Raw genomic sequence first — 72089 nt, forward strand, 5'->3', positions numbered from 1 at the left:
AGCCCGCGAGTGACAATGGAATGCGATGATGGACAACTTTGCCTAAATCCTTCAGCGGCTACCCAGAAGCAACGCATCGGCTTCCAACAGCTACTCTGGAAATGCCACGCCCTTTAAGGTACAAGTTAATTTTTAAATGCCCATAGTCGAGGGTCAAATATACGTAGATGTCGTAGATAAATGGTTAAATCTGCTAGAGGGTTATTTTTCTGTTCATGAATTTTCGAGTCGAGAAAAGATTGTTTTTGCTCTTCTCAAAGCAGCCCCCCACGTCAAGGACTGGTGGGAAACCTATTGCGAGCAAAAGGATGAAATTACTGGCTCACTATTTTCAGCCGCACCCACCTGGAATTCATTCCGGGATGCCATCAAGGCGCAGTACTACCCTGTCGGAAGCTATGAGGATGAATACATAAAGTGGACCACGCTGCGGTAGGGAAGGGACCAAGACGTGCCGGAGTTCAACAATATTTTCCATACCCTTCGCACAAAGTTGGGTATCAAGGATTCAGAACAGCATTTGATACTCAAATACCATGGTTTCATGCAAAAGTACATCTAGGAAGAAATAGAATTCCTGAACATCTCCTCGCTCGGCACATCATACCGATATGCCATCAAGGTCGAGCAAAAGTTTAAACAAAAGAAGCGAGACTTTGGATCTGTGAATCCGAAGCAAGGGAAAGGTGCCCCTAAACTACAGAACAAAGGAAAAAGCCAAGGTGGGGTAGCCCAAGGCAACCTGCCAAAGCTGTAAGCAAAGAATAGTGCCGCGAAGCTGAAAAAGGACATGGGAAAATGGTGTGAGTTCCATAAGAGCTCCACTCACAACACAAGTGAGTGTAGGGCCAAGCAGTCACTGGTGGCTGAAATAATGGTTTCAGAATCAAATGCATGTTCTGACTCTGAGTCAGAAACCGACAAGGGGAATGCCAAAGGGAAGCAGATCATTGATGCAGATCCCAAAGACACTGTTGCTACTGCCAAGATCTAGAAAAATGAACCTGAAGTTCCAGAGGAGGAGGAGCATCTCTTCCACTCCCAGATTTGGGTAAATGGCTCCCCACTACAATTCATTGTCGATAGAAAGAGCCAAAAGAACCTCATTTCGGCAGAGGTCGTGAAGTGGTTTGGATTACCAACCATAGCACATCCACAACCATACACCATCAGGTGGCTTCACCAAGGACAGGATCTTTGCGTGAGCCAGTAGTGTCACCTTTCATACAACATCAAGCCCTTCACAGATGAGGTATTGTGTGACATTGCTCCCGTTGAAGTTTGTGATGTATTATTAGGACAACCATACTTGTGGAAGTGACATGCTACGTATGAATCAAGGCCCCGTGCTGTTATTATTACATTGGTAAATAAATTGTACAGGATACCAGAGGTAGCACTGCCTACTGCCATCTCTTTGATTACTACAAAACAATGCAGTAAGCTCATTTCCAAAACCGAGAAATTTGTTTTCCTGATGATACGCCCTTAAGGAAAGAAGAAGACAGTGGCCATGGCCTCTAGACAAGGTTCCTCCACATGACAACTACAGATGGAAAAGGTCATGGAGGAGTACGAGGACATCTTCACCTCCCCCACAGGGGTTCCTCTGCACTGTCAGGTCAAGCACTCCATTGATCTAACCCCAAGTGCACAGCTACCAAATGGACCAATTTATCGATGCTTCATTCTAGAGAATGATGAAATCGAGAGGCAGATTCATGAGTTGCTACAGAAAGGTCACATCCATCCAAGTTCATCACCTTGTGGGAGCCTGATCGTGTTGGTATAGAAGAAGGATGGGACTTGGAGACTCTGTATTGACTATCGGGCATTGAACAAGATCAATATCCATAATAGGTACCCGATTCTGTGGATTGATGACCTCTTGGACCAGCTAAAGGGGGAAAAATATTTCAGCAAGATCAATCTGAAGTCAGGATATCACTAGGTACCAATCAAACCCTCTGATGCGTGGAAGATTTCCTTCAAAGCCAAGGAGGGCCTTTTCGAATGGTTGGTTATGCCTTTCGGATTGACGAATGCTCCTGCAACCTTCATGAGGCTAATGGATGACAACTTGCGGCCATTGACCAACTCATTTGTAGTGGTATACTTGGATGACATTCTGATCTTCCCAGAGTTGGGAAGAGAACCTCCACCACATCTGACAGGTTCTCCAAACACTGCGGCAACACAAGCTATGTGCCAATTTGGAGAAATGCACTTTTGGCATGACCTAAGTTCAGTATCTGGGATACATTATTGATGAACATGGGGTGCATGTGGATCTAACCAAGATCCAAGTCATTCAAGATTGGCCATCTCCAACCACTCTAATAGAGCTCCACAGCTTTCTATGTCTTGCCAACTTCTACCACAGGTTCGTGTTGGGGTTTTCTCATATCACTTGGCCCTTGAGTCAAGTCACCAAGGGAGGAGCGAAAGAAAAATTCTTTTGGTCTGAATCTCAATAGAAGGAATTCATAGAGCTGAAAGATCACCTCTGCATGGCACTAGTGCTCGCATTACCAGATTTACAACAACCATTTGAGGTCGAGGCAAATGCCTCTGACTATGCTATTGGGGTAGTCCTTACTCAACACGGGTATCCAGTGGCATATCATAATGAAACACTTTTAGACACAGTCCGAAAGTATCCCACTTATGATAAAGAGATGTATCCCATTGTGCAGGCCTGCCAAAAATGGAAGCATTACATTTTGGGGAATGAAATGGTCATCCACAGAGACCACCAACCCCTGCAGTTCATACAGACCCAAGGGAAATTGCAGAATGATAGCCATCAGAAGTGGTCTACATACCTACAACAGTTCCATTTGAATATCAAGTATAAGAAGGGCAGCAGCATTAATGTTGCAGATTCCCTTAGTCAACCACCGATCATGGCATTAACCACTGTGCTCAACTCTTATGGGCACGAGACTTCTGATTGGCCGCTTCTCTACAAAAGCAACCCTGAATTCGGCCACACATACCAGACACTCTTGGAGGATCGGCATGTTCCAGATTTTCACCTCCAGGATGCCCTGTTATGCCACCTTGGTCACCTTTGTGTTCCATCAAGCGAGCATGCCAAGATGATTTGGGAAGCACACTACAATCGGGTTGCTGGGCATTTTGGGGACGAGAAAATGGTGGCAGTACCGCAAAAGTATTTCTATTGGCTAAATCTTCAAAAGGATGTTGGGAAGTACATCAGATCATGTACTACCTATGCCATTTCCAAACCGACCATCAAGAAGCAAGGCCTCTATACCCCGCTGCCTACCCCTAGTCGACATTCGGAATCCATCTCCATGGATTACATGTCAGGCCTTCCTTCCACTAAGCATGGAAATGACTGTGTTTTTGTGGTCATCGATAGGTTCTCGAAGATGGCCATTATGGCATCCTACAAGAAGAATGTCACAGTAGAGGCCACTGCTAAACTCTTCTTTGAATGAGTGTGGGTGCACTTTGGGATCCCGCAATCTATCATCTCAGATCAGGATAGTTGGTTCCTCAGTACATTTTGGTTCAGTCTTTGGTCAATGCTAGACACCAAACTCACTAAGTCCACAACCTTCCATCCTCAAACTGATGGCCAGATAGAGGTTTTCAATAAGATGATTGTACACATTCTACACATGTACAACTCAAAGCATCCACACACATGGGATGAGAGCCTCCCCTATGTTCACCATAGCTACAACTGAGCTCTTCATAGCTCGACTGGCCATAGCCCTTTTCAGGTGGGCTTGGGATTCTAGCCACTAAGCCCCATTTATGTGGCCATGCCACTTGCAGCTACTCACACAGATTTAGCTCATGTCCAGTCTGAAACAGACAAGGCAACTAGCTTCATTGAGCACATCCAACATATTCACCAGCAGGTCCATGACATTTTGGAGAAATCAAATGCCAAGCACAAGTAGCGACATGATCAACATCAAGTGCCACACAAGTTTCAGTTGGGCGACAAAGTTTGGTTGCATTTGCAAAAGGAACGCCTTACTGGACCCTAACGGAAACTGAGACCAATTCACTATGGTCCTTACACCATTAATAAGGCTATGGGAGACAATGCATTTGAGCTCAGCATTCCTCCATTCCTTGGCCTGCACCCAGTGTACAATGTGGAGTACCTTCGGCCATACTTTCCACCATTCCTAGACACATCTGACATTGCAGAACAGCTCACACCCATAGAATTAAATCCAGATTGCATGGAACAAGCTGCAACTGATTGGATCATGGACACACAGATAAAGAACACTCGTCAAAAAAATATCCAACTATATAGAGTTTTCAAAGCAGGCCAACTCCTTCACCAGGGCAAGTGGCTCACCAGGGACCAAGTTCAGCAAAAGTTTCCTCATCTCATGGATGAACTCAACACAATGGGGACCATTGCTTCCTAAGGGAGGAGGAGTGATCCAGGTGGATGTTGGTGGTCACCTGCCAAGTCCACCTAGACCCCCACCATTGTTTCTCTCAGCATTTTCAATTTCCTTAATTGTATCACAACTTACTATTTTTAGCAGTTTTTCAGGTCCTGAACTTCTAGAGCTATTTTGAGGCCCTAAACGAGGTTTTTCTGGGAAATATGGGGGAAACATGGGTCCATGGACCGATGTTTCCCCTCCCAAAGTGGTAGTTCTTGGATAGATCTTTCTAACGAGCTATTGTATGCATCAAACGAAGATCATATGCCAAAGTTACAACCCCGGGAAGTTGATGTACCAATTTACCCAAACGGGGCCCACATTTTGGTGTTTCATCTTCTAGGGTTAGGTTTTGGAATGTTAAGGGTTTTCCATTATTTCAAAACAATAAATAGGCCTTCGAGCCTCATTGTACCATAGTTCAAAGGCATGTAGCCACCACACATCTCTTCTAAAAGATAAGCTACCATCACCCTAGCTGGTTTATTTCCATTACTTTTTGTAAGCATATTTCAGTATTTTACATTAATGAAATGAAGTATTATTTCTGCTGCATATATGTGTTTATGGTTATCTCTGTAATTTGTTTCATTCCTGTTTAAGTTCGGATCAAGCAAAAATTTAGCTATTGTAGAATACCAATCTCAAGAAGCTAGATTTTCGATCAAAGTTTGGTTTTGTCCTTGTTCGACTGTTTCTTCCCTTACCTGTCTGTCATCTAAGCTTGTGCCTATCCAATTCATGTCCAACATCCTGCAATTTTCTTCAACCATCATCTTGGCAAGGCTCTAACCTCTGACAAGCTTGGTGGGCTTCAATTCTATGTTGAATTCAATAAGCTTTGCAATCCTTTTAGCCCTTCTTCCATCAACATCTGGCTGTGTCAGGACATCCTTTACTGAAACAGAAGGCACATATGCTACTACCTTGGAGTGCAAAATTTATAATTGAAAAGCTTTTAAGGATTTGATAAGAGCATAAGCTTGTTTCTCGATAATATCATACCTTAGTTCAGCGTCCCTTAATGTTTTGCTGAAGAATGCCACTGGATGCTCTGAACCCTCATCATCTTTTTGCAATAATACTGTTGCAAGGGTGTCACCAGAAGCAAAGGAGAAGATATGGAATTCCTTGCTATAGTCTAGGCTGATTAAAGTGGGAGCTTCCATAATAGCTCTTTTGATGGCTTCAAAATATCTTCTAGCTACATCAGTCCATTTAATTTCTAACCCCTTTTTCAGCATAGACGTTATTCACTTTACAAGTTCTGTAAAATTAGGAATGAAACTCCTTACAAAATTTATTTTTCCTAGAAAGGATTGGATGTCCTTTTTTGTTGGGACAGACAAGTTCTGTATCGCTTTCACTCTTTCTGGGTCAATCTTGACACTTGCAGCAGAAACAATGTGTCCTAAAAGCTTGCCCTCTTCCAAAGCAAATTGTGACTTCTTAGGATTCACTGATATCCCAAACCTTCTACACTTCAGAAACACTTTCTTCAAATGCTGCAAATGATCTTGGTGGCTGCTGGAGTATACTATTATATCATCTAGGTAGACAAGGAAAAACATATCCTTCTCTCCTACAAATGCTATATCCATGGCTCTCTGAAAGGTGGCTTCAGCATTCATCAGTCCAAATGGCATCTTAGAGTACATAAAAGTGCCCCAAGGAGTGGTGAAAGTAGTCTTTTCTTGGTCATCTAGATGTACAACAACTTGGTTATACCCTGAAAATCCATCCAAGAAAGACATGACCTTGGCTCCTGAGACTTTCTGTAGAAAATGTTCCATCTTTGGTAGGGGATAGTTGTCTTTTTTGGAACATTTGTTTAGGTTCCTAAAATCAACGCACAGCTTGATTTCTCCACTTTTCTTCCTCACCACTACAAAGCTGGCTACCCAATTTGAATATCTCAGAGGGACTATGATTTTGGCAGCCAACAACTTCTTGATTTCTTTTTAAATCAGAGGGAGGAGAAAAGGGTTTATGGAACTCATCTTCTGCTTGAAAGGAATAGTGTCTTTCTCCAATGGGATGTTATGCTGGATGATCTTTTTGTCATAAGTTTTAAGACCATTGTATTCCCACGCAAAGACATCAGCAAATTGCTTCATTAAGGTGCAGTACTCAAAACTTTGGGCAATAGACAAATGGGTGGATAGATTTATATATTTTGGATGATCTGGACTCCCTATGTTATGCTTATTTACTATAGACTGACTTTCTTTTTGGGCAATATTATGAGGCACATAATTATGGTCAAACAACTTCTCTAGTGGCACTAACCCTTTAGGTATATGATTGCTAGGCAGCTGAAAAATACTGTCTTGGCCAATTCTATTCCTTAGCTAGGGCTGGGGACATTCCTCCAAGGTTTCATTCTCTTGATCAATTTGCATTTTAGAGAATTCATCAATGACTTGAAGAAACCCGTTTACTTCACCATCATCCTCAAAGACTTTCCAGTGCTGAACATTATCAGGCAAGGATCGTCTATATTTTATCTGGACTTCACGAATGAATTTAGGGGGCATGGGAGGGATGAACATGCTAGAAGACACAGCAAGGGAATCAACAAGCTGATTATTTACTCTAGGAATATATGAGATACAAAATCTATTAAAAGCATTTTTGAGTCTCCATACCTCATCTCTGTATGCTTTCAGCCTTGGGTGCCTTTCCTGGAACATTTTGTTCACTTGTTGAATGATGAGATCAGCATCTCCAAACACTTTTATGTCTTTGATTCCCATGTCTTTGGCAGCGTTTAAGCCCAATATGAAAGCCTCATACTCTACTATATTTTTGGTGACTTGAAAAGTCAATTTAAAAGAAAGATATGTGCTTTCTTGTTTTGGAGACACCAGCACCACTCCTGCTCCTACAGTTTCCTTTGAATAGGCCCCATCAAAGAACATATCCCAAGCTTGTGTCCCTTCCTCCATGGCCTGACATACTGGTTTCTTGAGCTGCACTGAGGCCTTATGGGATTCTTCAATTTGGAGAATACATGCTCCAAAATCAGTGTCTACAACGTAAATGGGATGATTAGTGGGATTCTTCTCATCACTGATGATATAGGCCAGTTGGGCTTCCCTGTATAGCCTTCTACTTTCTCCTCCAAAAATTGGTACAGTGGCACAAGACAAATCATTTTGTAATGTCCCACCCAATCTCTTAATCCACCCTCTGTAAAGTAGCATACCAAACTTAGGGGGGACATTGCTACCACAATATCCATCATCATGTTTTTCATGGGCAGTTGAGTTAGGGTGATAGCTAAGTCTTTAATTAGCAATAGACATTTCACCTTCCTTGAATCAAAGGAGAACAAGTCATGATAAGGTCGGGCAATATCAAGACCTAACTCTTCCATGACAGCTTTGGGCATCGATTTATGGCTAGCACCTGTGTCCAGCAGGAAGTTATGGAGGGTTTTGTCATGAATGCTCAAGGAGACAAAATTATGGGGAATTGTTATCAGCAGGTTCAGTCATTTTGCTAAGCACAACTATGGGTTTATCATCTTGTAAATTCACATAGTCATTTGATGCTTGTGTGGCTTTCAGCTCAAGGGCATCAAGGATGGGCTTTCTAAAGACCTCACTCTTTGCAATTTCTATCAAAGGTACATATATTTTTAACTTCTGGACTTTTGATTCAAAACTAAAAGCGGAAGGGGACTTGTCAGGACCTCTTACCTCTTGAGCTGGTACTTTCAGGATGATGGGATCAGTTGTCGATCACTTCTGTTTGTTGATATGCTGCTCTTTGGGGACAACAGTGCTCTGGGCATGATTCTCCCTGACATTACTTGTTCTTGACCTCAGGTTATATCTCTGCTAGTCTTCAGTCTATAGAATAACTTCTCTATCCCACTCTTGAATGGTCTGGTCCCTGAGTAATGACTCCTCATAGGCAACTAATGTCAAAAAGGCAGCACTGCCCTTGTCTTCCATACAGTTAATCTCATCCTCTTCATCAAACTTCTCCTCCTCCATGACCACGTTCTGGAAAAGATTCTTAACCCTTTGTTCTTCACTGCCTTCTTTTCCCCTCTGAATGATCTGCAATTGTTCATTTTCTCTTCTCGATGGGTTTGAATTTCTAGGAGAAAATGTATTAGGAATCCTTGCTTTCCTAGAACTTTGTTCAACCTTCAGCTTGGATATTTCAGTAGCTAATGACTCTATCATTTTAGTCATTTTGTCTATTTTTGGTTCTGATGAAGAAGAGGAGGAAGCCTCACCTCTCTGCCTCCTTCTGTCAGCATGTCCTTTGAGTTTCATTGTAGCTGTGATACTGGATTCCACCTCCAACGCTGCATCTTACATTTCAGCTAGAGTAACTCATCTCCTCTCTCTTAATAGCAGGAAAAAATCAGAATCAAAGGCATTGGCATAGGTGAGTTTGGTCGAGGTGGGTGTGAGATTTACTTTAGCTGGTATCTTGCTATACATATCATTGAACCTTTTATTAAAACCAAACAATGACTTCCCATTTTCCCTTTTCAAGTTTCCAAACTCAGTATGGTAATATAACAGGTCTTTCTTATCTCCCCAATTCTTTAAAAAAACATCATCTAATGCTTCAATGTCTACTATAGACCTAGGGGTTAGCTCTCTAAACTACTTTCTAGCCTTTCCATCAAGGCTTTGGACAAATACTCTCATCCACACATCATCTTCACTGATATCTAGGTTATCAACATAGCTATAAAAAGACTTGAGGTGTTCTTCAGTCGTTACTCCCTCTGTACCAGTGAACTTATGTATGTATTTCTGATATTCTCCTATAGGCATCGCATTCAAAGGAATAGGTAGGACCAAGGGTCCATACCTAGCAGCTATGATTCTTTCCATTTTTGTGGGTGCTTGTGGGCCAGCCATGACTGGGGTAGATGTAAGGGTACTGATAGTTTAGATGATAGGAAGCTGAGAGATGAATGACAAGGCTAAAGGAATGTGATGGATTGGAAGGGAGGTTTCCTTTGGATTGAGATCCAAAGGGGAACTTATTGAACAAGGAGCTTTATGAATATCTGAGAGTATTTCTTCACTGATAATGATAGAGGCTATATTTTCAACATGTAGATGCTCTGTTACAAGCCTTTCTTGCAGAGATACATAAGGTTGTTTAGGCTTACCTGATCCTGATGCTCCTTTTTGTGATGTCTTTCTCTGCTTGACAATCTTCTCAGGGTCAGGTACTGGGTTAGCTGGTGATTTTTGAGCATTTCTTCGAGTATGCCTCACAAAATGAGCCATAACTGTGATGTGCAGTCGCCAATAGGTTCGGCCTCCAGTAGAGTCACCAGATAGATGATTACAACAAAAAACGTGTCCAAAATTTGTCTATCATCAAAGCTGGATATGTGTCGTTCTCCTAGGGAAGTTGAGCTTCAATCTCTTTTCCCTGGCAGCGGTGCCACCTATGTTAAGATTCCAAGAAACTCTCCTAGGTTGTAGCTCGAAGATGCCTGGTAACATATAACTTCAACTATTGTTGGAGGCTTAATGGAAGGAATGATGGTTTTGTTCAAGCCAGATAACCACTTCTACTTTGTTTCACTCCAGACATGCATGAACACCCTCAGACTACAAGGATTTAGACCACCAATGCTCACAGTTTTAGATATTAGGTGAATATGGAGAATACTAACCACACCAACAAATACACAAGACCATGTGATGGTTGGTGTTGTTGGGAAAAGTATCCAATACGGAATGACCCTATCCCACTCTAAGGGTGATAGTACCTCAGCAACAACCGAATGCAAAGCTATTCAAGATTACTTCTTTATGAGATGTAAGAGAGAGGAGAAAGAGATCCACTAACCGTTATCTTCCGCTAATGATTGATCCAATCTTCCCTCTTTGCTGCTTGTTCCCAGCTCCTTGCTCTTTCACTGGCCCAGCTACACCAAAATCCTGCAAAGTGACAAGAGAGGGAAACTACAAGCAACATACATTCATAATTGATTCAAGGATTAGAATAAATCAAATATACAAGCATCAATACGCCATTGAGACACATGCATATAGAAGAACCTCAAATGCTTTATTAATGGAAGAAGTAAAGTTCTGAGAGTGTTACAACCATAAGAGGCCCAATCCAGCAACACCTCCCAGCAGAAAGAAATCTCCTCTTCACCTCCTTCAAGCAAATCACCCAATAGTTCTATACTCAAACCAACAGCACTTCCTTACATTCACAAGATTCCAGCCTCTATAGACCTCATGAGAGAGCTCTATATATAGGAGTTTTGGAGAAAGGATGAGTCAGCTTGAGCTTGGCATGGAGCTGACTAGTGTCCTCTCCCACTTCAGTTATTCTTCAGTTCTTGAGTCCACTTGGAGGTTCTTGCTTCCACTTGGAGATCTAGACCCTCTTACTCATCACAAGGCGAATTCCTTGATCCAAGTGTCATTTTGGAAGCTTCCTGGGCATTTGACACATTGAGGAATGACTGTGCCACTTGGCCAATCTCGCCCAGCGCAGGTAGCCTTCATTAGAGTTAACATTCAGCGCAGGTACAGAGTGGAGCAGTTGACATTCAGCGTAGATGCTCAGTGGAGCAGTTGACATGATCCAAAATTTGCTTGTTTTTGAGTGTTTTCAGGTGGAGAACTGATATTTAGTGCTGTGGTTTGCTGACCTTGTTCCTCTAGGGGTAGGAACAACATGTTTAGGGACTTTGGATCCCTCAGATTATTGACATTTCATGCTTCATGCTGTAAGGCACAAAAATGTCTATAACAGTTGCCCCCTAAAGTATGAGTTCGTTTATCGGGTGAAATGCTTTATCAGGAGGATCTGAAGTTCATTCAATCGCTGAGAGGCGCCCTGTAATAAAATACAATACAATACATTATTTTTCATTCTGCTTTCATGATCTAGCTGAGGCGGGCATTCCCATGCTCAGCTTTATAAATTCATTTTGGTACATATAACAGACGATCGTCTGATGGAAGACGGATAATTCTCTGCTGAAATTATCATCCTTTGAGTAGGATGATCATCTGCTGCAATAATGTACATATCAAATGTCTTTATATTTCCTGAATATATATCGCAGCCCGGATGGATGAAACTAGATCCGGGGTCTTCAAACTCGTTCGATCTTCACTCTAAGTACAAGTCGATCCATGTGAGAATTGCGCTGAAGTCGAACATGGAAAGACATCGCTTGATTACCGGTCAATAATGTAAACCGTTAAAAAGCGCGAGAGGAATCACCGATAATGATAATGACCCTCAAGGTACTGCAGTACAATTCACGTGGTGTGAATATAGGACTTGGCGTCGAACACCACGCAAAATCTTCTGGTCGAAGGTCATTGATGTATACATGTCGCCGGAAGTGAGAAACTTGCCATTGAGGCATGCAAGGTTCAAAGTACTGAGGGGGGTGTTCCTAGATCAACTTCTTGGATAATGAGCTGAAGTCGACAAGAAGCGATCCGTCAAAGGAGGGCCTTAATGAATCCCACATCAATGACACAGAACGGAGCTAATGATTTTAGTGGAGGTGAAAACAATCTGTGAGATATGATTCAGGGTGGCGATCATGGGTGGATGAAGGATAATGTATGGCAGTGGATGGGACACGGTTGACTCTTTCTGAACAACATCTCTTGAACATATAACGACACTGATGTGATGGATTGGTAGCATTACCCCAAATGTGGATGGTTTGGCGAGGACCATGGTGATGAGACCGGTGAATGAAACAACCCAACCCGATGTGATACGGAGGACAAAGTGTCATGTTCAAGAGCGACTTGCTACCATTAAAGCTTAGAGGTTCTCCCAATTTTTCCCCAGTCATTTCTGACCAGTACCTCTTTATTTTTGTCAAGCTTGAGGAGGATAACATATGCTTGTTCTATAACCTACCCTTCGGGCAAGCCCATCACTATGTTTTAACGAGCCTAGCGATAGGGAAACTCGTTCTCGTCTAAAGACAAGTTTGTCGCTGTTTAATTATTTTAACGAGTCTAGCGACAAAGACAACTCGGTCCTTTTCATTTTTAGAGAGTCTGAAAAGGTACAGAAAGTTAACTCCAAAATTCTTTTTTCGTCATCTAATCCCTTAAGTCCGAAAAAGTATAAAACAATACAGAAGGGATGAGTTTTCGATAACTTTAACGAGCCGAATAAAACAAGCGCTCGACCTTTTTGTGTAATAATCCCTCAGGTCCAAAAAGATTAAAATCTAGAGGAGGGATAGCTCTTCCGATCACTTTAACGAGCTGGAAGGCCAAAACTTGGCAAACTTTTCATATTTTACGAGTCAGGAGAAAAGAGCTCAAAGAAGACTCGTCTTTTGAGGAACGAGTGATAAACAGGGATAGCAGCAGATTCCAGGTACATGTTGGAATTTTCCAATCACGGCAGTGTCACAAGGATGGCTAAGTGAAATCACTCTTCGCAGCTGTTCCTCAAAATGGGTAAACAATCATATGGGGGTGAACGATTGGCCAAATGGAATGGAGGTGGCAGGTGCAAACACGACCAAGGCTTTTTATGGCTAATAAATTTACGATCACAATGGTTATTTACCGGAATAGGTTCATTTTTTAATGAGATTAAACTCTGGAGGAAACTCTTGCTCACGCTTTTCTATTTTTTAACGAGCATAAATTCCACGGTAAAACTGCTCGATCTTATGTTTATTTTTTAACGAGCATGAACTATGTGTTAAAACTGCTCGGTTACATGGTCAAATTTTGATTTTTTACCGTTACTAGCTTTTCTCTTTCCAAATATAGTACTGCATTTTCAATTACTGCAACAAACTTTGTTAGATATGAATAATTTTTGCATGAAAATGAGATTATAACCCTAATATTTCACTTTGAACTACGTAAAAAGCCATTAAAAGGTGTTTTTACCTCTCATTTACCATTTCATTTGCATTTGGTTTGTTGGAGCTCTGGAGGTGCCTCTTCCCCCTTGATTTTCATCGGCTGATTCCGGGAGATTCTGCGGACAATTTTCGGCGCCGTCTGGACCAGGTAGGAGCTAAACCCTAGCTCTTTCTTTTCATGGTTTTCTTTTCCCTTTTTATGCCTGTTTTTCAGTCTTTCCGAGCCCCTGGGGTTTTGCCAGGGCGCCCTAGCTTCAGTGCAGGTTCCCCATTCGAAACCTGCGCTGAAGGTCAAGCAGCCTTAAGGCAGACTGGCCCTCAGCGCAGGTGGGAGACTCTCTGCCTGCGCTGGGCTCAAAAAACTGGGTTTTCAGGTCATTTTTTGATAAATTTTCGTCAGTTTTTTATCAAAATCAGGAACTTACTCCTTCTCTTGTTTGCTTTGCAGGGAACCTTGAACAAAATGTCCCTTACATGGTGAGAACGAGAGCATGAAGAGGAGGACATGATTGCTCTCCATGATCCGGTCACGGTGAACGCGCTGCGGAACTGTGGCCTGCTGAAGTTCTTCCGTATCTCTAGCATGAGAGCACAGATTTCCTTACTGCAGTATATGCTTGATGCTTGGGATCCTGTTAACCAAGTGTTCCAGATTAGGGGAAAGGCCATCCCCTTGACCATAGAGGACATGTACTTCTTGACTGGACTGTCAAGATGAGGTGCCCCCATTTCCTTGTCAGGTACGGCCCGGGGGACTGATTCCACCAGAGATTATGTACGCCAGTATTGCAGGGAAGGTTCTCAGCCGAGCAGAGATGGCAATATTGTTATCCGTGAGATTACTGATCGGGCTCTCAGGTCCATTCTGTTCACTATTGGTAGAATGGCCGGCAGTGCAGCTCTACATGTTGCCAACAGGTCTTATATGCAGCACGCCTTGGAGTGTCTCCAACCGAAAGTATTCAACTGGTGTGATGCAGTACTTGTTCAGATGAAAAGTCAATTGACCAAGGTAAAGGACGGGAAGCTGAAGAACTTTGGATTTGGTTCTATTCTGACTGCCTTCGCCTTGGAGAAAATCCCACTGATGCAGCCTCAGTACATCATACTCGACCTGCCTTCTCCGACCGAGCCACGCATGCAGAGGTGGGTTGATCACATGTCTAGGCATGCTGGTCAACCTCAGATTACTTTTACTGAGGCCTTCTTCAGGTGGTTTGAGCGCCAGGAGATGGCGTTTTCCGAGTATCCATATGTGGGTATGGATTTCCGAGGTGATCCGGATTTGGTGCTACCGGATGGCGAGTAGTGGGGCGCCATTGGTAAACTCCTTGACCATATTACTGTTTACTGTTCTTATTCATAATGTTGTTGTGCTTTATTCTATCAAGACTTTTAATTGTACTCTTGGGTGCATGCAGATATTGGTCCTGTTCGTCCAGCAGTTCGTCCGAGATTGCCAGCTGCTGCCCCGGCAGTGGAGCCTGCTAGGAGAGTTGTTATTCACGATCTTGACGATACTGAGACCCTTACAGCTATGCAGGAGCAGGTTGAGAGCCTTACTCGTGGTCTTCCGGATGTACAGATTGACGAGTTACCTTTACAGCTGCAGCTGCATACTATTGGTGTGCCTAGACGATGGACTCGTCTCTTGCGCATGATTGCATAGGCCGTGACGTACTATCATGAGCACCACTAGGCTAGGGTGCCCCCTAGCATATTTTTGAGTTTTTAGGTCATACGACCAATTTTTTCTTGGTTACAGAACATTATGTATGAACTATATAAACAGCTTATATATATTTTGATTTTCGAGTTTTATTCTGGTTGATTTACGTGATCCATATGTATAATCTTTGATGATGTGTCCTTTTTATAAATGTTGCAAATGTCTATCTAACACATAGTTTGCTAATGAGTCAGTTAATGTGTTTAAGTTTTTGAAATATGTTGATATTGAATTGAATCAAATCGTCTTTCCAAGATCTTAACCCTTAGGAACATGCGATAAATAGCTGGATTGCGAACAGAATATATACCATTGAGTTGTAGTATTACGAGCTGTGAGTCTAGCCTGACAATTAGTCGGCGTATGCCACGTGTGATGGCATCAGAGAGTAGTTCTATCAACGCGCTATACTTAGCGATGTTACTCGTTGATTGCTCAATACATACACCTCTGAAACTTACTAACTCGCTGCTTGGATCAAAAATGGCCCAGGCTGCGGAAGATAGGTTCCGCGAACTACGACTCGCTCCGTCGGCATATCCAACACATGCCTCCAGAAGGTTCGACATCTGCAACAAATGGAAAAGGTGGATCACTCGACCAGAACAAATACTTTTGCGAAAACAAAATACAACAAAAGCATGCAGGTTACTATTTAAGCATAGTAACGCTTGAGGTACAACCCGTTACGGGGCTGCGCCAGTGGAATTCCATTATAATCCATTAACTCGTAGGCTCCTTTTGCTAACACCCTTTTAACAATATAGGGGCCCATCCATAAGGACTTGAATTTCCCTGCTCCCAATTTATCGGATTCTTGGTCATAAAGCAAGACCAAATCACCTTCCGAGAAGACACGGGGTTTGACATTTTTGTCGAACTGAGCCTTGACTCATTTCTTATGAGCCTCGTTAGCCAAAGCGGCATCACAACGGGTTTCATCCAATTGGATTAATTCCAAGAAACGAGCCTCTTCTTCTGAAGTTCCGGGGAGAAGATCGATTGCGAGTTTAAGCGACGAAATTTCGCACTGGATCGGTAAGACTGCTTCCAGGCCATACATCAGTTGAAAAGGTGTGAACCCGGTTGCGTTCTTTACCGAGGTTCGGTAAGCCCACAAAGCTGAGTACAGGATTAGGTGCCATCTTCTTTTATGAACCCCGATCATCCTTTGCAACATACGCTTCAGGACCTTGTTGATTGCCTCAACTTGTCCGTTTGCTTGCGGATAATATGGGGTAGAGCTGTCGTGAGATAGCCCTAGCTTGGCAGCTAATTCAACCATCATGTGATTGCGAAAATGCGACCCATGATCTGTAACTATAGCCTGTGGTACGCCGAACCTGGCGACTACATGATTGAAAAAGAAAAGGGCAGCTGTTTCACCAGTGTTATCCAATGTAGGCATCGCCTCGGCCCATTTGGTAAAATAGTCAACAGCGACTATTATATACCCATGCCCCCCGGTCGAGGTGGGGTTACATTGCATGAAATCGATGCCCCACTTGGCGAAGGGCCCAACAGCAACTATCGGCTGTAAAGGTGCGGGTGGTCGTCTGGTTTTGCTATCAAAAATTTGACAAGCATGGCAACTTCTGACTGCGGTTATGCAATCTTTGAACATGGTTGGCCAGAAGTATCCTGCTCGTCAGATTTTTTGTGCTGTTGCAAATCCAGATTGATGCCCCCCACACGCGCCTGAATGACACTCATTCAGGGCTTTTTCGGCCTCCTCATGGGTAAGGCACCTCCTCAGAACTGTATCGACACCACGACGGTAAAGTGAATCACCGACGATCATGTAGTCTTTTGCTTGGTATCGTATACGTTTTTGTTCGGAGCGAGAGGTGTTAGGCCTGAATTTTTGGGTTTGGAGATAAACTATGATATCTCCATACCACTCATCGCTTGTAGATATTAGAAACAAACTTTCGTCCATGATTGACTCTTCCGATGTTTCATCGTTGGACGACGATGGGAAATCACATAATAATTCTGCGAAAACTAGAGCTTTCTTTGATTTGGATTTTACAAATTCCAGATCAAACTCTTGAAGGATCGATATCCATTTTGAATATTTGCCCCCCAGCAACTGTCGCAACAGTATATAGGTCATGGGGTTGCAATCTGACAAGATGGTAGTTTTCCGAAAGAGGACATAATGTCGAAACCTTTGAATCGCTTGAACAACTGCAAGTGCTAGTTTTTCAACATAAGAATATTTACTTTCTGTATCGTTTAAGTTTTTACTTAAATAATATATAGGATGTTCAATTCCATCGACTTCTTGAACTAAAACCATCGCAATGGTCATATCCGCTGCAGCCAGATACAGGTTAAAATCTCTTTGATAGTCCGGGGCGTACATTAATGATTCTTTTACTAGACAATCTTTCAGAGCATCAAAGGAAGCTTGCGCCACCTGGTCCCAGACAAAAGGTACATCCTTTTTCAAAAGACGAGTATAACCCTTAGCAAGTTCTGCATAATTTGGAATGAACCTCCTCAGAAAGTTCGCTTTCCCTTGGAGTTTCTGAATCTGAAGCAAATTTGAAGGTGGAGGCAAATTAATGATTGCCTGAACCTTACAGGGGTCGAGACGAATCCCATCCTTAGAGACTACAAAGCCAAGTAAACGACCAGAACCGACGCAAAACACACATTTGTGTGGATTGAGCCTTATCTTATAGTGTCGGCAACGTAGAAATATCGCTCTTAAATGTTGTGGATGATCAGTCTGCTTTCGCGAATGAGCCAGAAGATCGTCGAGATAAGGTTGAACAATGTTCTTGATGTCATGGAAGGCATAACTCATCGCCCTCTGAAACGTCGCCCCTGCGTTCTTTAAACCAAAGGGTAATTTTTGATAAGCGAATGTGCCCCACGGACAAATAAATGTAGTCTTTGACTAGTCCTGTGGGCGGATATTTATTTGATTATACCCGGAAAATCCATCCATAAATGAAAAGATTTCACATCCGACGCATTCATCAATTATCTGGTCGATGAAGGGTGTAGGGTAGTTGTCCTTCGGACAAGCTTGGTTTACATCCCTATAGTCGACACACACTCTAATCGTCCCTTGTTTTTTCATAACAGGGACAATATTCGATACCCAATCGGTTAGAGGAACCGGGTAGATGAATCCAGCATGGAGAAGTTTTTCAACTTCTGCCTTAATGGCAGCGGCTTTCTTCGGGTGCACTTGCCGAAGCCGTTGTCTTACTGGTTTGACATCAGGATACATTTTAATTTCATGTTCAACTATACTCGAGTCAATGCCTGGCATTTCATCATATGACCAAGCAAAGACATCTCTAAATTCGCGAAAAAGAGCTTTATATATTTCTAGTTCTGAAGGGGAACAACCTTTGCCGACATAAATATTCTCTACAACATCTGTTTTAGTCGAGATATTTATGGCTATAGTCTCTTCAATATTGGATAGGTTTCGCTCGGAATCCACCGTGTTTACAGTATTTGTTAGGAATTCAAAAACTGAAGGGTGATAAAGGTCACTTTGAGTATCTTCTTCATATTCCGGAAGAAGGGAACGATGGTGGTGATCATTCCATGGTGCCCCCTCAATCATCATTGATTGTAAGATTCCTTCGTCAGTCCCATGTACTTTCGACCAAGGATCTAATGGGGTTCCATATTCTCTAGACCTATCTACCCAAACGCTTGATGAGCGTTGACTTGGGTTCGCCTCCCATGCTTGAAACATTGGTTGCTACAATATTTCTAAAGGGTTTGGGGGCAAGACCATTGAACGATCCATGTCGACCTTCGTGGAAGATATCATGTTGCAGGTTGCTACAAATGGTATATTTCCCATAAAAATAGGAGGTGGTAGCGTGAAAGTTCCCATCAATGTGGGGTCTTTCAATAATCCTACTCCGATATCTTGAATTGAATGGTTGCTCTCATGGATCATGGGAATGCTTCCTGTAACTTGTGAACCGTTAGGGAGGAAATTCTGTTGGTCGACGATCGTAATCCCTCCTTCAAACGGGAATGCGATCTTCCTAAAATAAGTTGACACAACAGCTGCCATGGTGTAAATCCATGGTCTACCCAGTAGGATGTTATAGTCGAGATTTCCATCAATGACCTCAACATCAATTTCTACTGTTTTTCCTCCTAGTTCAACTTTCAAGTTATTAAGGATACCGTAAGGGGTATAAGTCCTTCCGTCGAAAGCTTTTAATGTCGTCGATGATCGCGACAAGGTTGGAGATCCTAAAGTTTTCTAGCAACTCATCGACATAATACATGTTGATGCCCCCTCATCAATAATTGTTCTGTGAACAGTTTTGTTGAGGGATTTCACTTGAATAAGGAAAGCTAATTGAGCTGGTAACTGAGGATCATATCCCTTGTGATCAAAGGATACAAGATTGGAATCCTTAGGATCAACCCCACCAATTGCTGATAACAAGGCTTGCCTTTGGGTTGGACAATTTTGCAGTACTTCAAGAGTCAACATAGCGGATGGCGATTGTGCCAAATCTTCCACTATGTTATAATGCTGCGTCGCTCTGGCGCGAGGATTAAATGTTGACTTGTGTACTACACCCTTTGGCGGTTTTATTGTTAATTCAGGGATGATGGGTGGTACAACTTCTGTCGAAGTTGTCGTCGAACTACTTGGTTGATCTCTACCTTTTTCGTTCAACAGCTGAGGATTCCCATAATCTTTGTTCCTTGTCGAAATCAAAGCATCATTCTGCTATTTCGAAACCGACAACATAAGTACTTGTGACGGGGAAGCATTTCCACTATCAACCAGATTTTGACCTGGGTTGGGAAATGGATCAGTTAACACAGCTGATGTTTGGGAACTTTTAAAGAACCTCTTTAACTCAACTTTGAATGGATAATTCTTTGTGCCATGATCCTTATCATCATCATCACCCTGTTTCTTCTTCTTCCCTTTGTTTTGCTTCTTCTTGCTTCCTGGTTGATTGGTTTCTTTGCCTTTATCTTCTGATACGGCATTTACTTCCGAAGCAAGAATTTCCTCTTTTGCATTTTGATCTGAATTCTTACGGGCTTTCTTCGACGAAGCCTTTATCGATTTCGCGTTTGCCGTGCCAATCACACCATCACCGGCATGAGAGTCACTATTTGATTTAGGAGGGGGAGGAATTGAAAATTCTGGTCTAGGGGCGTCAGGTATTTTGTCGTAGAGCGTGCCGGACTGGGTATAAACTAAGTCCAAATACTGTGCACGAGCAATAACTTGCTCCTCTGTTACGACTCCTCCCTTGGCCACATCTTCCGTAATAGCCGGAAGTAATGACTTTATAAACCATTCAGCTAATAGCTGATCGGGAACATACGTTTTCACCATCCTACGACGACGACGCCACTCATGTATATGATCAGATATATGGGTGGTAGTTGCTTGTTTGAAGTTGGTTAATATTTCTGTTCCCGTTTCATACCTTATTGGTAATTGAAAATGGGTTAAGAAAGTCGTGGCTAGGGAACTAAAATTGTCGAAAGAGGCTCTTGGTAATTCAATATACCATTTAGCCGCTGGACCTGTCAATGTCCTCTGAAAAAGGCGAAGCCTTATCGAATCGTTGTTTAGGGTGTTCGACGAACACCACAGATGAAAAGTCATCACGTGATTCGATGGGTCTTCACCCGGATTTCCATTGAATTTAGGAATGTCAGATGGAAGTTTATGAGGAATCGCTGGCCACTAAGGGGTATAAGCAATCAGATCGTTTGTTAACCGATGTAAATCGGGTAACTCTAAAGTCGCCACGAATGGTAATTGTTGGTTCAGGTTAGGCGAAGCGTAACCAGGGTACGATGGAATTGCTTGAGCAGTGGGTCTTTGCATACCAGCATAATGTAATTGATGTTGGTATGACTGATACGGTTGGTGGACTTGACCACTGTAAAGTGGTTGGTTTTGACCGTTTTGGATATACGGTTGTCCACTATTCGAAAAGATCTGTTGCTCAGAACCTTGGTACACTTGCTGGAATTGCGGTTGTTGGTATTGCACAAGCCACGGTTGTGAAGCCATGTTCTGTTGTGTTATGCTAACCGTTGGACCGAGGTGTGGGGTAATTGTACCCGTTTGCACTTGTGTCGCCCCACCAGTTGGCGATTGTGGTTGTGACCCATGGTCAAGTGGCTGTTGCATTACAACCTGATAAATCTGAGGTTGACATGCAACAGGTATCGCTTGAACTTGTGACACTGTTACAATAGCCGGTGTGGTTGGGATGTTCGTCACAGGTACACACTGTTGCATAGAATATACAACCCTTGGTTGTTGTGGTAGCATAGGTACCCAACTACTTGATGCAATTCCAGTATAACCTAAACATTGTTGTGAACTCACGTATGGGTACCCTCCCGGAGGGGGTAATGAAAGGGCATATTGCCCCCCATACGGTAGCAATCCGGAACTAAAGGGGATTGATGGCCCAGATTGACCTCCAAATGGATCAATTTGGTGAGTTTCAACATAAGAGTTACTGGGTATTACTCCGGATGAACAAACTGGAACAGACCATACTGTCGAAATAGTCCCTTGGTGAACTCCTTCTAGCGGTTGAGAGCTAGTCGGGACAGCTGGTATGCCGGCAAACATCGTCGGAGTGACGGCAGGGGCTTCTGCTGTCGGTGTGTCATTTGACACAGTCCTAGATGATGACGGTTGTTCAGACATTTTAAGTCTATCCAATAGATTGCCTAGCGATTCTACAGGAACTTCCACTTGTGGTGGATTAACTTCTGATGAAGGAAATAGAGTGACCCCGACTCCAAAATGAGTTGGAGTACTTGCTTGCGGATCCTCTGCGATTTCCTCTATCGCAATCAAACCCGGTGGAAGAGGAAGACCGTCAGGTCCGTAAAATATTTCTGGTGCCGAAGAAGTGGTTGTTTCGACAGCGACAGTTGTCTGAGGAGCAAAACTCTTTGGACCGGTTACAGATGGAACTGGTTCAGTTACACAAGTATTTGCCCCCAGACTAGGATCAGTATTACTGTCCTTCTGTGGCTGTTGAACTTCTTCTATAGAGGCAGGGTTTCCAGAAATGTTAGGAGTAACCGGAACCTCAGATGTAGTTGGAACGCTTGTTCTAACTTTTATAGGAGATTTTGAACCGGTTAAACGAGTTCGCTTTGTCCGTACTGTTTTCGATTCCGGAGACAAAGACGGTTCACTCGTAAGCCTCCGCGAACGACGGGGTTTCAATTGACTTTCTTCCACGATTTCGGATTACTCGATCAACCAAAATATTAAAAGGGGAAATTTGTGTTTCCGAATTGAATGAATTTTATTAGACGCTTTTAGACAGAACTTGCTTTTTCACTTTTTAAGAGTCGAGAAAAAGCTAAAGATGACTCTAGTCTCCTTCGATGTATTAACGAGTCCGAAGTGACAAATGCTCGGCTGGACTTTTTCAGTTATAGAGTTTGAAAAAGGCCAAAAGAAACTGCTCTGGAGATCTAGGCAGAGGATGTGCCAAACCTTTCGCAAAACCACAGAATACGTTTACGGTACGAGTGGTCGATCTCCGTGAATGTTGTGTTCACTGCATTGCGATCAGTAGGGCGGCCGACACGGCTTCCTATGGATAAAAGATATATGCCTATAGGGGTCTCCCAATATATACGCGACGGTACATGGGAGCACAAGTCCGTATTAGTGCCACCGACTCTAAGGAGGAATCACCCACCTTCGTCGAGATCGACAGTCACTACGTTTAACGATGCCGGAACACGTCTCTAGCTTAGACCTCTATGTGTTTGCGTTATGTTTCAAAGCGTTATTAGGTTCATTCAATATATTTTAAGTTGATCTTTTTAAAGTTTGCCTTTCAAGGTTCACCACGAGATGTTTTGATACAAATTCCTAAATGCAGTCTAAGATGAGAAGCAAGCTTTTTTCAATCTTTTCGACTTATGAAAATCTTAACTACTGAGGGAAAAGAGAGACAAAATCTTTTCACACAGATCAAAGAGCATACACTAATGCACTTTTTCCCTAAATCAACATACAAACTTATATGCAAAAATGCAAAATGCAAGTATTTCTTTTCTCTCTCTTAATGTTTGTGCGACACAAAAAGAAAGCTGTTGTATAATTTCGAATTCAATTTCAAGTGAAAGCAAACAAGCTTGTCCAAAATCAAAAGACACCTTAAGATTTACTTGTTTCGACACTAGAAATATATAAACTCAAACCATATGACGAAAGCAAAAAAGCTCAATCAGCTATGAACAGTAAACAAACTAACTCTTAAGATCAAAACGACACTTTATCACAGGTCTAGATCTAAGAGGCCACAGCTAGACTAGTTCACTTTCGTTATGGGAAACTGTAAATGATACAAGAAATACACAAAGAACAAACACAGTTTCTTTATACAACCGAGGCAGAATAGTGGCAAGGAAAGTTGGTTTCAGATAGGTACATTGACTGGTAACAGGCTGCAAAACAAGAGTGAAAACAGGGCAAGAAACAGCAGGAAACCCCAGTAGCACAAGGCAAGACTGGTTCAGCGCAGGTAGTACACAGGCAGTTTGACCTTCAGCGCAGGTAGCCCCTTCGGGAACTGCGCTGAAATGCAGACAGCCTTCACACAGCCTGCACTGAAGAACAAAACTTTCATTTCTCTTGGTTTCCGGGTCACAGATTGCTCAAAAATTCACAGTTTTTGGCCAAATCAGAAGCTATCAGTCAAGTACACACTAAGGGATGAAAAGGAGGATGAAAGCTATCACTAAGAGCTTATTAGAGTCCTTTTGGATCAGCTCTTCAAATCATAAACTTGCCCAGAAACTGAGCTAGAGTAGCTGCCCTCTACTTTGCATTTGAAAGATCCAAATGCAGTTCGATTCGGTACTCCCTGTGTTTATGAAATGAATAGCAAAAACACAAACAACCAACAAGATACGATCCCCAGCGGAGTCGCCAATTTGTTTTTGGGAAAAGTATCCAATACGGAATGACCCTATCCCACTCTAAGGGTGATAGTACCTCAGCAACAACCGAATGCAAAGCTATTCAAGATTACTTCTTTATGAGATGTAAGAGAGAGGAGAAAGAGATCCACTAACCGTTATCTTCCGCTATTGATTGATCCAATCTTCCCTCTTTGCTGCTTGTTCCCAGCTCCTTGCTATTTCACTGGCCCAGCTACACCAAAATCCTGCAAAGTGACAAGAGAGGGAAACTACAAGCAACATACATTCATAATTGATTCAAGGATTAGAATAAATCAAATATACAAGCATCAATATGCCATTGAGACACATGCATATAGAAGAACCTCAAATGCTTTATTAATGGAAGAAGTAAAGTTCTAAGAGTGTTACAACCATAAGAGGCCCAATCCAGCAACACCTCCCAGCAGAAAGAAATCTCCTCTTCACCTCCTTCAAGCAAATCACCCAATAGTTCTATACTCAAACCAACAGCACTTCCTTACATTCACAAGATTCCAGCCTCTATAGACCTCATGAGAGAGCTCTATATATAGGAGTTTTGGAGAAAGGATGAGTCAGCTTGAGCTTGGCATGGAGCTGACTAGTGTCCTCTCCCACTTCAGTTATTCTTCAGTTCTTGAGTCCACTTGGAGGTTCTTGCTTCCACTTGGAGATCTAGACCCTCTTACTCATCACAAGGCGAATTCCTTGATCCAAGTGTCATTTTGGAAGCTTCCTGGGCATTTGACACATTGAGGAATGACTGTGCCACTTGGCCAATCTCGCCCAGTGCAGGTAGCCTTCATTAGAGTTGACATTCAGCGCAGGTACAGAGTGGAGCAGTTGAGATTCAGCGCAGATGCTCAGTGGAGCAGTTGACATGATCCAGAATTTGCTTGTTTTTTAGTGTTTTCAGGTGGAGAACTGATATTTAGTGCTGTGGTTTGCTGAACTTGTTCCTCTAGGGGTAGGAACAACATGTTTAGGGACTTTGGATCCCTCAGATTATTGACATTTCATGCTTCATGCTGTAAGGCACAAAAATGTCTATAACAGTTGGTTACAACTAGTAAAGAAACATGTAAATCTAATATTAATGCAAATATAGGATGACAACTTTCCTCCATTAGATAGAAAGAAACCTGAGCGACCTATTCAGTGATGCATTCAAGATTTTAACACAGAGATAAGATAACGGTCATCTAGTGCTAAACATAAAGAGATCAAGAACATATCATATCAGGCACAAGCTTAGAACAAAAGAAAATGGACAATGAGCAGTTAATAGCAAAAGAAGCTCGTATTTGCTGAAAATGAAGATGAGACGTTACAAGTGACAAAATGTCTACAGTCTCTAGAACTTGAACCTTACAACAAATATCAACCTTGATTACATCTTGCTTCTGGATATTTATAAGTTTTCAATACTAGGGCACTTAGCCGTTTAGGTATGGAGGGGTCATAATTGACCACCAACCGCATTTAACTGCCTGATGGAGTCTCTAAACATGTTCTCTTGCTTCAGTGGGTGAATCTGATCTGTTCAGGTGATGTGTTGTCCTCTTAGGCGGTTGGAGTGCTCGTACTGGTGGAGTCCATGACTGATAAATTCAGTTACAGAGTCGTGCTATGTCCTTTTGTCCCTTGGGCATGCTTTCTATTAAATATGGTTTTTGGGTGTCTGACTGTGACTGAGGATGGTGGAGTTGGTTCGGTGGAGTCTATCGGCCAAGGTGAGAGCAGGGTGAGTAGGGGCCATTGGATCTTAAGTGAACATATCAGATGGTCATCGGGCTATGGAGCTGCACAGACATTTAACAGGTGAGGCAGATTGGTCGGGTGGTAATGGTATTCATCACACCGCTTTCGGGCATTAAGTGGTAAATGCCTGGGGTCGAGCGATTCCATTCAATGATCGACATGTAGCAGCGGATGAGAGAGAAAAACCACTCTCATCATGCGCTATCACTCGATCACATTGCCGCACGATGAAAGCGAAGGTCGTCGAATCTTGGTGTAGATGATCTGATGGAGGAGAGTGGTAGAGTGGGTCTCTTTTATCGAGTGCGACGGGAGCTGTTGGATCGGTGGGGGAATGATCAACGACAGGGAAGCGATGAGGGGTTGATGAGCGTGTGAGGTCATATGGTATGATTTTATGGTGGGTTTGGGGTTTTGTGCTCGGGGCTAAAGCCGAAGGGGGTTACTTTGTCAAGTTTAGGAGGAAAATAGGGAAACGGAGGTGGTGGAGAGTAAGTGGGGTAGGAGGACAAGGGAAAAAGACCCATGTATTGCCCTTTTGAAGACACCACCAAACAGACAAAGCTCTTTTCTAACATTGGAAAGTCAGCGCTACATAGCAGGGCTAACAGTTCGATCATAGAATTTTGGGTCCTTGGACAAATTTATTGCAAAGGTGTTGTCAATCATGAGTGGGGTTGAATGCACTTATTTCACCTACAAATCTTCTAGAATTTTCCTGAGCCACACAATTTCCTTTGTTGCCTCAGTTGCTGCCACATATTCTACCTCTTTTGTGGAATGTGCTAGAACTAATTGTTTGTGTTATCTCCAGGAGACAACTCCTAATCCAAGACTCATTGCATAACCTGAAGTAGATACCCCAATTTCTTTATCTCCATCGAGGTCTGAATCATAGTATCCAATCAAGCTGAAGTTGCCCACCAGTGTATACTTGAGTCCAAATTCTTGAGTTCCCTTCAAGTACTTTGGATCTCTTTTTGCAGCAAATCAATGTCCCTCACAAGGATTTTTCATAAACTTGGAAAGGATTCCAACAACAAATGAAATGTCTGGTCTAGCAGTAGTCAGGTAGTTGAGACTTCCCACAAGCTGTCTATACTTTTTTGCATCCTCAAATTATTTTCCTTCAATGGATCTAAGCTTCAAGTTCTATTCCATTGGATTAGTCAAAGGATTTCACTCTGCCATGTCAAAATTGTTCAATAGATTTCCAATGTACTTCTTTTGAGAGAGGAATATGGACTTCAGATGTTGAGTTACTTCAATACCAAGATAGTGGTGAACATAGCACAAGTCATTCATTTCAAAACCTTTCTTCAATTCCTTCTTTATGGATGCAATGTAGCTCTCATTGTTCCATGTCATCAAAAGATCATCTACATATACCACAAGATATACAACTTTTTTTCCAACTTTCTTGACAAACAAAGTTACATCATCAAGATCATAATGTTTGAAGTTGAGCTTCAAAAGGTGATTAGTTAAATTTGTTGGAAATAATACTGAGAGGGGGGGGATGAATCAGTATTATCTAATTCTTTTAATAAATCTTCTTTATTTGTTCTTTGAATTATTTTTGCATGTCAGTACCATAAAATAATGAGCATGAACAAAAGAAAACAGATAGTCACACCAAAGAACACAAGATGTAAGGTGGAAACCCAATGTGCGTGAAAACCACCTGTTGCAATATGTCTCTATCTTCTTTCAAATTAGAAACTCCTTTTACAATGGTTTTGTACTGGTGCAGTCCTTTACCAGTACGCAGGCTGCAACCTGCAGAGAGCTACTACTCTCTCTCTCGTTTTCCAGTCTCTCCTGGAAGGGAGCTACAACCCCCTACTTCTTTTCTTACAAGGACCACTTTTCATAAATTTTCAAACTGGATCCATAAGCATCGAATGACCATCAAGTATAAGAGAATCACCCAATCAACTGTAGTAACCAGATCAACAATAATAGGACCAAACCCAGAACACAACAATTATAAACAAAGATCTTAAGAAAAGTAAGCACCCTGCTCAACTGCTCGCCTGCTTACGTAAGTACCCTGCTCAACTGCTGGCCTGCTTACTGTACTCACCCTGCTCAACTGCTTGCCTGCTTACAGTATGCACCCTGCTCAACTGCTAGCCTGCTTATGTACGCACCTGAAACACTTCGTTCCTGCGTACGTATGCACTTTTCTTTCATTGTACCTGCGTACCTTCGGGCATAGATGATTTCAAGACTTCAGAAATAACCCAGACAGTCAGATCTACAGATCTGAACATGCGCCGAAGAGATCTCGGTCCATCAGTAGATTCGCCTTCTTTAGATCTAGACCAGATCTAGCCCTCATAAGATATTCAACCAAAACATGCTCAAGCCAAATGATCTTCTTTGTTTTATATAAGAAAGCCCTTCCTTAAAACATGGATCAATACCACGAGCCGACACCATAATAACCCAATACCGTCGGCTAAATACCAAGAGTAAAACATAAGAAAACCCCACATGTGAATTTCTTTGCCTTGAAATGTGTGCACTGGGGGTATGCACCTCCTGAACGGGATAGCTGCGGGTATGTACGCACTTTATGTAACACTGACCTGCGTGTACGCACCTTATGTAAGGTGTACCTGCGTACCCCTTATTTTCTTCAATATTTGATAGCTGATCATCAATCTCTGCTGCTGACTTGAAGTACTGTGATCTATCACCTGAATGGGTTGCCATCAAGGACAACACTTTAGCCATAATGCCAACAATCTCCCCCTTTGGACTTGATGGCAACCTCAAAACTTCAGCTTCATTCTCCCCCTTTTGCATCAAGGGCAAAGGGTTATGCTCCCCCTAAGAACATGCTCCCCCTGAATATGAACCAGATCTGCAGCGAAGAACCATAATCCACCATGAAAGAGATAGAGACATATTGCAGCTACTTCCAAGATCTCCTTCTGCACATCCTCCATAATGCCAACAATGCATTATATGCTCCCCCTGAACCTGTACCATCAATGAGAAGAGGTTCAGCAATAAGATGATGCATCAACAACCCCCAGCTTTTGCCTGAGGTATTCAAAAGTGTCCCTGGGCAATGGTTTGGTGAGAATATCAGCAACTTGTTCCTTAGAAGGAACATACTCCAACTTGACCTTCTGTTCAAGCACTTGTTCCCGGAGAAAATGATACTTGATTGGTATGTGCTTGGTTTTTGAATGCATAACCGGATTCTTTGAGATGTTGATTGCACTTGTGTTATCACATAAGATGGGGATAGGTGGTGTACAAGTGATTTGAAAATCCTGCAAAGTCTACATCATCCAAAGGAGTTGGGTGCAACAAGATGCAGTAGCAACATATTCCGCTTCAGCTGTAGACAAGGCAATCGAACTCTGTTTCTTGCTGAACCAAGATACCAGTCTGGAACCCATAAAGAACGCACCACCACTTGTGCTTTTCCTGTCATCCACGCTTCCGGCCCAATCTGCATCTGTATAAGCATGAAGTGTAAGATCTGTATCTCTAGGATACCATAAGCCATAATTTTGAGTCCCTTGAAGATATTTGAAAATTCTCTTCACTGCCTGAAGATGAGTCTCCTTCGGATTTGCCTGAAATCTTCCAACTATTCCAACTGCATGCATGATGTCCGGTCGGGTACCTGTCAAATAAAGTAAACTTCCAATCATAGATTTGTAGGTTGGTTGATGTACTGCTGCAGATCCATCATTTGCACTGAGGCTACATCCTGTGACCATGGGTGTACATACTGGTTTTGCATCTTCCATACCATATTTTTTCAAAATCTGTTTGAGATACTTGGTTTGAGATAAAAAGATTCCTCCTTCTTTTTGTTGGATTTGCAAACCAAGGAAATATGTCAGTTCTCCTAGCAAGGACATTTCAAATTCTTTCTGCATGACCGAGGCAAAACTTTGACTCATAGCTTCTTCATTGCTCCCAAAAATAATGTCATCTACATACACAACAAGTATTAGCAATTTGTCATTTTCAACTTTTATATAAAGATTGCTATCTGCTGATCCTTTTGAAAAACCTTGTTGATGAAGATATTTGTCCAAACGATAGTACCAAGCCCTTGGAGCTTGTTTGAGACCATAGAGAGCCTTTTTCAATCTGCATACAAGATTTGGATCATTTCCAAGAATGAAACCATCTGGCTGTTCAATGTATACTTCTTCTTCCAAGTCTCCATTCAGAAAGGCTGATTTCACGTCCATTTGAAATACTTTGAAGTTTTGAAAACTTGAGAGAGCAAGGAACATTCGGATGGCCTCAAGTCTTGCAACAGGAGCAAAGGTTTCTTCAAAGTCTATTCCTTCTTGCTGCGCATACCCTTTACAAGCAAGTCTGGCTTTGTTTCTAATTACTTCTCCATTTTCATTCAATTTATTTTTGAAGACCCATTTTGTTCCGATAACATTCTTATCTTTTGGTCTAGGAACCAGCTCCCAAGTGTTGTTCTTTTTGATCTGCTCAAGTTCTTCATCCATTGCTTTCACCCAACATTCATCTTCGCATGCCTCTTTCACATTTTGTGGTTCAGTAGAAGAGAGTAATGCCAAATAGCTTAAAGCTTCTGCAACTGTTCTTCTTGTTTGTACACCTGCTTCTTTCTGCCCCATAATCTGAGATTCTGGATGATTCTTCTGAACATATCTGGATGGAGTCTTTTCTTCTATTCTTGTTTGCTCCTCTGGTTCTTCTTGAGGTTCTTCTTGAGATTCTTCTTCTTCATCATTCTGTCGTTGGGGGTAGCCTTCATCTTCTTCGATGTCTTCATGATGTACTTGCCTAGGAATGTATCCCTTCTCATCAACCACTACATCAATGCTGTCAACAATTCTGCCAAGTCTTTTATTGTAGCATTTGTATGCTTTGCTATGTGGAGAGTAACCAAGAAGAATGCCTTCATCTGCTCTAGGTTCAAGTTTGCCAAGCTGCTCATCAGTATTCTTGATATAGCATTTGCTCCCAAATATTTTGAAGTGCTTTACTGAAGGAGTCCTACCACTCCAGAGCTCATGAGGAGTTTGAGTGCTGTTCACCCGGACATTTGTTTTGTTGAGAATAACAACTGCAGCATGTGCAGCTTCACCCCAGAAAGTTGCGGGAGTTGCTGACTCATCAAGCATAGCACGAGCCATTTGTTGGACTGTTCTGTTCATTCTTTCCACAACTCCATTTTGCTGAGGAGTTCTTGTTGTAGAGAATTCTCTTCTTATCCCATGTTCTTCACAGAAATCGAAAAATTCATTTGAAGTAAATTCCCCACCTCTGTCGGATCTGAGGCACTTAATTTTGTGACCTGATTCATTTTCAACCAAGGCTTTGAAGGATTTGAATTTTTCGAATGCTTCATCTTTGTGCTTCATAAGTCCTAACCAGACAAACCTGGAGAAATCGTCAATGAATAATATCAAGTATTCTTCTCCTCGAGGTGTTCTTTTCCTGAAAGGACCGCATGTATCTGTATGTACTAGCTCAAGAGGCATGCTAGCTGATCCTTCTTTCTCTGGAAAGTTAGTTCTGGTTTGTTTTCCAAACTGACATGATTTGCATATGGTGTTGTCAGGAATTTTGATATCTGGAAGATCGCGAACTGCCTGATATTTGCATGCTTTCCTTATTTGTGAAAAGCTTAGATGTCCCAACCTCCGATGCCATAACCAGTGCTCATCATCCTTGCTCAGATAGCATTGTTGTTGTCCTTCTTCAAATATGTACAGATTATTTGGAGTTCTTTTGCCTTTGATCACTGTTTTACCTGTATCAAGATCACGAACAAGACATCCATTTGATCTGAATATAACCTCGGTTCTTTGATCACACATCTGGCTGACACTTAGAAGATTATGCTTCAATCCATCAACATACAAAACATTTCCAGCCTTGACCTTTTCTTTTAACTGAGCAATGCCTTTTCCTTTTATAGTTGCAGGAGTATCATTTCCAAAAGAGACTTTATTTCCCTTTTCTAGACTAGAGTAAGACTCAAGTTTTTCTTTATCACCTGTCATATGCTTCGAACATCCACTGTCAATGTACCATAGATTTTCTTGTCCTTCTGCATAAAATGCTATCCCACATCTTTCTGTTTGAGGTTCCTTTATTCTCCATGTTTTGGTGCTTGAGGCTTGTTCCTTTTTCTGCTGAAACCTGCTCCTGCATTCAGAGTCTTCATGACGAAATTTATTGCAAATAGAACATTCAACTTCATTTTCAAGAACCGAAAAGTTGTTATAGGTCCTTTTTGTAATCCCCGTCATACTTCTTTGTTTTTGAGCTTCCCTAGTCATGATCGTTTTATATGCAACACATTGAGCTGCTTTGTGACCAAAGTTATGGCAAGAAAAGCATTGTCCATTGAAGAAACTTCTGCGGTTATCGAATCTACCAACCAATTGATTGTAATTTCTATTGTCATCTATTCTTGAACCAAATTGAGAAGATTTTACCTGTGGCTGGTTGTAGCTTTTGTTCACCCTTAAGATGGATTGCCCCTGATAGTTTCTATTTGTAGTTCGTCCCTGCTTTACCTGATGATCTTCATTGTGCTTTTGCTCATTTCTTCTTGCTGCATCAAGATAACTTTTTGAGGTGGATGCTTGAGAAGTTTCTCCATTATAGCCCAGACCTGTCCTGTTTAGTGGAGACCGCTGCACATTGATAATCTCATCCAAAGTTTCAGATCCTTTGACAAACTTGAGATTAATAGCTTTCGTTTTCTCAATCTCTTTTCTAAGACCAACAATTTCACCTTCTAATTTTTCAAGATGTTTTTCGTTTTCATCAATTTGAAATTGTAGAGTATCAATGATCATGTTCTTTTCTTCTATACATCTCTTGAGTCTAGTAATTTCATCATAAAGGTTATCCACATTTATAGCATCCATATAATCATCATCTTCAAATGCCATTAACAACTTATATTCATTACCTTGTTCATCTTCATCACTGTTCGATAGACCATCACTATCTTCATGAGTGTAGTAGCTTTTCTTATTTGCATTCTGTTTCTTGTTCCATCTAACAGGTTCCTTTCCTTTATCCTTATAAGGACATTTTGCAGCATAATGACCTCCTCTTCCACAAGCAAAGCATTTAAAAGGTAACTTACCTCTGAACCTTCTAGAACCCCTTTGAAGATTTCTGACAAAATTTGATTCTTCTTCCTCTTCTTCTGGGACGTGGCTCGCTTCATAATAATCTCCTTTGCCTGATGCCTTGAAAGAAGCTTCTCTTCTGTCTGATGGACCTCCCTTTCTCATTTCATAAGAAGTTAGAATTCCATGTAGCTGAGACATAGTAAGAATTCGTAGATTTTCCTTTTCTTCTATTGCAGATACTTTAGATTCAAACTTGGGGGACAATGATCTTAGAACCTTTTCAACTACAATAGCCTCTTTTATTTCTTCACCCAAATTTTTCATACAGTTAACAACCTCATCTACCCGAAGAAAATAGTTAGCCACACTTTCATCATTATACATTTTGAGAGTCTCATACTGAATTCTGAGAGTTTGAAGTTTAGCACGCTTTACCTGTTCATCTCCTTCATAGCTTGTGACAATTTTGTCCCATATCTCTTTTGCGGATTTATAGTGCATTACCTTCATGAATTCTGATTGAGATATACATCCTAATAGAGTACTGACTGCTTTCGCATTTGTTTCATACTTCCTTTTCTCGGCTGCATCTGTAGGAGTAGCTGAAGGAAAAGCGTAGCCTGTCTCTACAATGTCCCAAACTTCTGTACCAAGAGATTCAAGATAGGCAGTAACTCTTACCTTCCAATAATTGAAGTTTGTCCCATCAAAAACCGGTGGCCTGATTGATGCTTCTCTCTCGTAGTTGCTCATGATGAACGATCTACCTTCAAGCGATCAAGCTTCTCTGAAGGACCTGCTCTGATACCATTTGTTGGAAATAATACTGAGAGGGGGGTGGGTGAATCAGTATTATCTAATTCTTTTAATAAATCTTCTTTATTTGTTCTTTGAATTATTTTTGCATGTCAGTACCATAAAATAATGAGCATGAACAAAAGAAAACAGATAGTCACACCAAAGAACACAATATGTAAGGTGGAAACCCAATGTGGGTGAAAACCACCTGTTGCAATATGTCTCTATCTTCTTTCAAATTAGAAACTCCTTTTACAATGGTTTTGTACTGGTGCAGTCCTTTACCAGTATGCAGGCTGCAACCTGCAGAGAGCTACTACTCTCTCTCTCGTTTTCCAGTCTCTCCTGGAAGGGAGCTACAACCCCCTACTTCTTTTCTTACAAGGACCACTTTTCATAAATTTTCAAACTGGATCCATAAGCATCGAATGATCATCAAGTATAAGAGAATCACCCAACCAACTGTAGTAACCAGATCAACAATAATAGGACCAAACCCAGAACACAACAATGATAAACAAAGATCTTAAGAGAAGTAAGCACCCTGCTCAACTGCTCGCCTGCTTACATAAGCACCCTGCTCAACTGCTGGCCTGCTTACTATACTCACCCTGCTCAACTGCTTGCCTGCTTACAGTACGCACCCTGCTCAACTGCTAGCCTGCTTATGTACGCACCCTACTCAACTGCTAGCCTGCGTACCTCGCTCTGAGTCCATTGAACTGCCTGCGGACCTCCGCACCTGCAACCCTTCTGTGCCTGCGTATGTACGCACCTGCAACCCTTCTGTGCCTGCGTATGTCCGCACCTGAAACCCTTCTGTGCCTGCGTACCGGTGCACCTGAAACGCTTTGTTCCTGCGTACGTACGCACTTTTCTTTCACTGTACCCGCGTACCTTCGGGCATAGATGATTTCAAGACTTCAGAAATAACCCAGACAGTCAGATCTACAGATCTGAACATGCGCCGAAGAGATCTCGGTCCATCAGTAGATTCGCCTTCTTTAGATCTAGCCCAGATCTAGCCCTCATAAGATATTCAACCAAAACATGCTCAAGCCAAATGATCTTCTTTGCTTTATATAGGAAAGCCCTTCCTTAAAACATGGATCAATACCACGAGCCGACACCATAATAACCCAATACCGTCGGCTAAATACCAAGAGTAAAAAATAAGAAAACCCCACATGTGAATTTCTTTGCCTTGAAATGTGTGCACTGGGGGTACGCACCTCCTGAACGGGATAGCTGCGGGTATGTACGCACTTTATGTAACACTGACCTGCGTGTACGCACCTTATGTAAGGTGTACCTGCGTACCCCTTATTTTCTTCAATATTTGATAGCTGATCATCAATCTCTGCTGCTGACTTGAAGTACTGTGATCTATCACCTGAATGGGTTGCCATCAAGGACAACACTTTAGCCATAATTCCAACAATCTCCCCCTTTGGACTTGATGGCAACCTCAAAACTTCAGCTTCATTCTCCTCCTTTTACATCAAGGGCAAAGGGTTATGCTCCCCCTAAGAACATGCTCCCCCTGAATATGAACCAGATCTGCAGCGAAGAACCATAATCCACCATGAAAGAGATAGAGACATATTGTAGCTACTTCCAAGATCTCCTTCTGCACATCCTCCATAATGCCAACAATGCATTATATGCTCCCCCTGAACCTGTACCATCAATGAGAAGAGGTTCAGCAATACGATGATGCATCAACAACCCCCAGCTTTTGCCTGAGGTATTCAAAAGTGTCCCTGGGCAATGGTTTGGTGAGAATATCAGCAACTTGTTCCTTAGAAGGAACATACTCCAACTTGACCTTCTGTTCAAGCACTTGTTCCCAGAGAAAATGATACTTGATTGGTACGTGCTTGGTTTTTGAATGCATAACCGGATTCTTTGAGATGCTGATTGCACTTGTGTTATCACATAAGATGGGGATAGGTGGTGTACAAGTGATTTGAAAATCCTGCAAAGTCTGCATCATCCAAAGGAGTTGGGTGCAACAAGATGCAGTAGCAACATATTCCGCTTCAGCTGTAGACAAGGCAATCGAACTCTGTTTCTTGCTGAACCAAGATACCTGTCTGGAACCCTTAAAGAACGCACCACCACTTGTGCTTTTCCTGTCATCCACGCTTTCGGCCCAATCTGCATCTGTATAAGCATGAAGTGTAAGATCTGTATCTCTAGGATACCATAAGCCATAATTTTGAGTCCCTTGAAGATATTTGAAAATTCTCTTCACTGCCTGAAGATGAGTCTCCTTCGGATTTGCCTGAAATCTTCCAACTATTCCAACTGCATGCATGATGTCCGGTCGGGTACCTGCCAAATAAAGTAAACTTCCTGTTATCACCAAAATAGGACCCTGATAGGCTGCTGATCAGACTATCTTAGTGTAACTATTTCAAACCAATCTTTTAGCTAAGGCTTAGCCTCCTTAGCTTGAGAGGGCTCTCTCAAAGGGTTAAAGATTTTGATTAAAGAATAAGATAGATGGCTAACTCTATGGTTTGTGGTTGTATATGTTTATAGGTTGAAAGATGAAGGTTGGCTACCATTGGGCTATGGAGTCAAAGTATGTTCAGTACCACAGCAAGATCAACTTAACATGAAGTTGGGGCATAGAGAGTTTTTATACATCAACAAAACAAAGATACAATGCAAGGAAACACAGTTTATAAATACATGAAGGAAGTTAGAGCATCATTGATGAATTCTAAGTAACATGTATTCATACCACTGCAAGTAAGTGAAAGAGGAAAGCCATGAGACAATAGGACATTAAAAACCCTCTTTGAATCCTGAGTAGTGAAGCCAAAACATTCTACCTAGCATGGAAGTCAAGGCATTATAGAGTTCAAGTGCAGAAATGCAAATATAAACATTGAAACATAGTTAGTTTATCTATGAAGGAAGTCAGAGCATCATTGATGAATTCTGAGTATCATAAGTAAACCTCATTGCAATGTAAGTATTGGAAGATGCCATCAAAACAAGAACATACAAGAACTCTTCATGAATCTTGAGTTGTCTAAGTAGAAATTCTGCATTAGGTTAAAAATATACACAGTCTGCACATAGAGCAGCAGTTGAGCCAAAAAGTCTCCAACCCCTTGCTAATTCGACCTCTTGCTCTATATAAAGCATTTACAATTAGGATTCCATCATCCCTCAACAAGAGAATTCGAATTTGCCATCAGTGACACCTAATGACACTCAAAACTAACTATTAAATGCAAATGACACCTAACTAGCAGTCCTAGAGACCTAATACAACTAGGAGTGTAACTCCTTATCATGATTAAACAATATTATCTAAAAATTTAAAGCATTCATTGACACCTAACACTCCATGAAGTCGAACTTGATGAAGCCTCCCACGTGGTCACCCAACTGCTGATGACAAACCCTAGAAATTAGGGAACATGTTTCCCTGTTTTTAGGGTTAGATCCTTGAAAATTGAAGAGCCTTTATCTCTTCATCCATGACACATTTTACAAAAATGAAGGAGGTTTTTGTAGCACATGTTGTCTAGAACAAAAACCTCTCCTGGTTTTTGAAAATATTTCTCCAGATGTCCAGAAACTGTCCTTGAAAAACACGTGGCAAACAGGGAAAAATCCGTTTTCTGAAATTAGGGTCTCAATGAAAGCTTCTTATCTCCCAACTGAAAACACATAAGAATAAAGTGAGATAGGTTATTGTATATGGACATGTTATGAAGAGAAACCTCCTTCATAATTCCAAGATAGCCTTTCATGTGACTAGAAAATGATTTTGAAAAATACTACTAAAACCAGTAGACAAAGCTTTACTTTCAGCAGTTTCGTAGCGCAAGTTTAACCATAAATTACTCCCACCTCAGAACGAATTTGAAGAAACGGAAAGAGGTTTTTGTAGTTCAGCATGTTAGAAAGAAAAGCCTCTTTCAGTTTGCAAAATTAAGTTCTCAGCTGCTCAAGAAAGCTTTTAGAAATTGACTAGTAAAAGCAGAAAACAGAGTTTCTTCAGCTGAAACAGGCTGCTACAGGGGTTTCGCAGCGCACTGCGAAAACACTGATTTCGTAGCGCAAAACAGGATTTTTACACTGTCTGCGCTACGAAAACGTGGATTCGTAGCTAGTTTCAAAATTTCTCCTTATCCTCCTCAAAGCTCTGTCTTTCTTCTTGACTGCTGGCTGCCTTGTTTCTGTCATTCTTGTACATTGGTGATGGTTGTATTGATGATGATATTTTCCTTTCTTTTGACATTTTCTCCTTTGAAATTTCTTTAGACAAAACAACTTGGAAGAAAATAACTTGCTTAATTGAGGAGCTTCCATGCTTGAATTTGATGAAGATTTATGCTCTCCTTTTCCTTTGAAATATTTTCAGTGATAACAGTGGCTCCACTTGGGATGTGCCCTTGTGGTACACTAAGAACCTGCAGTTCCAGTGCCTTATCCTCTTATCATGAACAAAAATTTATTTGACAAACATCTTCTTTCAGCTACTTGAGCCTTCACCTCGGGCTTAAGCTTGATGATGACTGTGGGAAAAAGAAATCTACCACTACTGAAAAAAATGCTCAGACAACCTTGAGCTTATTTGCACTTTCCTACCTACCTACCCTATCAGCTGCATTCTCCAATTGTAGCTCAAGGAACATGAAACTTCCAATGAAGCCAATCATCAATCTGATCTGAAACTTGGATCTCCTTACTGTGCTTGAAGCATAAATAAACCAGATACTAAAATAACCAAGGAAGCATGAGGTGCAACTGTTCTTCAAGATGAACATATAATTGGAAGCCTGAACAGTAAATCTTTTCCATGTATTCAGCTATAGGGTCAAAAAACACATGGTTAGTTTGATGATTCTCATAACATTTTATATCTTCTAACAACTTATCCTCAACCACACAAAATTCCTTTGATGTGCTATCCAACTGCCTTTCTGCATGATGCCCACAAACAATGGAATTTTCCTCATTATAAAGATCATTCTTTGATGCAAGCTGCTGCAAGGAATCACAAAAATGAACAACCTTTTCCTCTGCCTGAGGGTCATAAAAAATTTCTTCCAACATTTCTTCTTGCTGTGCGTAATCATTTTCATCTTCATTATGATTCGAAGACTGAGAAGTCTGCTGCATCTCTACATCAATATCAGAGGATTGAACATGGTTTTCATAAGTAAACCCCTGCTGATCTTCATGCTGCATTTCATGAGATGTTGTACTTTCTTCTTGGTGCTGAAATGCATTGTTATGAAGAGCCTCTAAAATTTCTTCATCCATAAACTCATCATCATCATAACAATCCTCCAAGTACTGAATAAGACTTAAAGAATGTCTACAGCAATCTTTGAGCAACAATAAGGAAGGATGACATTCTTTATACATGTCATAGAAGACATCATGGAAATCAGCAAGAGAAGATAATGAACCATTTTCCAAACTTTTATACCAAGACCATGCTTTTCCTTCTAAAGTGGCCATAAACATCCTCATGAGACAATCCTCAGGAAAGTGAACCTTAAGACTGCGTACATGCATATGAAACCTAACCAAATGAAGAGCAGCATTGTCTTTCTTTTCATCTTTGAATATCGGAAGATCCTCTAACCAATCAACCTTTGGCATAGGATTTGGAAAACCAGGGATATGAGACTGATTCATAGGAGCATACCTGGCATTCATTCTTGCAGTGGAACTCATTTTGAAACTTCATCAAGCTACTGATCTTCTAGCAGTGGAGTCACCTTACAATTTCTTATTCAATGTGTGGAGTCGCCAAGGTAGTTTTGCAGCCTCAAAGATGTCTGAGCTCCTGCTACCTTCAGAAGTTCAACCATTGATTTCGGGAATGAATAGACTTCAGGCTCCCGGCAGACGCACCAAAATGTTATCACCAAAATAGGACCCTGATAGGCTGCTGATCAGACTATCTTAGTGTAACTATTTCAAACCAATCTTTTAGCTAAGGCTTAGCCTCCTTAGCCTGAGAGGGCTCTCTCAAAGGGTTAAAGATTTTGATTAAAGAATAAGATAGATGGCTAACTCTATGGTTTGTGGTTGTATATGTTTATAGGTTGAAAGATGAAGGTTGGCTACCATTGGGCTATGGAGTCAAAGTATGTTCAGTACCATAGCAAGATCAGCTCAACATGAAGTCAGGGCATAGAGAGTTTTTATACATCAACAAAACAAAGATACAATGCAAGGAAACACAGTTTATAAATACATGAAGGAAGTTAGAGCATCATTGATGAATTCTAAGTAACATGTATTCATACCACTGCAAGTAAGTGAAAGAGGAAAGCCATGAGACAATAGGACATTAAAAACCCTCTTTGAATCCTGAGTAGTGAAGCCAAAACATTCTACCTAGCATGGAAGTCAAGGCATTATAGAGTTCAAGTGCAGAAATGCAAATATAAACAGTGAAACATAGTTAGTTTATCTATGAAGGAAGTCAGAGCATCATTGATGAATTCTGAGTATCATAAGTAAACCTCACTGCAATGTAAGTATTGGAAGATGCCATCAAAACAAGAACATACAAGAACTCTTCATGAATCTTGAGTTGTCTAAGTAGAAATTCTGCATTAGGTTAAAAATATACACAGTCTGCACATAGAGCAGCAGTTGAGCCAAAAAGTCTCCAACCCCTTGCTAATTCGACCTCTTGCTCTATATAAATCATTTACAATTAGGATTCCATCATCCCTCAACAAGAGAATTCGAATTTGCCATCAGTGACACCTAATGACACTCAAAACTAACTATTAAATGCAAATGACACCTAACTAGCAGTCCTAGAGACCTAATACAACTACGAGTGTAACTCCTTATCATGATTCAACAATATTATCTAAATATTTAAAGCATTCATTGACACCTAACACTCCATGAAGTCGAACTTGATGAAGCCTCCCACGTGGTCACCCAACTGCTGATGACAAACCCTAGAAATTAGGGAACATGTTTCCCTGTTTTTAGGGTTAGATCCTTGAAAATTGCAGAGCCTTTATCTCTTCATCCATGACACATTTTACGAAACTGAAGGAGGTTTTTGTAGCCCATGTTGTCTAGAACAAAAAACTCTCCTGGTTTTTGAAAATATTTCTCCAGCTGTCCAGAAACTGTCCTTGAAAAACACGTGGCAAACAGGGAAAAATCCGTTTTCTGAAATTAGGGTCTCAATGAAAGCTTCTTATCTCCCAACTGAAAACACATACGAATAAAGTGAGATAGGTTATTGTAGCTGGACATGTTATGAAGAGAAACCTCCTTCAGAATTCCAAGATAGCCTTTCATGTGACCAGAAACTGATTTTGAAAAATACTACTAAAACCAGTAGACAAAGCTTGACTTTCAGCAGTTTCGTAGCGCAAGTTTAACCATAAATTACTCCCACCTCAGAACGAATTTGAGGAAACGGAAAGAGGTTTTTGTAGTGCAGCATATTAGGAAGAAAATACTCTTTCAGTTTGCAAAATTAAGTTCTCAGCTTCTCAGGAAAGCTTTTAGAAATTGACTAGTAAAAGCAGAAAACAGAGTTTCTTCAGCTGAAACAGGCTGCTACAGGGGTTTCGCAGCGCGCTGCGGAAACACTGATTTCGTAGCGCAAAATAGGATTTTTACACTGTCTGTGCTACGAAAATGTGGATTCGTAGCTAGTTTCAAAATTTCTCCTTATCCTCCTCAAAGCTCTGTCTTTCTTCTTGACTGCTGGCTGCCTTGTTTATGTCATTCTTGTACATTGGTGATTGTTGTATTGATGATGATATTTTCCTTTCTTTTGACATTTTCTCCTTTGAAATTTCTTTAGACAAAACAACTTGGAAGAAAATACCTTGCTTAATTGAGGAGCTGCCTTGCTTGAATTTGATGAAGATTTCTGCTCTCCTTTTCCTTTGAAATATTTTCAGTGATAACACTTCCAATCATAGATCTGTAGGTTGGTTGATGTACTGCTGCAGATCCATCATTTGCACTGAGGCTACATCCTGTGACCATGGGTGTACATACTGGTTTTGCATCTTCCATACCATATTTTTTCAAAATCTGTTTGAGATACTTGGTTTGAGATAAAAAGATTCCTCCTTCTTTTTGTTGGATTTGCAAACCAAGGAAATATGTCAGTTCTCCTAGCAAGGACATTTCAAATTCTTTCTGCATGACCGAGGCAAAAATTTGACTCATAGCTTCTTCATTGCTCCCAAAAATAATGTCATCTACATACACAACAAGTATTAGCAATTTGTCATTTTCAACTTTTATATAAAGATTGCTATCTGCTGATCCTTTTGAAAAACCTTGTTGATGAAGATATTTGTCCAAACGATAGTACCAAGCCCTTGGAGCTTGTTTGAGACCATAGAGAGCCTTTTTCAATATGCATACAAGATTTGGATCATTTCCAAGAATGAAACCATCTGGTTGTTCAATGTATACTTCTTCTTCCAAGTCTCCATTCAGAAAGGCTGATTTCACGTCCATTTGAAATACTTTGAATTTTTGAAAACTTGAGAGAGCAAGGAACATTCGGATGGCCTCAAGTCTTGCAACAGGAGCAAAGGTTTCTTCAAAGTCTATTCCTTCTTGCTGCGCATACCCTTTACAAACAAGTCTGGCTTTGTTTCTAATTACTTCTCCATTTTCATTCAATTTATTTTTGAAGACCCATTTTGTTCCGATAACATTCTTATCTTTTGGTCTAGGAACCAGCTCCCAAGTGTTGTTCTTTTCGATCTGCTCAAGTTCTTCATCCATTGCTTTCACCCAACATTCATCTTCGCATGCCTCTTTCACATTTTGTGGTTCAGTAGAAGAGAGTAATGCCAAATAGCTTGAAGCTTCTGCAACTGTTCTTCTTGTTTGTACACCTGCTTCTTTCTGCCCCATAATCTGAGATTTTGGATGATTCTTCTGAACATATCTGGATGGAGTCTTTTCTTCTATTCTTGTTTGCTCCTCTGGTTCTTCTTGAGGTTCTTCTTCTTCATCATTCTGTCGTTGGGGTAGCCTTCATCTTCTTCGATGTCTTCATGATGTACTTGCCTAGGAATGTATCCCTTCTCATCAACCACTACATCAATGCTGTCAACAATTCTGCCAAGTCTTTTATTGTAGCATTTGTATGCTTTGCTATGTGGAGAGTAACCAAGAAGAATGCCTTCATCTGCTCTAGGTTCAAGTTTGCCAAGCTGCTCATCAGTATTCTTGATATAGCATTTGCTCCCAAATATTTTGAAGTGCTTTACTGAAGGAGTCCTACCACTCCAGAGCTCATGAGGAGTTTGAGTGCTGTTCACCCGGACATTTGTTTTGTTGAGAATAACAACTGCAGCATGTGCAGCTTCACCCCAGAAAGTTGCGGGAGTTGCTGACTCATCAAGCATAGCACGAGCCATTTGTTGGACTGTTCTGTTCATTCTTTCCACAACTCCATTTTGCTGAGGAGTTCTTGTTGTAGAGAATTCTCTTCTTATCCCATGTTCTTCACAGAAATCAAAAAATTCATTTGAAGTAAATTCCCCACCTCTGTCGGATCTGAGGCACTTAATTTTGTGACCTGATTCATTTTCAACCAAGGCTTTGAAGGATTTGAATTTTTCGAATGCTTCATCTTTGTGCTTCATAAGTCCTAACCAGACAAACCTGGAGAAATCGTCAATGAATAATATCAAGTATTCTTCTCCTCGAGGTGTTCTTTTCCTGAAAGGACCGCATGTATCTGTATGTACTAGCTCAAGAGGCATGCTAGCTGATCCTTCTTTCTCTGGAAAGTTAGTTCTGGTTTGTTTTCCAAACTGACATGATTTGCATATGGTGTTGTCAGGAATTTTGATATCTAGAAGATCGCGAACTGCCTGATATTTGCATGCTTTCCTTATTTGTGAAAAGCTTAGATGTCCCAACCTCCGATGCCATAACCAGTGCTCATCATCCTTGCTCAGATAGCATTGTTGTTGTCCTTCTTCAAATATGTACAGATTATTTGGAGTTCTTTTGCCTTTGATCACTGTTTTACCTGTATCAAGATCACGAACAAGACATCCATTTGATCTGAATATAACCTCGGTTCTTTGATCACACATCTGGCTGACACTTAGAAGATTATGCTTCAATCCATCAACATACAAAACATTTCCAGCCTTGACCTTTTCTTTTAACTGAGCAATGCCTTTTCCTTTTATAGTTGCAGGAGTATCATTTCCAAAAGAGACTTTCTTTCCCTTTTCTAGACTAGAGTAAGACTCAAGTTTTTCTTTATCACCTGTCATATGCTTCGAACATCCACTGTCAATGTACCATAGATTTTCCTGTCCTTCTGCATAAAATGCTATCCCACATTTTTCTGTTTGAGGTTCCTTTATTCTCCATGTTTTGGTGCTTGAGGCTTGTTCCTTTTTCTGCTGAAACCTGCTCCTGCATTCAGAGTCTTCATGACGAAAGTTATTGCAAATAGAACATTCAACTTCATTTTCAAGAACCGAAAAGTTGTTATAGGTCCTTTTTGTAATCCCCGTCATACTTCTTTGTTTTTGAGCTTCCCTAGTCATGATCGTTTTATATGCAACACATTGAGCTGCTTTGTGACCAAAGTTATGGCAAGAAAAGCATTGTCCATTGAAGAAACTTCTGCGGTTATCGAATCTACCAGCCAATTGATTGTAATTTCTATTGTCATCTATTCTTGAACCAAATTGAGAAGATTTTACCTGTGGCTGGTTGTAGCTTTTGTTCACCCTTAAGATGGATTGCCCCTGATAGTTTCTGTTTGTAATTCGTCCCTGCTTTACCTGATGATCTTCATTGTGCTTTTGCTCATTTCTTCTTGCTGCATCAAGATAACTTTTTGAGGTGGATGCTTGAGAAGTTTCTCCATTATAGCCTAGACCTGTCCTGTTTAGTGGAGACCGCTGCACATTGATAATCTCATCCAAAGTTTCAGATCCTTTGACAAACTTGAGATTAATAGCTTTTGTTTTCTCAATCTCTTTTCTAAGACCAACAATTTCACCTTCTAATTTTTCAAGATGTTTTTCGTTTTCATCAATTTGAAATTGTAGAGTATCAATGATCATGTTCTTTTCTTCTATACATCTCTTGAGTCTAGTAATTTCATCATAAAGGTTATCCACATTTATAGCATCCATATAATCATCATCTTCAAATGCCATTAACAACTTATATTCATTACCTTGTTCATCTTCATCACTGTTCGATAGACCATCACTATCTTCATGAGTGTAGTAGCTTTTCTTATTTGCATTCTGTTTCTTGTTCCATCTAACAGGTTCCTTTCCTTTATCCTTATAAGGACATTTTGCAGCATAATGACCTGCTCTTCCACAAGCAAATCATTTAAAAGGTAACTTACCTCTGAACCTTCCAGAACCCCTTTGAAGATTTCTGACAAAATTTGATTCTTCTTCCTCTTCTTCTGGGACGTGGCTCGCTTCATAATAATCTCCTTTGCCTGATGCCTTGAAAGCAGCTTCTCTTCTGTCTGATGGACCTCCCTTTCTCATTTCATAAGAAGTTAGAATTCCATGTAGCTGAGACATAGTAAGAATTCGTAGATTTTCCTTTTCTTATATTGCAGATACTTTAGATTCAAACTTGGGGGACAATGATCTTAGAACCTTTTCAACTACAATAGCCTCTTTTATTTCTTCACCCAAATTTTTCATACAGTTAACAACCTCATCTACCCGAAGAAAATAGTTAGCCACACTTTCATCATTATACATTTTGAGAGTCTCATACTGAATTCTGAGAGTTTGAAGTTTAGCACGCTTTACCTGTTCATCTCCTTCATAGCTCGTGACAATTTTGTCCCATATCTCTTTTGCGGATTTAGAGTGCATTACCTTCATGAATTCTGATTGAGATATACATCCTAATAGAGTACTGACTGCTTTCGCATTTGTTTCATACTTCTTTTTCTCGGCTGCATCTGTAGGAGTAGCTGAAGGAAAAGCGTAGCCTGTCTCTACAATGTCCCAAACTTCTGTACCAAGAGATTGAAGATAGGCAGTAACTCTTACCTTCAAATAATTGAAGTTTGTCCCATCAAAAACTGGTGGCCTGATTGATGCTTCTCTCTCGTAGTTGCTCATGATGAACGATCTACCTTCAAGCGATCAAGCTTCTCTGAAGGACCTGCTCTGATACCAATTGTTGGAAATAATACTGAGAGGGGGGGTGAATCAGTATTATCTAATTCTTTTAATAAATCTTCTTTATTTGTTCTTTGAATTATTTTTGCATGTCAGTACCATAAAATAATGAGCATGAACAAAAGAAAACAGATAGTCACACCAAAGAACACAAGATGTAAGGTGGAAACCCAATGTGGGTGAAAACCACCTGTTGCAATATGTCTCTATCTTCTTTCAAATTAGAAACTCCTTTTACAATGGTTTTGTACTGGTGCAGTCCTTTACCAGTACGCAGGCTGCAACCTGCAGAGAGCTACTACTCTCTCTCTCGTTTTCCAGTCTCTCCTGGAAGGGAGCTACAACCCCCTACTTCTTTTCTTACAAGGACCACTTTTCATAAATTTTCAAACTGGATCCATAAGCATAGAATGATCATCAAGTATAAGAGAATCACCCAATCAACTGTAGTAACCAGATCAACAATAATAGGACCAAACCCAGAACACAACAATGATAAACAAAGATCTTAAGAAAAGTAAGCACCCTGCTCAATTGCTCGCCTGCTTACGTAAGCACCCTGCTCAACTGCTGGCCTGCTTACTGTACTCACCCTGCTCAACTGCTTGCCTGCTTACAGTATGCACCCTGCTCAACTGTTAGCCTGCTTATGTACGCACCCTGCTCAACTGCTAGCCTGCGTACCTCGCTCTGAGTCCATTGAACTGCCTGCGGACCTCCGCACCTGCAACCCTTCTGTGCCTGCGTATGTACGCACCTGCAACCCTTCTGTGCCTGCGTATGTCCGCACCTGCGACCCTTCTGTGCGTGCGTACCGGCACACCTGAAACGCTTCGTTCCTGCGTACGTACGCACTTTTCTTTCACTGTACCTGCGTACCTTCGGGCATAGATGATTTCAAGACTTCAGAAATAACCCAGATAGTCAGACCTACAGATCTGAACATGCACCGAAGAGATCTCGGTCCATCAGTAGATTCGCCTTCTTTAGATCTAGACCAGATCTAACCCTCATAAGATATTCAACCAAAACATGCTCAAGCCAAATGATCTTCTTTGCTTTATATAGGAAAGCCCTTCCTTAAAACATGGATCAATACCACGAGCCGACACCATAATAACCCAATACCGTCGGCTAAATACCAAGAGTAAAACATAAGAAAACCCCACATGTGAATTTCTTTGCCTTGAAATGTGTGCACTGGGGGTACGCACCTCCTGAACGGGATAGCTGCGGGTATGTACGCACTTTATGTAACACTGACCTGCGTGTACGCACCTTATGTAAGGTGTACCTACGTACCCCTTATTTTCTTCAATATTTGATAGCTGATCATCAATCTCTGCTGCTGACTTGAAGTACTGTGATCTATCACCTGAATGGGTTGCCATCAAGGACAACACTTTAGCCATAATGCCAACAAAATTTTCATACCAGGCTCATGGTACTTTTCGAGGCATATGAGTTACAACAATAAGGAATAAGGGACCTAAAAATGAAAGGTTTGATAGGCTAGAAATAAAGGTAGACCAACAGAGATATAAAATTAGGAAGTGCCAGAAAATTCCTACAACTCTGATACCATTAGTAAACATAGCCATGGTGAAGACAAGAATTTGAATTATTAGCATTGATTTGCATATATTACTCACAATGATACATATTTGTAATACATTAGAGTGACGATTGGTTTCATATTCCAAGTGGTATCTTGGACTCCCTTTGACTATTCAACTTACACACCAACCCTTAGAGGATTAGGTTTCCAACAATGTCAAATAATGTCTCTACTTAATTAATATATTGTCACCCTACAAAATACTTAATCTATGAAGCTTACATCATCAAATATAAGGGTTTCTAAAGGAAAAGGAAAATAGAGGATAATTATCTATTAAATACAAGCCTACTATAGTATGATCTAGGAAACCAAATGTGACAAAGTGATTATAAAAATATTGGGTACAAGCTACTATAAGGGATGAAAAATGAGAGAAATCAATGTAGAGGGATACTTGGGAGGGTTATTGATTCTATGGTATCTAGTTCAAGTGGTATTGGAATTTTTTTATTGCAGCAACTTGCACCATCACAACTAGCTTTAAGGAAAAAGGATCAATTATTGAAGGTATGATCAACAATGCCTATGGCCCTTGTGTTATGTCATGAAAAATAGAATTTCTATAAATATTAAGGAGAATTAGAACAATGTTAGACAACAACAATTTGATTATCAATGGTAATTTTTAACATGAGAACCTAATTGAATGAGAAAAAAGGAGGCATAATACAACTAGATGAGGATAATTCCAAATTCAAAATGTTATCACAAATCTTAAATTAGTGGATGTGGTAACCACCATTGTCTACTATACATGGATCACAAAAAAGGGAAAAAATGTTAAGTAGTGTTGAGGCTAGATATATTCCTAATAGCATAATCACTCATCCAATCAAGGGCTACCTTTAAAGAGAAAATACTATGAGGAATAATATTAGCCCATAGTCCTGGCCTAATAAAGTATGGGACCATACAGATCAAGACTGTTCAATTTTGTGAAAAAATGTCTTAGCCATCTTGACTTCAAATACAATATTTAAAATTGGTTAGAATAATTTATCACTAGAAAGGCTCTTAAATGTATAGGTTGTAGCAAAGGCTAGAAAGTCTAAATAATAAGTTAAAAAAAAATAGAATAAAAAAATGTTTTGAAATATCTAGCAAGCTCAACACTAGCTAGAATCACAAATGGAGGAGATCCAAATTCCCATCACTAAATAGGTAAGGAGTGAAGAGCCAATTCATAGGGAGGAGGATTTGAAAGAGTGGTGATAGGAAAGGGAAAATTGAGAAGAAACTCTATGGAAATAAAAATATGGGATCAAATAACTTAGGGATGTGGAAGGAGGCACTAAATGTTTCCACTATTCAATGATCAACTTATGGCATAGAAATAATATTGTATCATTTTAGTGGGAAAATAGAAAGAAATTAGAGGATCATAGGAATATTAAAAAAGAGCTTACATCATATTATCTCAAGCTCCTCTGTAAAAAAATAAATAATAGACAATAACCTATCAGCTAAATTATAACACAAAGTTCTCAAGTAGTAACTCCAAAGAAAAACATATCCCTAATGAGAAAAACCTCCATCAAAGGAGTAGAGAAAATAATTATGGATATGTTGATTGGTAAGTCTATTCTCGGATGGATTTGCCACTTATTTCAAAATTTCTAGGTAAGAGTAGGAATGGGGATATGGAGAGTAGTGAAGTATTTGCAAGCCTAACAGAAAATTATTAAAACTTTCAACTCTATTTTTTATCACTCTAATACCCAAGTAAGTGAGATCCAACACTTTCAGTATATATAGACTCATCTCCTTTTGCAGTGTCATATATAAGATCATCTCCAAACTCAATGCAAATAATATTAAACCAATTATATCTTGCATATATCTTTGGATGATATTGGTTATATAGAAGGATGACATATTGTGGTGAAGTAAAATTATAAGTGTGGACAAAAACAAATTCCTCTAGCTTGATGATGGGTCTAGCCGCAACAGATACATTTTATGGAATATTTACTTAGGTTAGAACCAATTAAGAGTGCCTACCTCTTAGTCTCCTTATCCTGTTTGATGATTTCCTTGCTTTCTCACTCCATCTATCTTTCGCTTCCTTCTTCAAGCACCTGAAACAAGTAAACAACAACAAAAAAAAAAACGTGATATTATACAAATTATAATTCAACCTACTTAACAAGTCAAGAAACCATAAGCCATGAATATTTAAGACAACAAAACATGTAGGAAATCAATCAATAGTTTCATATATTAATATCAAAGAGAGATTACAACCATTTGTATTAACGTTGAATTCCTCCTCTAATAAGACCAGGTTCCCACACACTTCTGCTAGCATTCCATAATGGCCTCAATCAACAATAGTTTTAAGGCTCTTCCTTTTATGCTTTACTCCAAACCAAATCACACTTCTCCCTCACACAACTAGATATCTATGACTAGTAATAGCTTGTTGTCTACTCCAAACCAAAATAGCATAAGCACACTAATATCCACACTAGCTTGTGCTTGTGAAGAAGGGAGTTTTATATAGGAAAAATGGATGGGAATGGATCCTCTTCTCATGGGAGGAGGGCTTATCCCTTAAGGTAGTTACATCATTATAGGGGAAAGGAGCCCAAACTAACATCCTCAACCCCATCCGTCCAAACCATTTACCAGACTTCCGTTACAAAGCTTCTAGAGCTAGAAGGTTCAGCTCCTAATTATAAAAATTTCCAAAATAGGACCAACATGACTGGAACATAGCTTAGTCACTCTAGTCCACGTGAGGAGTAGTGCTAATATTTTCACATCAGTGTGTGGAAGACAAAGGTCATTAGCGTTGGTATTGTAAACTGGGAAAATGAGAAGTTTTAGGGAAAATGGTGCAAAAGGGAATTGATCTTCTCATGAAGACAGACAGAATGGGGGTTTATTCATGAAGGAAAAGCATGCGCCATTCACTGTAGAGGTCCTCCAGGATCAAGGAACAAGCAGTATAAGGACAGTGACAAAATGTTGTGTAACAGATGCCCCCTAAAGCGCGAGCGCTGAGCTAGAATGAGGGATGAAATGCTTTACAAAGATGTGTGGGGAACTGGTCTACCATCGGAAAACCTGCAAGAAAGTACAAATACATATAACTAAATTGAGATCTCTATCAAATGATACATGAATCGGGGCATGGATGCAGCCATCCAAAGAATGATCATCTAAATGGATCCAGGTATGGGTGCAACCATCTGTCAAAGAGGATCATAATGAAACTATGATATGGTCATAGCTATCCAATAATGAGAAGGATCACATATGATAACTCGTGATATGGTCGTAGCCAACCATCTAATAGAGATATGCATATCATCATAGCCATGTCACACCACTTCGCAACTTGGACTTCTGTGATCTGAGTCTAGGGTCTTGCACTCCAACACGACCCGATCAAAGTATAGATCCTAACATGTGAATGGAGGTGTTGATGTCGAACATGATAGAAACTCACTTGATTACTAGTCAATGATGTAAATTGTTAACAAGCACGAAAGAAACCACCAATAATGATAATGGTCCTTAGGGTACTATCAGCGCAATCCACAGAATGTGAATATAGGAACTGAAGTCAAACACCCATGAAATCACTCGATCAAAATCCAATAATGTGAACTTATCGTTGAGTGTGAAGAACTTTCCATCAAGGCATGCAATCTCTACGGTACTAGAAGGGAGTCTCCCAGTCAACTTCCTGAATAATGAGTTGAAGTTGATGAAAAGCGACCGTGTCAAAGGAGGGCCATAATGAATCCCACATCATCGATGCAAGACGAGAGGATGCAATATGATTTTGGATGATACAGAGAATCAAAGGTAAGTGTAACTGCAGAAGGACAACTCTTGAACATATCGACGACACAATTGGAAGTCTGGCAGCTTTTGGATCAATAGGATTAGTGGTCATGATGACATGGCAGAGATCAAATGGAAGGAAAAAATGAACAACACAACCCAGAAAGGTCAACGATACAAAGGAGGATGTCCCAACCTGACACAAAGAAGAAAGTGTCATGTTCAAGAGTGAGCTGCCGACATAGCTAATAAATTTCCAAATTTTCCCCCACCATTTCTGGAAGGTACCCCAATTATTTTTTAATCGCAAGCGTGAAGGGGATAGCATATGCTTGCATTGTAAGTTCATCCTTCAAAGGAATCTGACCTAGTAAGTTTAATGAACCCTATGAAGGAGAAGCTCACGTTTTTCATCGTGACGAATCTGATGTCATTTAATAGTTTAACGAGTTAGAAAAAGGTGTAACTCGGTATCTTTTTCATGTTTAGAGAGTTTGAAAAAGACACGTAAAAGAAAACGGTCCCTTTTCATACATTTGTGTCTCTTGAGCCCAAAAAGGTAGAAAACGATACTTGAGAGTACTGCTTGACCATTTTAGTCAAGGAGTACCTTTTTCGTAGATAGTGCCTCCCAACACAAAAAAGGGGTAAACTTATACTGGGCGTGTGAAGTTTCGCATCCGTTAAGAAGTTCGAAATGACAATGGCTCGACTATCTTGTTGCTTTTAAAGGGTCAGAAAAGCACTAAAAGCGGACTCCCCATTTTTATTTTCTTTTACGAGTCATCATCATCGTCGAACATCCATCACCTGTCGTTGCACAAGTAAGATAAAGTGTATTATTGAGTCATTGAGGCAAAATAGGTCAAAATATTTACAAAAACCTAATCTTTTCATGAAAAAATGAATAAAAAGGAGAAAAGTAAATATATTTTTACCATTTACCATTTTACCTTTACTATGAATACTTCTTACCCACTTTTTCCCTAATTGTTCTAGAGCAAATTGTGGGAGATCCGAGAGGTCAATCGATGAGCCACAAGTTCTAGGTCCCCTCAGCTCCATTTTCATGTTCTTTGTTTCTGCTTTTAACCATTTTTTAGATTTTTGGAGAGATTTTTGAAAAACTTTTTCGCCCTCGGTCGACACGATTTCCAGGCACGGAATCGCACTGGCCGAGGGTGATTAACAAAGTCATCTATGCCAATCAACACAATTCTTTTAAAATAGGCACGTCAATGCTGTGGATAGGGAAAAACCCTATTTTCTCAAAATTTGACCGTCTAAAATTAAATTTTATGTGCCAAGGATGATTATTGAATCAAATTAATGGCTTTTACAAGAGAGAATCGCTGGAAATGGTCGACTGGAAAGACCGGGAAGATGAAGATGTTGACACCTAGGCAATGAATGACCCAAATTGCTTGGAGGCTTTGAGGGCTTGAGGGCTCCTCAAATTCTTTCTTATGCTAGGGATGCGGGCCCAGCTCGAGTTGCTTCGATACCTTATTAGTGTTTGGGACATTAATCGAGAGATTTTTTTCATTCGAAACTAGGAGCTGGAGTTGGAAACTTCAGATATATACTTCATCATTGGGTTGTCCCACAAAGGGGAGCCAGTGAAATTGTATGGGTCACGTCCAATTGGAGAAAGCATATCTTCCTTACTAGCCGAACACTTCCCTAAAGCCCTGAAATCCAAGAGCGGGAAGACATAGATTTCTAGTATGTGGGATCTGACATTGAGGGTGCTTCTATTGACTATCAACAGAGTGGTGGTGTCCTAGGCAGAACATGAGACTAACAAGTTGAAGTTCCTTTATGCTATTGACTACATAGCTCCTACGATTTTCAACTGGGTAGAGGCCATGCAGATGAACATCAAGCGCAAGCAGTCCAAAGCTAAGGCAGGGAATCTAAATCAATTTGTCTTTGGATCGATGCTTGTGACCTTCTTCCTGGAACGAGTACCAATGTTCCAGTATCAGCTGACTGAGGTAGATCCTCCTATGCCATGCAATCTGTGGATGGCCCACTGGAGCCTTTTTATGCCCAATATCACTGGGGGTTAGCACGTGTCATCTCGACCTGCATTCTTTTCATGGCTATGATGATAGAAGATCATTGTGGAGGACTAGCCATACAACGACACTGATTTCTATGGAGATCTAGACATGCCCTTACCAGATGGAGAGGACTTCAGTGATGAAGGTAAAAAAACCAAAATATTTAATTTTGAGATTTCTAATTGTTTTTGGTGTATATGTGCTTATAACATTTCTCTCGTTAATGTAGATGTTGGACCAGAGCGGCCTGCTGGGATGTCCCGAATACCCAGGTGCATCCCATGCCCTATCAATGTTGTCACACCTTATCAGGAAGGGAGCGATAGCGAGGAGGATATCGTGAGGAACCTTGAGGGGTTGACTCATGGTATCCTGGAGTATGCTCGGGTAGGAGACATTCCTCATTAGTACCAGAGACACATAGTAGGAGTGTTAGAATGGATCCATCGATTTCTGATTCATGTTGCAGAAGATGTATCATGATACCATGATCACCATGTTGATTAGTTCATAGGTCCAACACTTACATATTTTTTTAGACCTGTGTGCCACGGATATATGAGCCCTGTGAGCCATTGATGTTATTTTAGACACACATTAGTTTTTGGGGTCTACTATGGTACAAATGGTTTGTTTTATCTTTTACATGTTTTGTAAATGTCTATCCAACACATTATTAGCTAATGCATTTGTTAATGTATTCATGTGTCTAGGAATATGATGATATGTAATGTAATCAAAATGTCTTTCTAATAGATGAATACGGAGATACATTCTAAATATTTGAGGGTTCCTGATGGAATATTTCCCATTGAGTTGAGGGACTACAAGCTATGAATCGAGGTTGATAGCCAATTCTCTAATGCCTAGAGCGATGGCTTCTTACAACAATTCGATGACTGCACTATATTCAACAATGTTGTTGGATGTGCAACCTAGACAGATACCTTGAAGGTCAATCAACTCACCATTATGGTCATAAATAGCTCATGTCGTGGATGATAGGTTTTGGGTACTATGACAAGCACCATTAGAAAAACCAATGTGGGGAGTCACAGACATTTGCAAAGCAATAAAAAGATAGTGAATAGGAAAGTTGTGTGAAAACTATCACACAAAACCATGTTGCACAAAAATGAATGACACACTAATGTACATAAGTAACCATGCAAGATGACCTAAGCATAGTACTTCTTGAGGTAGGAGTCCATGTTGGGACTCGGGTAATCAATCAACACAGAAGGACACTGGAGTTTTATCGTTGCCATGACGAGTAAGCATCAACTCAAGCAAATAATGGAGTAGAACTCATATAAGACAAAGACGAATGGAATCATCCACATATGAGTTCGATAAGCACAAGAAGTGATATGTCATCACATGGTCCTGAGGATATTCTTTAGCTTTCCCATCGAGCTTTGGGAAATCACTTGGTATCTTAGATGGCACTAGAGGCTAGTACGACAAATGAAGGATCGGATCATTCATAAGGCGAGATACATCTGGCAACTCGAGTGTAGACAAGAATGGCAATTGGGTGTTAAAAGGCATGGGAGGTCGATAAGTGGGCCCATAGGGAGGATCCCATCCCTGCTGGTAAGGATTTTGGCCCCACAGTGGGGGATTTTGTCCATATGGCATCTGAGGCTACCCCCATTGCAGATTACCTTAACCATAGGGAGAATTCTGACCTTGAATACCTTGGAACTGTCCAGCCATAGGTTGTACATAAGCAACATAGGGGTTAAAATAATGTTGATCCTGTTGACGTTGGACATATGGATATGGGACCTGCTGTCCTTGAACATATGGCTGATGAATCTGTTGTCCCTAAACAAGAGGGTTTTGGACCTGCAGTTCTTGGGCATAAGGTTGATACACTTTTCACACTTGGACATCGGGATTTTGTACCTGATGCCCTTGGCCGGCAGGATTCTAAATCTGTTGACCTAGGACATGAGGATTTTGAGCCTGTTGTTGCAAGACTTGACCTTGACCCTGCCACTGCGAGGGTTGACCTTGTTGATATGTATACAAGGGTTTTTGTTGCCCTAGTTGGTTTTGTTGTTGTAAGGGTTGACCTTGCGGTTGCAAAATGTGTCCCTAGGGTTACAGAGGTTGGCCCTGTGAGGACATGGGTTGATAGGTGTGCGAAGCATATTTCATCTGCTTCTCCGCAGTTTACTACAAGTGTTGCAAGGGATGACCTTGCAGTTGTTGCAGTTTAACTTGCTGTGGGATCATTTTCCCTTGCTATTGCATGGAGAGCCCTTACTGCAACAAAGGTTTCCCTTGATGTTTTATAGGGTGTCCTTGCTATTGCAAGGGTACTTGAATAGTGCCCAAGAAATTACCAAACTGAATCTAGCCATAGCCATGCTGGATGTACTACCCAAATTCGAGGGTGTAAGGTTGATTAACCATTCCTTGAGAACCATATGGCACGTACGGATTTCTGTTTAGAACTAGAGCCCCATAGGGCTGCTGATATTGAAAATTTCTCGATCCTAATGGACCAACGTGATTCTGAACCTGTTGGTACTAGACATTGCTTGATCCAGTAGGATCAGAAGGGTTATGAATAATACCATAAGAATGTTGGTTTTCACCAAGCATGTGAGCTTGTGAGGTGCTCACATTAGTGGCACCTGACACCATAGAAACATTTAGTTTATACCCCCCAGGTAGTGCCATAGCATGGCCACTGACCAAAGGATGGAGGAACTGACATAGACAATCTTTGAAACTGTCAGTTGTGCCTGACGGGTACCTGGGATTGAAAATACAAGGGTATTCAAAATGGTCGGTTGCATTGGGACTGAAGTAATAGCCTGTTGGGAAGTCGTGTTCTTAAAGAATGGACCTGATGTAGGCATGGCGCTTCATGCCCAAACATGGTTATGGTAAAGTGATGAGGTATTAGGTGTACCTGAAACCAACTACGCCAAAGACACATAGTTGGGCGGAAAACTAGTGGGAATACCCCCTAAAAATGGGAAACCTTCAGGAGGAAACTGTAATTCTCCCCTCTCAACAGTGTGTGGAGTAGAAACTTCGGACTCACCAAGAGATGTGACTGGAGCATCACCTTTGGGTTCCATGTCTGAAAACAAACAATGACGAATGACCAAACGAGTATGAGGGGATAGTTCTAAAGGAACACCTAGCTGGTCGTACGGACCATAAGGATGCTGTGGTAATATCACAAAGGGGTCAAATAGAGGGTTCACAGGGTAGATAACAAGTCCAAGCTGAACATTAGTGGTCAATGAGTTCTCTGGAGTTTGAACAGGATTGTCTGGAGATTCCAGGCAAAGATCAGCAGATGACCCAATATCAAAAGTAGGCGGAGGACGAGATGAAAAAGGTTGAATGCTTAGAACAATTGTGATTTCAACATCTTGGTCCTCAAGTGACTCTGGTAACTCAAGAAATGGGTCTTCATACAATCTTTCATATGAAGGAGAGGAAGATGAATTGGGTGAACCAGATGGTTCAGCCACGATGACCTTGTCTTACTCGAAAGAACAATTAACTTCAAGGCTTTATAATTTTCTTTTAAGGGAAACTCATGATTTTTGGTCTCAGAAAAGACTAACATGGTGCCTTTTGGATCGTGGGCAATCAATTATTAAGACACATAAAAGAATGGTGCTCTTTTATTTTTTAAGAGTCGAGAAAGAAACAAAGATGACTCTATCACTTTCGATTGGAAATGAGCTCAAGAGGACAAGTGCTTGAATGATATTTTATGTTTAATGAGTCAAAGATATCAAATGACTACTATGGATGATCTAGGTAAATAGGATTGCCAGGTAACCTTGAACTACAGAATACCTCTCAGCGAACTAGGAAGTATGAGCTGGAAATCTCCCCGAATGTGTTCGGTGTATCACGTTTGCAAGGCGGTCGACTCAGCTTCCTAAGGATAAAAGGATTGCAGCCTAGTGGGGTCTCCCATTATATACTCAATGGTATGGGGAGCAAAAATCTGTACTAGCGTTGTTGAATGCCAAAGCTAACGACAATTGCTAGGTTTAAATATGTCGGAACATGTCTCTAGCCTAGACCTTCTAGATATGATCGTTAATGTCAAATGCACCTTAGGTTAATTGAATTCATTTTAAATTTGATCTTGAGCTATGTTTTAGTTTTCAGGTCTTAGCGATGCGACACAAAAAACCTTAAATGCAACTAAATGAGACAAGACCCTTTCAATTCAATGAAATTCCCACACTAGATAGGATAGAAACTACTCAATCGAATGCAAAAATCAAGCAACTGACAATGAAATGACCTTTCACTACCTTACTTTTTCAAAAAAATAAACTAATGAAAAATGCATTCCAATTCCTAATTTCTTGACAAGCACTTATCTATTGGTCCTTTCAGAAGCAAACAAGTTCTCTTCCTTTTTCAAATGTTGATGCAATCCTAGTCTTTTAATGATTCAAGTTATCATAACATAATGATGCAACAAGGTAGAATTCCATACTATTTCATGAAACCATGAAAAAAACCTTTTGCATATTAATATTTCAGTGAAAAAGTTCTCGAGACAATAAGCTCTTCAAGCAAATTAACAAATGAAAAGAGAGACCTATTCAGCCCAATGAAACATCAACTTTAGCAATCACAAGACAAACAATGTAATCCATGTCAGAAAATAAATATTTAGGCAAGCAAATGAAAACTTTTCAAACTTGTGTAAAAGAGGTCAAAGTCATAAAAGGACCAAAAAACAAAATGAAAAGAGTAAGTACACCTACAACTTTACTTACTGAGTTTGTAAACTGTTGAATGGATGACCAACTAGATGCCCTAGTGTCATTGGCCACTCAATGACTCAATCAATCAAGCAGAAAGATGAAAGCCCACAAGCAAACAAAACCAAATGAAGAATAACTTTCTACTCAAGGAGAAAACGGTCCAAAAGGCTTACGGGGTAAAAACCACAAGAGAAGAACACATTGTTGGATAGTTGAATTGTTTATTGATTAAACAATCAAGTACCACATTAAATTTTCAACCTAGGAAAGTCTTTTATTTCAAAGGCTACCGTGTACTGTATGTATTTAACTCTAAAAGCATTAAAAAGCTGTAGTATACATGATTCTCACGCTATGTTATAACAATGTACTGCAAAGATAAAACGAAAGCAGTTAATTAAGATTACAAATCTGAAAAGAAAAGTGATGGATGCTCTGTTAGCAGAGGATCAGGACCCTATCCTCTAGGTAAGGACGTTCAGCACCTGCCCCTGTAACCAGATTGCTAATACACACTGCAATTCTAATTCACTAGTAAGTATTCTTTTACAGCTCAAACGATTAACAAAACAGAGTACCAGCAAAAAAGAAATTATCAGAGGTAATGCTACATAATCCAAAACAGAGTACGACCAAAAAGAAATTACCAAACACACTTACACACTTGACAGAAAATAAATGGGTGAATCTTGTGAAGAAGGTGGGCCCTGTCCCTCTCACAAGATTCCCCAGAAAGCAAATGCTGGATTAGGTACTCAGAACAATTTTCTATTCATCTGCCAAAAGATCCAGTTACAATAAAAGTTCAGACTTTGTTGTTTTTCTTTCAAAACTTCCCTTACAACTTGTTTTTCTCCCCCACTTCTCTAATGTAGATGTCTCCTCTTTATAGAGGAGACATCTATTACAATAGACTGTCATAGTTCATTCAGTTAAACCTTTCTGTCAAAAATAAGAAATCCATCCTTGTTACAGGATGTTGTTACAACAGTGTGACAATGTATTCTTTCTTGGGTCTCTTACTGTTACATAGCTGGTAATCGAACTTCGACCATCTTCTTGGAATCCTCGCACTATCCCTTGCCGCTTCCCCATGGTTGCTGATTTAGTAAACCCATGCTGTTCCTGATATTTTAGCAACTGTAACTGTGTTTTACCCTTTTTGGACAGTTGTTGATCATGTTGCGTCAGCATGGAATTCTAGCGATCTTCTGATAGTTGCCATTTGTTATTTCCGGTATTCCAGTTGTTGCAAAATAACATTTCCCTGCTTTAGATAGTTGTTGTTGCTGGTGCTGTAGCAACTGCGTAGTTGCTGTTTCTGGTGCTGCAGCAACTGCGTAGTTGCTGTTTCTGGTGTTACAGCAACTATGAATTATAATTTCTGCAGACATTAGACAGTTCAATGGTTACTTAGCAACTTAGTTAGCTTTCCCAAAGATAAATATAAAGATAACATGAATATGTAATAAACAATTAAACACATAGTAATGCGGAGAGTTACTTCATACCTTGGGGTGATTAGGTCATTAAGTAATCAAAGCTTTCAACTTATGATCTGAAAAAGGGTAATATTATAGCAAAAATACAAGGTCAAAATGGTCAATTTGGAGTCCTAACACCCCCCCCCAACTGAAGAGATTGCATGTCCTCATGCAATGCTTACTCTGAATCTGAGTCGGAGTACTGGGATGAACAGTGTAAATTACTGAGACAGTAGCTATAGAAAGTGGCATCAAACTTGTCTCTGAACCCACAGACAGTCTGTATTTGCCTCCATGCTGCCGCTTCTTCTTTCTTTGATAATCCAAACTGACCCTTGTATTGCTGACCGGATAACCATAGAAGTGGAAATTTAAATCTGTAGCCAATCCAATTCTCAGCACATTGTTCCATACATCTAACATAGTAAGGTACCCTTGAAATTGCTGCTTGTAAATTGGGTGGATTATAAGGATGATACTCTTGCCTTTCCTTGGGACAGTTTTCCCAAAATAGGTTGTTTGCCTTGACAGCCAAGGGTGCCTTGGTTCTCACATAGTGTTGGCAGTCTCGCAGGACCACTGCTTGTAGTTTCCTGACGTGATCCTTCATTTCAGGGTCACTTAACATTCTTTGGTGCTGTGCAATGAAAGTGGCTGCATTTTGAGGTTCAGCCCTGATCCACAGAAGGCAATTTTGTTCATTATGTTGTGTTGAGATAAAGGCGTCTTGCCATGTGAGTTGGTTGGCTAAAAAGGAAATGAAAGCTCTGAGCTGTATGTCGCCAACAATAGGTAGTATATTCATGTTTCTCTCTTCGGACATGGCTTCATTGTGGAGATAAAGCTCGCACAACAAATTCCGATCATTTTTGGGTGCCTCTGCAAAGGTTTGCATAAATTTCTCTAATGTAACCACCTGATGAGGTCTACCTTCTCTAACTGCCTTTATCTGTAAGAATGTCAGTCGTTCCCTTAAAAATGTTGCATAGTTGAAAGAAGGTTTCCTTGTGGCAAGTATTCTTTGGAACAACTCAAACATCTGGGACAGTCTAGCTTTTAGTTCCTTAATTTCTTTGTACTGAGCTCTAGACTGCTCCAGTGCTTCCCAGTTCCTATATGCATAATTGAACCAGATCCCTTTTTGCTGTTGGAATGCTTTTCCTTGTGACAGCTCATATTCTCTCCACCATTTTCCTTTTAATTCTTGAAAACTAGCGGTCTCTGTGTATGCATCACTAACAGAGGGAGGTTCTGTTTGTGTAAAGGCATCAATAAAGATTTTCTGCTCTGTGATAATTGGAGTAGGCCGGGATGATCCGATGTCTTCCTTTCCATTTCCAGCTACTGTTTCTTCTATAATAGTTTGGGTAGGCCGGGGTGATTTTACGTTTTCTTCATTCTGTACTGATTCCTGCGTAACTGCTTCTTCTTCTTGTTCCATTTGGGTAGGCCGGGGTGAGTTTATGTCTTCTTCTCCATTTCCTTCTGACTCCTGGGTTACAACCAATACCTCTTTCTCTTTTTTCATAACAGTTTGGGTAGGCCGTGGTGTCTTTATATCTTCTCCTTCATTTCCTGTTGATTCCTTTGTTACCAACAATCCTTCTAGTTCTTTCTTCACACTTTTTAGAGATCCTGCTGGTTCTTGTGTTACAGCAGGTTGTTCTATTTTCACCTGTGTAGTTTTTGGAGAACTTGCTGGTTCTTGTGTTTCAGCAAGTTCTTTTGTTTGCTCCTGTGCAGTTTCTGGAGAACTTGCTGGTTCTTGTGTTTCAACAAGTTCTTCTGTCTGCTCCTGCGCCTTTTCTGGAGAGCCTGCTGGTTCTTGTGTGACAGCAGGTTCTTCTGTCTGCTCTTGCACCTTTTCTGGAGAGCCTACTGGTTCTTGTGTGACAGCAGGTTCTTCTGTCTGCTCCTGCGCCTTTTTTGGAGAGCCTGCTGGTTCTTGTGTGGCAGCAGGTTCTTCTGTCTGCTCCTGCACCTTTTCTGGAGAACCTACTGGTTCTTGTGTGACAGCAGGTTCTTCTGTCTGCTCTTGCACCTTTTCTAGAGAGCCTACTGGTTCTTGTGTGACAGCGGGTTCTTCTGTTTCAGCAGAGGGTTGTGGTGTTTCTGTTTTTGCCTCTGCAGTTTGTGTAACAACAAGTTCTTTTGTTTCAACCACAACAGCAGAGACTTCAGTCATTGGTTCTGCAACTACCTTGTATCCTGCTTGAGTGTATATCTCACCACAGTTGGCGCATATGTATTCGCTCTCTTTACTCTTCTCTGCTGCAGATGCTACTCGTGCTAAAACGTGCGGGCTAAATTCCTTTTGATAGGCTTCCTTGACCCTTATTATTTCCTCCTAGTAATCCTGAATTTGGGATTTCAGAAATTCAATTTCTTCCTGCAGGGTAGATATGGTAGGCTGGTCTTGTGGAGCTGCAGATTCCAGTGGGGGAAGAGGTTGTGTTTCGTCATTTTGATCACTTATATCCCCAACAGGTGGTTCTTGTGTGTCACCTGGGGTAGTGGTTGTTTCTTGTGTTGTAGCCACTTGGCCAATATTACCTTGGGTGTCAGCAGCCGGTTCTTGTGTGACAGCTGCCTTAAAAGATGATGTCGCGACACTTTGAACACTCTGCATCTCAGCCTCCAAGGGTGAGGGAGAGGAGTTTTCAGGGCTGGTGGGAATGCGGGTTTTTAACGTGATGGGTGGTGAGCTAGGGAGGGTGTGGCTAGGAGATTTAGCTATTACAGACACGACCGAGTCCTTTGCTTGGGTAGAGAAGCAGGGAATTCAGATATTTTTCTTTTCAGGCTGGCTTTCTTTAAAATAGGGGTAGTGGCGCAGATAGAAGCTGCTTTAGCCGAAGCCCTAGTTCTTCTTCTTTTTGGTGGGGTTTCATTTTTCTGCTGCATTTTTCATTTGAGGAGAGTAATAGGGATGTTATCATCAGATTCATCGGTAGAAATACCAAGTATGGGAATGGATGGGTTGGTTCTATTGGGGGATGGGATTGTTTCTATAGGTATTTCTACTGCCAATTGTACATTTTCAGCACCTTGTGGGGGTGTTTGCTGTAAGGTCTCTTCGGCCATTTGTTCTGGAATATCGTCTATTTGCTGAGGGATTTGTTTGGGTATTTTCTCTGGGATATCCTCTGTTTGCTGAGGGATTTCTTCATTCTGCTGAGGTATGTCCTCAACTCGGTGAAGAATTTCTTCTTCCTGCTGAGGAATTTCCTGCTCTCGCTGAGGGATTTCTGCCTCTTGATGGGGATTAATGGGGGGTGGGGGGTTATTTAAGGTGAGGCCTCTATTTATCAACAATTGATCTAGAAGGTGGTGTTTCAAGGAAAGAAGCGGACGCTTTGTGTTGATAGTGTAACGTGACATATTTTTAAGACATCCCAATAAATAATATGGCATATTTATCAACTGACCATTCCTCAAGTGATTCAACAAGACGAAATCGTGCTGGTAAATTACCTGGTACCGGCCTTCGCACGTCAGGTATTGCTTCCCAAATTCAACAACTTTCGGCCACGATTGAGGTAATGACTGAAGTGCTACGCCTCTGCCCTTGGGTTCCACCTGCTCGCCTGGTTGAAGAAAATCCTGCTACGCATTCAGGATCAAGTGCTTCCTACTGAACCACCGTGTGCCATTAGCTGGTAGTCCGGTAACTTGGGCTATAACTTCCTCTGTGACTGGGATTTGAACTCCCTGAACGACAGAAAATCCCTCTGTTAAATTGCATGCAAACTCGAGGACTTGTTGTGCGTCAAAGTCTGGGAGTCTCCTAAAATAATCCAGCCATCCCGCTTGCAGAAAGATTTGATAAACCTCGGGGTAGAGCTCAAGAAGTGCTGTTGTACCAGGTTCGTATGTGATGAGATTCCCTCCCATAGCTGCTGTTTCAGTGAAAATTCTCAGTTCAGAGCCGAGCTTCCGAGTTTAGTTCAGAGTAAACCATTGCAAATGGTAACATGCCGTGATGGGATGACTTTTATGTATTACCGGGAGAGTTAAGGGCGGCGGCAGTTGGCGTACTATGCAATTATGAGAGCGCTTTGGTAATCCCCCCCAAAAGCTATGCGTAAGCGATATGATTGGAAGTACAATCATTCGATAGTCCTATCAGCATCTCCACATTAACTATTATTTAATGTCCATACATAATCATGCGTACCTTTATGTTTTACCTTTTTGATTGCTGCGTCGAAAAGTCTTGTCTTATCTTTTGCTGGATCCATAATGATTAAAGCAGACCGGCGATTTTTAATAATAATGACGGGAAGTAATAGTGGAGTATTGTAATCATCATAGGAAATGGTTTATTTTATAAAAATTCGTTTCTTTGGGGGCTGAAGTGGAGAGACTGGTGTTTTTATGAGAGGAATGCTGATAAAGGTATTACGGGATCGGGAAGTGGTGTTGCAGCAACGGAGATTGGTGTTGCAGCCACTAGAGGTGATGTTACATCGACGGGAAAAGATGTTGCAGCAACAGGAAGTGGTGTTGCAGCAACGGGGAAATGGTGTTGCAGCAACGGGAAATGGTGTTGCAGCAACAGGAATTGGTGTTGCAGCAACAGGGCTCCCAAGTCCGCAAAATGATTCCTTTGAAGCTTTTGTTCTCAGCTATTTTCCAAATATAAAATCTGCAAAATATTGAAATGTAATATAGCAACCCCTGGCAGGGATTATTAGTTAAAAAAAGAATACCTAATCTAAAAAAAAATGCATAAATAAACAGAAATTTAAGTGCTTTGAGGGACAGCAAGTTCCTCTGGAAAAGAATACTGTTTAATTGCAATGCAAGTGGCTTTAAAATCTTCTTTAGAAACAGGCCGCTGATATAAACGGAGTCGATACCCATTCACTAGTAGTGGTGTTCTGCTTCCATCAATTGTTAAAAGTCTGACTGTCCCATTTGGAAAAACAGAATCCACTTCATAAGGCCCTAACCACCTTGTTCTTAACTTACCTTGGAAATTCTCGAAACGGGAATCATAGAGTAGAGCCCAGTTACCTTTCTGAAACTGCTTTTGCTTGATGGTTCTGTCATGCCACCTACTTCTTTGTTGCTGTATCATGGTTGTTTGATGGATGGCATCCAATATCTTCTTGTCCAATTCTTGAAGTTGCTGCAACCTGGCTTTCTGTGCATCAGTCAAGTCAAGATTAACAGCTAAAGCAGTTATTAAAGTTTTAATTTCAAACTCTATAGGGAAAACAACATTTTTTCCAAAAACTAATTCATACGGTGAAAAGCTTGTAGTATTCCTCCAATTAGTTCGATAAGCCCATAATGCCTCAGGCAACCTTTGAAACCAATCCCTCCTATTCTCCTTTATCTTTTTTGTCAAAATGGCTTCTATGACTTTATTGGTGCTTTCTACCTGCCCATTTGCTTGGGGGTGATAAGGTGTAGTCATTTTTTGCTTAATATGATATTTCTGAAGTGTGTCTTTGAAGCCATGAGAGTTGAAAGGAGGTCCTCCATCTATGACTAATTCTCTAAGAAATCCAAATCTAACAAAGATCTCTTCAAGTAAAAATGTTAGTACTGCTTCTTCATTGGCTTTAAGGAGTGCCTTAGCCTCTACCCATTTAGTCATATAATCTGTGCATACTAATATGTACACTCTTTGATTGGATGGAGGATTAATGGGACCTATAAAGTCTAATGCCCATCTCTCAAAAGGTTCAAGAATTACCTGGGGATTGAGTGGCATTTCATCCCTATGATTAGGCTAGCCCATTCTTTGGTAGCTATCACAGGCCTTCACATATTTCCTTGCATCTTTGAAGAGTGAGGGCCAATAATAACCCATTCTGAGTACCTTGTGTGCTGTTCTTTTGTCTGCAAAATGCCCTCCACAAGGTCCATCGTGACAAGCTTTTAATACATCATAAATTTCATCTTCACCAATGCATCTCCGGATTTCTTGATCAATTCCTGTGTGGAAAAGACACCCGCTTATCTAGCTGTACCTAGCACTTTGCTGGATAATCTTTCTTTTTTCCCTTTGTGATAGGTGTGACGACAATTTTCCTGCAACTAAATAGTTGGCAATGTCTGCATACCAAGGTGAGTGAGCAGATACTGCAAATAAATATTCATCAGGAAAAGAATCATCTACTGGAATATTTTCATCAGTTTTGAATCGAGAAAGGAAATCAACAACTACATTTTCTTTTCCTGGCCTATCTACAATTGTGATGTCAAATTCTTGTAGTAATAATAACCATCTGGTGACTCGGGCATTTGTAACTGATTTATTCATTAAATACTTAATGGTCGAGTGATCAGTATGCACAAAAGTAGTGTAGCCAGTAATATAATGTCGAAATTTATTGATAGCATAAATGACTGCTAGGAATTCCTTCTCAGTGACTGTGTAATTCAGTTCAGCTAGTGTCATATTCTTACTGATAAAATAAATGGCATAGGGAAGACTATTTTCTTCCTAGCCCAAGATAGCTCCAATTGCAGTATCTGAGGCATCAGAGGATATATGAAAGGGTAGTGCCCAATCATGTCCTCTCAAAATGGGAGCTGTAGACAACTGATGTTTAAGTTCATTAAATGCTTTTTCACAATCATCAGTCCACTTAAATTCAACATTCTTTGTTAATAACACAAATAGAGGAGAAACTATTTTGGAAAAATTCTTAATAAATCTTCTATAGTATCCAGCATGTCCTAAAAAGCTTCTTACATCAGTTTGTGTTTTGGGGATAGGGAGGGTCTGAATTACCTGTATTTTGGCTGGTCGACTTGAATTCCTAGGAATGAGATGAAGTGACCCAATACAATACCTTGATTCATCATCATATGACATTTTTCAGTGCTTAAGGCTAGGTGTGCTTCTATACATCGCTTAAGTACTTTTTCAAGATTCTGCAGTGCATCTTCAAAAGTCACTCCATAAGGAGTAAAGTCATCCATAAATATTTCTAATGAATCATTTAGCATATCAGAAAAAATCCCTATCACTTCTCTTTGAAATGTTGCTGGAGCATTACATAGCCCAAATGGAAGTACCCTGTAAGCAAAGGTCCCCCATGGGCTAGTAAACATGGTCTTGTCCTGGTCTTGGGGTGCAATCTTAATCTGATTATATCCACTAAACCCATCCAAGAATGAAAAGAATTTCTTACCTACCAAATTGTCTAATACCTTATCAATGAATGGTAAAGGGAAATGGTCTTTCTGGGTGGCTTTATTCAGAGCTCTGTAATCCACACATACTCTCCATTTGCCATTTTTCTTGGGTACAATTACAAGTGGGGAAACCCACTCACTATCAGATATAGGGTATATAAATCCTGCATTCAAGAGTTTTTGAAGTTCCTCCTTCAAAATTTCCCTTAGATTGGGATTCATCCGCCGCTGGGGTTGACAAACTGAGCGGGATCCTTCTTTAATATAAATATGGTGAGTGCATAGCTTAGGAGAGATCCCCTTCATGTTTGTATAGTCCCATGCAAATGCTTCTTTATTTTCCCGGAGTAACTTTATTAACTGCTGTTTTTCATTATCAGTTAGGTTAGGATTTATATTTAATGTTTTTCCAGGTTCAATTTCTATTGTTGTACTTTTGGAAGGGCTTCCTACTATTGTCTGAAATAAATTTTTATCTTTCAGGTTCTGCTGAGATTCAGATTCCAATATTGCAGTGAAGTGATTATACGTTTCTGGGCTGACTGAAGAGGGTTCAGAAATGAAGGTTCTGATTAATTCATCTTCGGTAGTCTTTGAAAGTTAAAGCTTGTCCCATAGTCAAGATAGGTTGGGTTTCTTCATCCTCATAATCTACCCATACAGAATTGTCATTATTAATCATGGGTGTAGCATGAGGATAAAGGGTAAGCTGTTTGGTTTCCTGCCCATTAGAGATGGTCATTGATCCTGATCTACAGCTGATGAAAGCATCTGTTGTAGCCAGCCAAGGTCTTCCTAGAATCAGCGGATGACCCCCCAACTTTGTTTTGGTTTGTAACACCACAAAGTCAACTAGGTAATTCCAGGATTCTACAGAAATTATTAGATCTTCAATGACCCCTTCAGGTTTAATTGTAGAGCGATTAGCCAACTCTAGGATGGTTGGAGTTTCCCTAATAAAGTTTTTTAACTGAAGCAATTGTGTTGTTTCAAGTGTCATAATATTTATTGCAGCACCTAAATCTACTAGAACTTTAGAGACAAAGGTTTTTCCAACCTGGACTGTTACTGTGGGGTGACCAGGGTCACCATATTTCACAGGAGGATCTTTTTCTGTCATTAAAGCAGTCAGTTCTCCCATCACATGAACTGTGAGGGGTCCTTAGTTTTTCTTCTAGGTTTTTTTATACAGATATCTCTAACAGTCCTAGCATAAATGGGAACATCTCTTAGCGCTTGCAACAATGGGATTTTAACATATAAATTCTGTAGTTCACCTAAAAGGTTAAAAGCAGGTTTCTCCAGTGTTTTAATGAGAGCCAAACGTTCAGGGAATGGTGGATCTGCTGTTTGATCATTGTTGTTAGATGTTGATTCGACTGTTTCAGCATTATTGTTATCTGGTTTTTCTTTTCTAACTTCCTCTTTATCAGAGTCAGTAATGTCATCAATGATGGGTTCAACAATTCTCCCTGGGCGAAGATGGATATTGTTGCATTGCATGGGGGAGACAGGCTGATTTTGAATATCAATTACTTGTAGGGCTTTATTGTTATTTGGGTTGGGGTTGGGTTGCACAGGCAGCTGCGGTCTAATTGCCTGGTTATTTGGAGGAGTATTGGATGGTAAGGAAAGAGATTGCTGATGCTGAGGAAATGGCATCTGTTGGCCTGCCCAGTTCGGATTCCATTGATTAAAATACGGTTGCTGGGGAGCCCAAGGATTCCATATGGTAGGATTAGGAAAAGGAAGATTTGGTTGCTGCATAGGTAGAAAATTCATTGTATTAAAGGGTGGGTACTGCATTTGGTTCATGGGTGGGTAATTTGTTTGAAAAGGAGAATGATTATTCCAACGTCTAAATTCTGTGTTAGAATTCATACCTTGTCTTTGTGGCCATTGCCTCCTCTGTGTCATTAGGTACACTGCTTCAGCCTCTTCTTTAGTTGACTGCAATGCTGCTTTAATTCCAGGCAGAGAGGGGCATTGCTGGGTCTCATGGTCCTTTTCACAGATTGTGCAGATTGGTACCTTATCTAGTGGGCATTCCCTGAGTGGGTGTTTTTCTCTGCATTTGGAACAAAAAATAGCTAGGGTAGCTTCTGCTTCTGCCTGTTTCTTCTTTACCTGCAGAGCATCAATTTGTGAAGCAAAAGAGCTTAACATCTCAGTTTTAAATTCTTCCAACAAATTACCTATTTCGGCCCTTGTTGCTCCTCCACTTGCTGACTTCTGAACTCTTGAATATACATTGTCCCTGCTTTTTGATCTGCTCACTGCTCCTCTTGAACATCTCATGCAGAGATTGATAATTTCATCAAATGGTTCCTTGGAAATTTCCCCTTTTCCCAGCATGTTCAACATGTCCAAGCAGTCATCTCGTACCCCTTTCAGCAATATAGTTTTCAGAATACCTTTACTCATGTTAGGGTGGTCAGACCGCTGCAGATTATACTGCAATCTTTCCACAAAATCTTCTAGATTCTCATCCTCCTTCTGAACCATTTTAAACAATTCTTCCTTCCTTTCTCTTGTCCGGTAGTAATCTTGATACTTGGCCAAAAAGCTTTCTTTCATCTGATCCCAAGTAGTGATTGCCTGAGCTCCTAAGCTCATAAACCGCCTTAACGCATTCCCTTTTAGTGTTGCTGGAAATAGTTTTAGTTTTTTATTAGGGCTCACATAATCATAACTCCTACATAGTATATCAAATTCAAAGAGGAATTCATCCGGGTCTTCAGAGGATAACCCATGAAAATTGGGTAATGCTGTGAGTGGAATGTTCTTCATAGGGGTTGCTCCTCTTGGGAGCTCCCCAATAGGGAACTCCAAGGTAGAGAGTGAGTTTTCTCCCCTTCCTTCTGCTCTGTTATCCTCCATTGGTCTTTTTCCTTAATCGCTTACTTTATCTTCTGTATCTTCTATTTCTTCAGGTTCTTCTACTGGTTCCTCAGTGTATTCTGGTACTTCCAGCTTCCTTTCAGGTCCCAGTACTTCCTCCGTCTGTCGATCTATTTGTGAGGAATACTGGATCTGAGGTCTCTGGGAACTTGTCCTCTGTGATGTTTCGGCCTTTGAGATGATTTCGTCAATAAAGGTTTTTCTTCGTCCTCCGCCTTTGCCGCCTGTGAAATTAGGTTTCCTGCATCCTCTCATGCACCTGTTATTCTTACAAAGAAATCATTAATGCTTTCAGAAATCTCTAGTCGCCTTCCCCGGCAACGGCGCCAAAATGTTGGCTAGTTGAATTGTTTATTGATTAAACAATCAAGTACCACATTAAATTGTCAACCTAGGAAAGTCTTTTATTTCAAAGGCTACAGTGTACTGTATGTACTTAACTCTAAAAGCATTAAAAAGCTGTAGTATACATGATTCTCATGCTATGTTATAACAGTGTACTGCAAAGATAAAACGAAAGCAGTTAATTAAGATTACAAATCTGAAAAGAAAAGTGATGGATGCTCTGTTAGCAGAGGATCAGGACCCTATCCTCCAGGTAAGGACGTTCAACACCTGCCCCTGTAACCAGATTTCTAATACACACTGCAATTCTAATTCACCGGTGAAGTATTCTTTTACAGCTCAAATGATTAACAAAACAGAGTACCAACAAAAAGGAAATTATCAGAGGTAATGCTACAGAATCCAAAACAGAGTACCAGCAAAAAGAAATTACCAAACACACTTACACACTTGACAGAAAATAAATGGGTGAATCTTGTGAAGAAGGTGGGCCCTGTCCCTCTCACAAGATTCCCCAGAACACAAATGCTGGATTAGGTACTCAGAACAATTTTATATTCATCTGCCAAAAGATCCAGTTACAATAAAAGTTCAGACTTTGTTGTTTGTCTTTCAAAACTTCCCTTACAACTTGTTTTTCTCCCCCCCTTCTCTAATGTAGATGTCTCCTCTTTATAGAGGAGACATCTATTACAATAGACTGTCATAGTTCATTCAGTTAAACCTTTCTGTCAAAAATAAGAAATCCATCCTTGTTACAGGATGCTGTTACAACAGTGTGACAATGTATTCTTTCTTGGGTCTCTTACTGTTACACAGCTGGTAACCGAACTTCGACCGTCTTCTTGGAATCCTCGCACTATCCTTTTCCGCTTCCCCATGGTTGCTGATTTAGTAAACCCATGCTGTTCCTGATATTTTAGCAACTGTAACTGTGTTTTACCCTTTTTGGACAGTTGCTGATCATGCTGCGTCAGCGTGGAATTCTGGCGATCTTCTGATAGTTGCCGTTTGTTATTTCCGGTATTCCAGTTGTTGCAAAATAACATTTCCCTGCTTTAGATAGTTGCTGTTGCTGGTGCTGTAGCAACTGCGTAGTTGTTGTTTCTGGTGTTGCAGCAACTGCGTAGTTGTTGTTTCTGGTGTTACAGCAACTATGAATTATAATTTCTGCAGACTTTAGACAGTTCAACGGTTACTTAGCAACTTAGTTAGCTTTCCCAAAGATAAATATAAAGATAACATAAATATGTAATGAACAATTAAACACATAGTCATGCAGAGAGTTACTTCATACCTTGGGGTGATTATGTCATTAAGTAATCAAAGCTTTCAACTTATGATCTGAGAAAGGGTAATATTATAGCAAAAATACAAGGTCAAAATGGTCAATTCGGAGTCCTAACACACACTAGCCAAGATTAGGGTCAAGCCCTAAGCTTCACTTACAGGCGTCGATGTGATTACCTAACCAACAACAAATGCCAAAGGTTGGTCGGTACAACTGTTTCTCAGGAACTCGCATTGATCTACGCAATTGTCAGCAAATTAAGCGCGTTGATTGAGGGAGCTAAGGAAAAATATAAAAAAATTGAAATAGGGACCAGATCTACTGCTAAGAATTTTAGACTTATACCTATAAGCTTTGGCTCCTAATTTTAAAAACTTTCCAAAATAGGACCAGCACAACTAGAACACAACTCAATCACTCCAGTTGATGTGAGGAGTAGTGCTAATCTCTGCACATCAGCACACGAAAGACAAAGTGCGTCGGTCTTGTAAACTGGGCAAAAAAAAAGTTTTAGGGAAAATGGTGCAAAAGGGAATTGATCTACTCATGAAGAGGGACACAATGATGGGTTTATTCATGAAGGAAAAGCATCTGGGGTTCACTGTAGAGGTCCTCCAAGATCAAGGAATGGGGAGTACATGGATAGTGACAAAATGTTGTGCAACACATATTCTATATGGTAGCATCATAATCCATTACGCCATCCACTCCTTTAAAGCTTCCAAGAAGCAAGGTATTCTTATCAAAATTTACATGTCTGGAGCTTTTAATCATT

The sequence above is a fragment of the Pinus tabuliformis genome, chromosome 2_2 (assembly GCF_031772625.1).
Source record: "Pinus tabuliformis cultivar Carrire ecotype Pingquan chromosome 2_2, CPIR1, whole genome shotgun sequence".
Lineage (NCBI taxonomy): Eukaryota > Viridiplantae > Streptophyta > Pinopsida > Pinales > Pinaceae > Pinus > Pinus tabuliformis.